The 60948-nt window shown below is 44.3% G+C and overlaps 2 protein-coding genes across 4 annotated transcripts; one reads left to right on the forward strand and one right to left on the reverse strand.

The window, feature by feature from the left end:
* The first annotated feature begins 19831 nt into the window (after positions 1–19831).
* Positions 19832–36693, forward strand: PDIA6 (protein disulfide isomerase family A member 6). The gene is made up of 13 exons (XM_075750629.1): positions 19832–19965; positions 22775–22916; positions 24315–24372; positions 25164–25290; positions 25532–25638; positions 27097–27230; positions 27628–27742; positions 29485–29625; positions 30820–30904; positions 30995–31067; positions 32176–32334; positions 34255–34351; positions 35096–36693. The coding sequence occupies exons 1-13, from the start codon at positions 19932–19934 to the stop codon at positions 35162–35164; spliced, it is 1341 nt and encodes a 446-aa protein (XP_075606744.1). The 5' UTR covers positions 19832–19931; the 3' UTR covers positions 35165–36693.
* ATP6V1C2 (ATPase H+ transporting V1 subunit C2) lies at positions 36610–57670 on the reverse strand. Of its 3 annotated transcripts, none has more exons than XM_075750630.1 (13): positions 57578–57670; positions 56448–56606; positions 54885–54952; positions 49831–49916; positions 45030–45124; positions 44285–44376; positions 41957–42055; positions 40773–40841; positions 39746–39838; positions 39227–39320; positions 38380–38477; positions 37853–37982; positions 36610–37001 (listed from the first exon to the last, which is right to left on the reverse strand). In XM_075750630.1, exons 2-13 carry the CDS (start codon positions 56574–56576, stop codon positions 36906–36908), a joined length of 1149 nt encoding a protein of 382 aa, XP_075606745.1. In that variant the 5' UTR covers positions 56577–56606; positions 57578–57670; the 3' UTR covers positions 36610–36905. The 3 variants fall into 3 exon arrangements, with proteins under 3 accessions (XP_075606745.1, XP_075606747.1, XP_075606746.1); XM_075750632.1 differs by lacking the exon at positions 57578–57670 and adding an exon at positions 57039–57060; XM_075750631.1 differs by lacking the exon at positions 57578–57670 and adding an exon at positions 56769–56812.
* Positions 57671–60948: the final 3278 nt, after the last annotated feature.

The following is a 60948-nucleotide window of genomic DNA, read 5'->3' on the forward strand; positions in this document are numbered from 1 at the left end:
TTAAAGCAACTTTAAGGTCTCTCTTTGCATGGCTTATGTAAAACAAAGGGGAAAGCAGCAGTCTCACACAGCTCTGGTGGTACCTGTAACACCCCTGAGGAAGCACAGGTAGATGTTTCCACAAGCATGTTTCACAGCCACCAAAGCCATTTCACTTTTCTGCCACAGAAGGTTTCCAAAACAACTGAGGAGTTTGTTATATATGGGGAAAGTGTCTGGAGGAGCTGACGTTAGCCATAATGGGCTGGCATCTACTTGCTCAGGTTTCATCTGCCTGAAGGTTAAATATTGCATTCACCCAGGTTCTTGGTACAGTCCCTGGATAGAAATATCCAACTCACCTCACCTATCTGGATATCTGTTTTGGTATGAAATTAGCACTTATCTCTCTTTCTTAACTACAAAGGTAGCCTAAGATCCCTTCATCATCTCTGTAACTCTTTGACATGGAAGTCAAGCAAACAACTCCCATGCTAGATACTTCTTTTTCTGCACTTGTCCCCTGGGTTTTTCTAATCAGAAAGAAACTCACTTTAAAAAATGGCTTTAAAAATATGAATTAAGTGTTTTCAGTAAAAAAGTTATTGGATTTTGTGGAAGGAAAAGAGTCACATGGAAATTTTGCTTTGCATCTTGTCTCCTGGTTCTAGAAGCCATGTAGGAACTATGCCTACTGTGAAAAAACGAGCTATGCTGCAACATATAAGACTACATTTGTACTAATAAGCTAAGCTAGAGGCCTAAGACACTTGATTTTCTAGAGTGGTTACATCATCAGAATAATCCATGTTACAATTTTGTCCCAGGCCAACTAGCATTTTCCTACACAATCCCTGGGTACAGTTTTGGAGTTAATGCAAGCCAAGGATCAATCCAGATGGAGAAAACATTTTTTTAGAAGCTAAAGAGCTCCACAGCATGGTAATGGCCAGACCAGGCCAACTGGCCTCAAGGCGAAAAAGAGATCCAGCTTTTGCTTAGTTTACCAGTAGTGGTATAAATGCAGTATATCAACAACCCACAGCAATGAAGTCAACAGAGTCATATTCTCCCCTCAGCAGTTCTGCTGTAATTACAATGAACTCGATCAATTTGGTGGCAAAAAGAGGAAAACTTGTCTTATATGTGTAAGGCTAAAAATATAAAACTAACTGTTAATTATTCCCCTTTGTGAAATCTAAGCATTCCCTGTCGGTGTTACTGGTTTCATATACACCAATGTAAAGAAAGCACCTGGGTTTTTGAGGGGTTTAACAGAAATATCCTGAGCAGATTACTGCAAGAGCAAAGGGCCAGGGTGCAACACCAGAGCTACACCAGCTCGGAGATTCAAACACAGGTTTTAAGAATAGTGATACTTGCCCTGATTATACCTCACCTCCTAATAATGCATACTTGCATATTGACCTTTCTAATGGTCCTGGTATGATCATATTGTTTATTTCTTATGAGGCACCTCCAGAGGCTAAGGACATAAATTTGAAACTTAGATGATAAAAGGCAGACATTTAAATCCGTCATCTGCCTCCTGTATTGTTGCCCTGTCAGTGAGATTTCAGAAGAATCTTTTGCTATGCAAAAACAGGCCTCTCCTTGATGTACTGAAGCCTTGGCACCTGAGCCACCCCATCCTGAGCACAGGAGATCTGGTGGCACCTAAAATCATAGTCAGCCTTTTATCCTCTGCCTTGTTGAAGGGCAGCATATTGGTGGCTGCTCATCTAAGAGCTCAATGCAGTAGCTGCAAAGCTCTGTGAAGCCTGAAGGTGAACACATGCCAATAAACACAAAACCAGCATTTTGTGAACAACTGTGGCACTCAGGTCTCAAGTAGTGAAACATCCTGCAAGTTTCCTTCAAGACTGTGCTTCAATCAGTATTGGGAAAAATCAGCTAAATATATAAATATTGTCTTCACATCTCACCCAAGTAGCTCGCATAAGCAATGAAGAATGCTGTGTTCCTAAAACTTCACATTTCACAATCAGAATACAGATCAATTTTGGTAATTGCATGTACATGAACCTTCCTAATCAGTAGTATTTCCTTTGAATAAAGCAAAGATATTCTGAAGCAGTGACTGAAAAATACACTCCTCGGTTTCATGAGTCCTCCTTTTGAATCTCTCAGCATCCATACAGGACCATGCTCATTAAACAATGTCCTTTAACATTCAAGAAACCACTTGTTCCAACTTTTAGCAATGTTGCAAGGACATGTTCTGGCATTCCCATTCATTACCACATTGTCAGTCTCCTAAATTAACATTCAAGATTTTATTTCCCTGTCATAGACTGAGCTGACAGGAGAACTCATGGGTTTAAATTTGAAACATTGCCCTGTTCTCTGCAATTAAGTTTATTTCTCTAAGTTGGGTGAGAAGGAAAATCTTTTACTCTGCTATGTCTATTTACGTTATACCTGGTGATTCTGCACAAACATTTACCTTATTTAAATGGAATGTCCCTACATGACATTGATGATGTTAAGATTTGTAACAGAAACTTTAGGATGGGTCCCAGTGGAGAAAGAAAGGAAATGTCCAGATGTGGATGCACCAGAATGCAGGGAAGAAGTGGGGGTGTAAGCATGGCATGTGTTGATGGCACCTAGATTAGCATGTCATCAAGATCACAGGATCTCTACCAACAGCTCCTGCATGCTTCACATGTGGGGCAGGGGGGGAAGGGGACCCTAAAACAAAGGACAGCCTGCATCAAGACTAAAACAAAGACTCAAGACATTACAAGGTGATAGTGAGAAGATGAGGAGTAGGAAATTCCATTTAAACATAAGAAAAAACTTCTTAACTGAAAGGATGGTCAAAAGTGGTAGCTGTGGAGTTTCTATTCCAAAACTATCAAATGGTCATCAATCTAAGAAGAACCCAGGAGATATGATGAGTACTCAGTAATCAGAGTCCTTTGTACATTTGTTCACCACAAGGAATCTGGACCAGACCACCTTGTCCGCCTGATCCACCAGATCACCTTCTAGATGCCTGAATGCTGGGCAGGCTACTTGGACACACGTGTCTTGGTGCTTGAGATCACACAGGTATGAGGATGGGAGAAACTGGGTTTTTTGTAAATAAAATAACCTTTCCTTCCACATAACATCTGGCTTTGAGCTTTATAATATTGTTTCTAAAACGGTGCAGCATTATTTCCTGCAATGATGTGATGCAATATGAGGCAATGTGAGTTTTTTCTTCTACAGAAACACTGTAAAATTCAGCGCACAAAATGTAAGGTATCATTTTGTCAGCTGGGATAAATCAATAATCAGTATTGTTGACCCTTGACTCTTGACCCTTGTTCATTTTTAAACTGCAGTGGTCTGCTTGTCTAAAAGATATGGACTAGTTCAGACAGGAATTAATCTGGGGAAGCCTGAGGACCTTTGTTTTAACCCAGGTCAGCCTAGATTAGCAGACTGAATCCTTCTTGCCCAAAGTTGATGGATACATCAACTTATGAGTACTCAGCTAAAAATATGACACAGTATGTCTAATTTTCCACATATGAGTTTCAGTTTTAATGTTAGCAAACAAGGCAACTTGTCATTAATGCAATAGCTCCAACTAATCTTACTTACGTTACCTTTGATCAAAATCTTAAAGACTGTAAGACTCACCTCTGTTCACCCCTTTTAACTCTTCTCCTCTTCCCTTGATCTCCATTCATCAGCATGTTGCACCTGGATGAACAAACTGTTTTGACAGTAAAACAGTACAATGATAAAATATGCTGTATATCAAAGGTAAGCAGCACCATCTGCCAGCTCTTCCAGAGCACTGCAGGGAGCAGCAGGCTCACGCTGAACTTGGGCAATCCTGCCGTGGTAGTGGGTGAGAAAAGGAAAGATCATATTCCCCACACACTCCTCGCTTCCCCGTAATGTCCTATAGTAAATATATCTGTTCATGTGCCATCAATTCATCAATTCAGTTCATGACTCAAACTAATCATCAAGAATTTTTGAAGTGCACCAAACTACAACATATTTTTCAAAACATGTTGATTTGTTGCAGTAAAAAACTATTCGAAATAATAGGCTATTTTAATTTAAAGACTTTTGGGGAAAAGTTTTCTAAGGTCCAAGATGGGTATCTGGTAAGAGAGACCTTGCCTCCACCTGACCACAGGCATTCATAGATAATCAATATTCACTTGTCCCAAATGATCCTCTAATTTCTCTCCCAGAGAATCTCTAAAACAGAGCATGCGGGGTCTCCAGTCCATCCATTCCTATTCCTTCCCTCCATTTGCCCAGACACATCCCTTTCCAGATGTGTGACTATGTGAATGAACATGCTTCCCTGCACAGGCACAGCTGGCTAGAGACTTTCCAAATATTCTTTTATTAAACTTTTGGGAAGCAATGCATTTTCTGGTAGTACACAAGCAGGTTAGGAAAACAGCTCCCAGGACTCCACTCAGGACTTGATTCAAGTAATCCTCCCTGATTTTAAAAAAAAAAAAAAAAGGAAAAATAAAAAAGGTAAAAATGAGATAGTCCTCTAGACCTCTAGCTTCCAAAGAACAAACACGTCACAGCTCTGATCTGCCAGAAGTACTCTTTCCTCAGCCTGATCCTCTGTACCGTAGTGATAATTAGCTTTCTCATGGATGACATGTTTTAATTAGTGACAATGGCAGACTGAGTGAGAGGAAAAAAAGATAAGTTAGTCTGCAGACTTGTAAATTCTGGCACAGAAAACATGTGGCACAGCAAGAACTGGAATCGAGCAGGATCCAAACATTAACACAAGGAAAACACATGCTTTTTCAGATGCTTAATACAGATTTCACATACTCCTAAATGCCATCAGTTGAGTCCAGACAGAGTACCAGCTGGTGTCTGGAGATAAGGTGCTTTGATTTCTTGCTTGTCATTCATTTGTCACTCAAATGAAAAACTGCAGAACTCACAAGACAACTGAACCAATACTTGAAAAATAAAGGGCATCACTCCAGGGAAAGCCTGGATTCCACCTGTTAAACCAACAAGTGTAAGCAGAGGAGCAGCACTGAGTTAGGACCCTAGCCGGTTCTAGTCATATAGCACGCATCAAGTTATTGGAATGCTAAATAAAAGAGAGTAGCAAAACCCACACATATGCATCTGGGATGACCAGCTTCTGACTCATCACACGAGCAGCCTGGCCAGGCTGGCATGCTGCAAGGCAAAAGGGACCCCTGGAGCTTTCATGGTGATTCTGCATCTTGTTGCCATCTTGCTCATGCTTAGCCTCTCTTTCCATGGGTCTTCTGCAAATTGCAATGTTATTAACACCCAATTGACTATAAATAAATGTTTTTGTGTTGGAAGGACTCAGGTGAAACTGGCCGCTGTTTCATTTTAGCATCTTTCCTGAGAAATTCCGTATCTGTCACGTCTTTGCCACATTATCAAACATTCACGGAGCTGCCACACAGACATGTGCCTGCACTGTAGCCCTCACTATCCATACGCTCATAAAGATGTGCATGTGGCAAACAAGGGTAAGAGCAAAATGGAGTCCATAGCAGAAAGTCACAAGACCCTTTACAAGACAAAATCAATTTTTTTCTGCTTTCCAATGTGTAACATTTACATATTCTCACCTTCTTAGTATTAGCTTGATAATGAGAAACCTGTACTGTTTGGGGTTTGGGTGGGGGTTTTTTTGCAAGTTTGCTAAATTTTTCAAATTCTCTGAAACTCCACAAACATGCACACCCATACAAGTCTATTACAAAGTTCTCTTGTCAGAGATTCACCAGCAAAAGTGAATCAGAGGCGCTGATTTCATCCCCATACGTAAGTGGTCTTTGGCCAACGGCTCAGCCTGGTGTTGGGTGTTGAGAGACAGCGCAGAGCTACAGCTGGTGGAGCTGGAAAAGGGCTGCCAAAAAAAACTCAGGGCTGCAGAAACATCTCTCCCATGGGGACTGTTTAGCTGGAGGAATGGCTTGGGTACCTTGTCTAAGCCAAGGATTACAGCTCAGTTCAGAGTCAAGAGATAAGCTCAGTGCTATAGCTGTTAATGGCTGGAAAGTGTCTTTCCAAGTAAACGAAGGACTGATGCCAGAAGTCACTTTGTAAGAGTGCTGTCAGCCCTGCTCCTGCAGCTCTGGGCTTTATCTTTCTCTCAACACAACTCTGAGGTAAAGCATTGGCTTTACTAGAGCTCTTATCTGAGGAATAATTAGTATGCGGTGTGAGCAGGGTCTCTGGTCTATGGCTTAGCTTATTGTTAGAGTCAGGATTAGGTCTGAAAGCAAGATCACAGCTGGAGGAGGGCTGGAAGACAGGGGGGGCTGCAAAAAGTATCTTCCCTTAGACATGTCATAACTGGGAGAAGATTTGGGGTACACTGTCTGAGGGACACATTTGGATTAGGCTTAGGGCCAGTTTGAGAGGAAAAGTCAGCACAAAACTACAGCTGTAAGGGGACAGGAAAGCATATTCCAAAGCAAACTAAGGGCTAGTGCCTCAAATACTCTCTAAGGGATATTTAGCCCAGGGGAAGCTCTTAGCTTGGGGATAGTGTGGTTTATCCCCACCAGAACTTTCTAAACCTCACTAAAATCTGACTTAACAGTAATTAAAGAGGTTGCATATGACAGCATAGGTAACGTCACAAGAAGGTAACATCACAACAGAGGCAACATGAAGCAATGTTAAATAAGTGACAATTTGTTGCAACACAGAAGAAGGTGCCATCTATAGAGTTGGGCTGGTTTTTACTGATGCTTAGGTGCATTATGGAGCTCTTGTGCATTTGTGCCCCTTGAGTAGCCCTGAGTGAGGATTTTACTGGCCATCCCCTCACAAACACAGGCATATGGCAACTCAGGCTGATCACAAAGACGACCTTGTAGGAAAATGTTATGAACTTCTTATAAAGTAATGGCCACTGCTGCTTTCTATTGTATAACAGCTAGTCTCATTAGCATTATGCCAGTAATGAATAACCTATCCTGTTGTCTTGTGAGACAGTGCTGTCAGAAGTCTCTGTTGGGTTATATGCACACACAGACACATCTTCAAATGTTCTGCCGAGATCCCTATCAGCTAAAAGCATCAGAGCTGCCACTGAAAGGAACATTTTCTGCTCTGGTCTGCAAAAGGCATGCAGTCTTACGCAGACTGAAAAATGGGACAGTGGCATCTAGTGGGTATTTGTTGCATTAGCTGATACCCAGCAATAATTCTTGATTCATTAGGGCCATACCCTGCACACTGCTGAGAGAGAGGAGTGTGAAAAGGGTGGTAGGGAAAGGGAAATACAGAGGTCTGTCCTTCTGTCTCCATCTCCAATGCAGAGAAACCCCTGGCATCAGGGGCCACCCCCTGGGCCCTGCCCTTCTCAGTAGCTCTTCCAACAAACAGCTTCAATGAACTTCTCCTTAATTTCTTCCCACCTCTCCTTCTTCTGCTTCCACATACTCTAGTAAAAAAATTCCTTTATCACCTGGATATTTCTACTATACAGTTATTTGTCATCTTTTTTCATCTACCTACTCAGCGTTTACTTATTACTTAGGAAACAGGTCATTCCAGTTCATCTTTCTAAAGCTCCATCATCTTGATGTCCTTCCTTAAAACAATTTCAATTTACTGGGTTTTTCCTTAGCAAAGCAGTTTCAATTTTTTTGTCATGGTGCAAACAAATGCAGGCTTATATACTGTTCAGCTAATGGGAGAATTTCTGTTGCTTATAAGCACCTCAGGCTAAGAAACCACAGAAGAACACACAAGCTTGGTGGTAACTGCCCTACACAAGCTTTTTCCACCCCCATCCCCAAAATAATCAACTTGTTAATGAAAGATAGATTGACAACATCAAACAGCTATATAAAATCAGGCCAACAAGCCATCCATCTCTATATTGTGGAAGAAGCTAATAACAACAAAAAACAGATACATCTTCCCAGCAGAGTCTCAGCCCCCATCCCTTTGTGGTTAAGGGACTTTCCAAGACAGGGTTCACAGATAACCAGCCATGAGTGGCTTTTCTTTCCATGACTTCGTCCAGTCACTTTTTTAATCCATTTAAACTTGTACCATTCAAAATACCCTGCAGCAAGGAGTTCAATGATTTAACTACACACAGGAAAAAGTATCTGTATTTTCGATTTTGGATCAAACACCTGTTATTTTCATTTGTTGTTGTTTAATGACTAACTCTAGTTCTTGTATTACACGATAAGTAGCTGTTCCTTATCTGCTGTGTCCACACCACTCACAAATTAACTCCTTCACTTTTACTGTAAGTTAAAGTAAAACATCACAGAACAGCTTATTACCACCATCTTCATCTGTAAGGTATCAATGATTTTGTGAGTGAGGCAGTAAATGATAATTTTTAATCATTTATTCTTCATCTGAGCCATGTCTCCTCCTGGAGTCATGTAGGGGCAGAAACTAGCTCAGCTTTTCCACTCCATGCAGTTCCTTCACTGCTTTACGTTTGCTGCTCACCAGAACTAACTGAACAAAATCGTCCTCTACAGCCAGGGGAAACTCGTCATGGTTTGTAGTGGGGTCAGGATTATACCTCAAGGTATTTCTACGCTTTGATGGCTGTAGATGTTCAGGGGCACCACCCTTTTCCAGTGCAGTTTGGATTAGTCCATGACAAATAGTAGGACTATGCTTCCACCCCCGGGGCAGTCGATTCCAGGTGTATTGAACACCTCTCCAAGTGAAAGCCAACTGTGGCCTGCATTCGGCTGCCAAAGGAATTGAGAAGAATGCATTGGCGATGTCAGTTGTAGCATACCACTTGGCTGATTTTGACTCCAATTCATACTGGAGCTTTAACACATCTGGTACAGCAGCACTCGGTGGCGTCACTTCGTTCAGGCCACGATAGTCCACCGTTAACCTCCACCCTCCACCAGACTTTTGCACTGGCCATATGGGACTATTAAAAGGTGAATGAGTCTTGCTGATGACTCCCTGGTTCTCCAGTTGATGAATCAGCTCATGGATGGGAGCCAGGGAGTCTCGATTTGTGCGATATTGCCGCCAGTGCACTGTCCTGGTAGCAACTGGCACCTGTTATTCTTCAACTTGCAACTTGCAGCAATCCCACAACAAAGGGATCTTCTGAGAGACCAGACAGGGTAGATAACTGTTTGATCTTCTCTGCATTCACAGTGGCTACACCGAAAGCCCATCGGTACCCCTTTGGGTCCTTGAAGTACCCTCTCCTGTGGTAATCTATGCCAAGGATACAAGGGGCCTCTGGGCCAGTCACAATGGGGTGCTTCTCCCACTTGTCCCCTGTTAAGCTCACCTCAGCTTCCAATACGGACAGTTCTTGGCATCCCCCTACCACTCCAGAGATCCGGATGGGTTCTGTGCCCCTATACCCTGATGGTATCAGTGTACACTGTGCACCAGTGTCTACCAAAGCCTTATACTTCTGTGGGTCTGATGTGCCAGGCCATCGAATCCACACAGTCCAGTATACCCGGTCATCCCTTTCCTCCTCCTGGCCGAAGGCAGGGACCCTCTATTCCTGTTCCTGGTCAGAGTATTCACTGTCTGACCCTCGCAGTGACAGACCAGAAGTCCCCTCACCAGGATCAAGGGAGGTGATTTTAGTTTTACATCTGGGAGATCGCTGTTTGCCTTCTCATGTCTCTGCAGCAACTACACTGACGGCCTTCTTGGGTGTCCCCTTCTTAACAGCTGTCTTCCCTCTTAGCTCACGAACATGGGCTTCCAACTTAAAGGTGGGTTCACCGTCCCACTTCCTCATGTCCTCCCCTTGATCATGCAGGAAAAACCAGAGCGTACCACGTGGCATATGCCTGGGGCTCCCTTTCCCTCTGACCGGAGCAGGAGATGACTGATTTCTTGGGGTACCTCTGATAGCCAACATGCTAGCCCGTAGGGAGGAGGAGGTACAGAGGTTTTCTTCAAAGTTCTGAAGCCAAGAAGACACCTTCTCCACAGCTGGTGTGTCCATATCTGGGAAATACATTGCTGCCAAGCTGTTAGAATATGATGCTGGGGCACTTTGAATCACCTTCCTCCACATGGCCCGTGTGCACAGGACATCCTCTGGATCTTTGGAGACCTCCTCATCATCTAGATCACTATAGATGACTTCCAACACTGCTAGTTCTCTCAGGTACTGGATGCCTTCATCTGTGGTGGTCCACTTTCCTGGGGAGTTAAGATCTTCCTTGAATGGGTATCTTGCCCTCACGCTTGAAAGCAGCCATCTCCAGAGACTGCAAATTGCTGTCTCTTCTCCAATTCCCCTCTCAATTCCTCGGTTTCTAGCAAGGGATCCCAGCTGTTGGGCTTCCCTGCCTTCCAGTTGCTGACTGTCGGCCCCATTATCCCAGCATCGAAGCAGCCAGGCAGCAATCTGCTCACCAGGCTGGCGGCTGTAATCTTTCTGCATATCTCGAAGTTCGGATGAGGTCAGAGACCGGGTAGTTTCTGCTTCTTGTCTTATTTCTCTCACTCCTTCCTGCCACTTCTTTGCTGAAGGACCGGCTTTCTGCTCAAACCTCTCCTCCTCTTCCCTTACTAATCGATGATAGGGACCTGTTGACCTCCTGGTCCACTGTTTCTTTTTTATTACTGGGGCAATTACTGTAGTTGTTATTGTTTGTGTCCCTATATCTCAGCCACGGTGTCCTCAGCTGCAGTTTGGGTGCCTTCCTCAACCACAGTCCTCTGAGAGTTCTGCACTGTGGCTCGATAGGCCCAGGCCAGGCCCCAGTACAGTGCTAGAAGCTGTTGGTTTTCATTGGGGTAGGCAAGACACCCTTCTATCAGGTGGCGTGTCAGTTTGCTGGGATTGCTTGCCTGTTCAGGTGTGAAGTCCCACGCTACAGGAGGTGATGATCGCCCTAGGAACCTGCCCAAATCCTTCCACACACCCTGCCACCTGGGGACTGGCTGCCTCAGGGCACGTTTCAGTGTTGCCTCACTCAAAAGTTGTCTACCCTTAAAGCAGGACAAAACCAAACTCCACAACACCCATAATATGCCAGCAGTATTAATTAGTAATATTAATGAGCTTACATAAGGGTGAACAAGGACCTTAGGAGCCTGCATAATGAAACCATCCATGTCAAAACCAGGTAGAGAGAGAGATGTATTCCCCTATCATCTCCACAAGATAACAAGATAGCTCCCCCAGCACAGCAATAACATCGATGCCAGGGCCATGCACATAACCATTGTTTGTACTAGCATGCTCCCAAGTTCCTTCATCCTCCCCACAAAATAGCTACCCCAGCACAGTAAGATCGTCAACACTAGGCCAATGCACAGAGCAGCCACTGTTTGCATCAGTACGTTCCTAACTTTAGCAAAATAGAGATAAGCAGCACAGCTAACAAACCCCGTGACCTGCACAGGAGCTTGCAACTTAATAACTACTATAGCTGTAGGACCCTTAATACTAAACTGCCCTTGTCGAGCCCCACGTTGGGGCCAAAAAGGACTGTGGTGGGTTGACCCTGGCTGGGGGCCAGGTGCCCACCAGAGCTGCTCTATCACTCGTCTCCTCAGCAAGGCAGGGAGGGGAGAAAGGAAGATGGAAAACCAACCCCAAACTTGTGGGTCGAGATAAAGGCAGTTTAATGTAGCTAAAGCAAAAAGCCGCGCGCGGAAGCAAAGCAAAAAGCAAAGATTATTCTCTACTTCCCATCAGCAGGCGATGTCCGGCCGCTTCCTGGGAAGTAGGGCTTCAGTATGTGTGCCCCTTACTGCGGAAGACAAACATTGTAAAAAAAAACAACTAATGCTCCCACCCTGTTCCTCCCCCTATTCTCAGTTTCTTATTGCTGAGCAGACGTCATATGGTATGGAATATCCCTTTGGTCAGTTTGGGTCAGCTGTCCTGGCTGTGCCCCCTCCCAAGATCTTGCCCACCCCCAGCCTGCTGCTGAGGAAAAAGAAATGTTGGAAAGACAGCCTTGATGTGTGCTGGCACTGTCAGTAGTAGCCAAAACACTGGTGTGTTATCAACAGTTTGCTAGCTACCAATACACAGCACAGCACCATGAGGGCTGCTGTGGGGAGAATTAACTCCATCTCAGCCAGACCCAATACAATGGCTCAGAGTGCCAGAGGTTCAAGCCAGTCTCCCAGGCACATTGACCTCCAGTTCCCAGACCCAATCTCGCTAATCTCGCTGATGGTTCCCAAAAGGCTTTGATCTACTTTTTTGTATTTAGGCACTTCTTCCAGAATAACACTGCCTGTGGATCTCATTGATGCACTTTTTTCCTTGAGTTCTTGATTCTGGCCCTAACTAGACATGTTTCTATTTTATTGCAACCTTGCCTGTACTGCCTACAGCCTGCTGGCCAATATTCAGGCTATACTTTCAAAACAATGCTTCTCACAGCTCAGCCCTGATACCATTTTTTTTGAGTCTGAGTTTCCCTTCACCACCTTTTATCACTTTTTATAGTGTTCTATATGTGTTCCTGCCAGTGCAGTAGATGAGCCACGTGGAAAAGCCCGTGCCTTCAGGACAAGATAAGGCAGAGCAGTCAATCACAGTAAACACAGGGTCTGCTGGCCAGCCAAAAATACAGCCTGCCATTGAGCAGAAATACTCTGGTGGAGTGTACTGCCAGCCTGGACTACCAAGGTGAAGGAGAGGAGCAGGACGGGGCTGCAGCACCCTGCCCCATCAGCCAGCACCCCAGCATCCCAGGTACGGCTGGAGCTGGCTGGGTGTGCAGGCTCACCCTTCCAGCCAGACTGGGCTTCCACCTGCCTGACACACAACCAAGCTAGTACAGATCTACATCTATAAAACCTCTGAAATGCTCTCCTTCACTGCCACGTTTGGTATTTTTCCCTTCTTTTTACAGTTCCCCTTGGTGTTCATACACTGCTGTATTTTTCAGCTCCCTCAATATCTGCTTTCTCTTAGTGTTGTTCCCACCCAATACTTAACTCTTCTCAATTAGCCTTTAAAATCAACACTTCTGAAAGCTCCACTATAACACAGGCAAAGCCAGGCTGGCCTTATGAGAGGTGTTGATCAGGGTTTAAGGTGAACTCTCCTGTTCAGGGGTAGAACAGAACCAGTATAGCCCAGAAGTGCTAAAGGAACAGGGTTTCTATATTTAGTGACTTACTAAGCAAGACACCAAGAGGGGGAGCTGAGGCAGACTCGTGAGCTGTACGCGAGATGTCTGAGAACACAGATTTCTACAGAAATACATGTTTGTAATAAGATTTGTGTGGTTTCAGCCCTTCAGGGACAACTAGAAATCACTTGATTATTTTTTTAACTTATTTATATTTCCTTTAATACAATCTGACTGGAGTTTTAACTCAGGTCTGTGGTGCAGGCTTTTAGCTTTTCAATGGGCTGATGCTTTGACTTTATTGAGCGGAGATGTTAAGTGCCCTCAGCGATGCTGTGCATGCACATGCAGTGCTTGTCTAGCACAGTTGCAGTGATTAGATGTATAAAACTACGGACAGCTATTAAGCAAAAAACCTTGCGTGGTAAAAGCTTATCTCATCAGAAAGCCTTGCACAAAAATAGTTTGTCATGCAAAAAAAAAAGCTTTACCTAAGCTAGTAATGCTGTGTTCACTGCATAGGGCAGATGGCAGGGATGGGCCTTCTAAGACTTAGCTAGGACCACTGGAGGTTGTCTTCAGAGCTGAAGTTAGGTCTGCTTGCTGAGGGTCATATTCAGCTGAGTTTTGAATGTCTCCAGGGATGGAGGTTCCAAAATCTCTGTGCTCCAGTGCTCAGTCTCTCTTAAAGTGAAAAATGTTTTTCTGACAACTAAACAGAATTTCAACGTTTTCCCTGGTTCTTCCTCAGGATAGGCACGGTGGGAATTCAAGCAGCAGGACTGAGGTTCTCCTCACCAAGGGGAACAAGCTGTGCTCATGGGAATTCACAGTGAGCACCAAGGCCTTTCTATACAACAGGTCAACCTATATGTAATACACGACAGCTATGCTTACTTTATTACAATAGATTTTTTTTCCTGCCAAAAGGGTCAAATAAAACAACCCAGTCATTAAACTGAAAAAAAGAGAAGTTGTTTACTGGGCTCCCATAACATTAGGTACCTACAATACTTGTCTTTTCTTGACAATCCCAACATGACTTGCAAAGTGACAGTCTGGCCTTCTGTACAACCATATACAATTTAGTCACCCTTGAGATTCATTAAGAAACTGAATTTCCATGTTTAGTACAGAAGTGAGGCCCAACTTGCAGTAATGTTAATCACCTGGAGGTACTCCTAAAGGGTCTCGTGGTCTGGGGTATGGTCCTCTGCCCACCAAGCATCATGTTACTTCCTGAAAAACTTCTTGGTTTAGTTGAAATGGTTTTGTGTAAATTTTTTTTGTATCCTGAGTGGTCTGGTATATCTGTCAGGAAGCTGTTAAATATGCTACAGTAGCTGCTGAAAATGCTGTTTCTGTGCTGCCAAGCCCTGTTAGATACTTGAAGCTAGAAGGGTTGAGACTTGCTGTGTTTGCAAGTAGCTTGGTCAAGCTGAAGAAATCAGAGAAGTGGACCCAGAAGAACCTCCAAATTTTTTTCTGCAAAACAAGAATTCATTTTTTTCCATTCTGTTCCTATTCCCTGTGTGGAACTGTGGGCACAAGAAGCATTATCATCATGCACTCTTCTGGACAACTTTTAGAAACTCTCTCTCTCTTATGTATTAACTAATTGAATTTGAAAAGCTTTCATGCCTCTGATATTCCAAAATGGATGCTCATTTTCTATAATCCTCCTCCTCCCATAAGGAGTTTGCGATAGAGAAGGGTTGCACCCTCTTTGGTCTCCTGGTATCTGGTTTGAGAGATCTCCTGCATCATCTGCTCCCTTGCTGCTCACAAGTTTCCAATGAGCACAGAGGCATCCTCAAGAATCTAGATCCTTATTACCAGTTTTCCCTTTGCAGCTGAAACCTGAGGCTTCAGTCTGTGGCATCTTAAGCTACTAAAAGTCAGGACTGTTGGGGTCCTGCCAGACTCTTTGCCTCTGAACTTGCATCTTCCCTTGTGCAGCTGGCTCAGGGAATTGATACGGATGAAAATGAACACTGCCAGAAATAAAGCCATTAGCTTTCAGCTGGGTGTCCCCACATTGCTGCTGCCACTGCTTCCAGAGGCAGCAGAATAAATGGGACCAGACCAGTAACTCTGCTGCCATCAGCACTGGCCACTCCTCCCAAACTTCTTCATGGGCAACAGTAACACTGGTCTAGCAGCTATTAAGGGTATAAATATGAATAAAATAGAACCTCCTAAACTAGCAAGTTTTTTTGTTGTTTTGAAGGGGTCAGTGTGTCCTCAAGACATCTGGGTAACAGGCTTCACAGTGCAAGACACTGCAGCAAAGAATGCGGAGAAAGCCCCTGGAAATCCTTCTGAAGCCTGTTGCAATCACGCTGCCTGTCACATGGCCCAGCTGAATGGCAGGTGACTTTCTACAGCAGTGTGTGTCATTTGTTACCCAGCTCATTTGTCATCAGCTTATAACCTAAGAAAGGAAACATCTGGTGCTGGTAAATATGATCCCTTCTGCTGTTACGCATAAAGAACAGTAATTGGTGTACCACGTGATGTAGCAACAGGAAGCGATGTGACCAGGTCAGACTGAGGACATCTAAAACTACCGGTTTTTCAATGCCATTTTGAGAGTCCAGAAGTGATTATAAAATGGCTGTGTAACAGGCTAATCTCAAATAAGCTATGATACAGAAAAGGGGAATGGCAGGTCCTGTTGCAGACCTGAATGACCATGACAGTAAAGACCTGGGAGAGAAAGGCCTGGATCTGAATAGGTGAATGCTCCATTTACATAAAGAGAAGAGGAAAGGTGGCTGATTCCAGCTGTGGTGCGGATAAGGCTAAGACAATCGTATCTGTTTTAGGATAACCTTGAAGCCTGGTAACTGAGTTCCTGTGAAACAGGTGAGGTGCATACTGAAGAGGTTACTCCTTCTTGTGACGGCCTCACCTTGACCAAGGCAAAACAGGCTCCAAACCGGATGATGTCAACGGAAAGGGTCCTGAGCCACTGCATTGGTTTAAAGGCCAGCCAGAGTCTGAGCTAGGAACAAGACCTGCGTGGGTTGTGTGGGGTCACTGCCATCTGCAGGCACCACAGCTCAAACGGACAGCCAGCAGGAGAGCTGGGCACAGCACGCTCTCCAAAGGATGTTCCTATTAGGCTTTTCAGGGTTATGTGCAGGGTTTAGTGCTTGTTCAAAAATCTGACAGATGACTGGACTCAAGCGGTTATAGTGGCTTTATCTTGCTGCTAGGAAAGTGGACATGTTCTATAAAAAGGATGTGTGTGGTATTTACTAGGTGTATGCCTTGTGCAATGCAGCCCCCCAGGCACGCTGTAACGGAGCAGTGTTACTGGCTGCCAAGCTGATTTGGGGGTGACTGAAGTCCCCCACCTCAGCGCTCCGTCTGTAAGCGCATATCCTAAGTCGTTTCTGGAATTGTTACGGAGAGCAGTGTGTCCAGGCAGGTCTCCCCATGTCACTCTAGGAGCTCATCACCCCTTCCCAAATACGTGTCTGACGGGATTCCCTTCTAGCACAGGGCAGGTTTGTAAGAGCTGGGTTGACTGGCCAGGCCATCCCTCGATTTTTAAGTGACAAAGTGAGCTCGTGTCCCAAGCACTTAATCCTGGGAACTGAGAAACAGGATTGGGGATGAACCTCCTGTACGGCATCCCTCATTATGTGATAGGAGGGTTAAGGTGACTAGAGGAACACGCTATCATGTTAATTATGGTCATTGACAATAACATCAGTTACTAAAAGGCATTGAATTTGTCAGTGCTCATCTTTGTCCTGTTGCATCTCTGAACAGCAGATACTGGAGCCTGAAGTATTTGTAGGGCTACACCTGCCAGTTAGGGAAGGCCTCTCAAAATTTTTGCTGCCTCCATCTTTCTCTTCCTTCTTCATAATTAGTTTTGGTCATGTGTTATCAAATCAGCCAGCAAATGGCTTTCTGACCACTTCCAAACCTTTACCCCAGCCTCATCCTAAACAGATAATAAGCCTCATTAAAAAGAAAATAGCTTGTCTTAAGCTCCATCCATCCAAGACCACACAGCAGCTGGCTCCCCTCTGCTGTAAACAAAGCCACTCATTCCGGGGAGCGATCCTTATCCCCATCTCTTTTTGCTAGCTCTATGACTTTCCCTGTTTTTTCCATCTCCAGTAAAAGCTTCTGTCCGCTGCCTTCTGGTAATTACAGGCCACTAAGATTAAAAGCACGTTAATAACACAAATGAACAATGGTCCTTCAGGCAAAGCTTGCTTTACTGTGAACTGCATTCCAGGAACGCTCAACCATGTCTCAGTTTTGGTGTTAGGAAGTACCCAGTACCTGTAAATCCAGAATCCCTGTATGTGGTACTCCTACTCATCTGCCAGGGCAGGAACCAGGCAACATCCCTGGAATACAAGAATATTCCTCACATTTATAACATTTATCTTCTCAGTGTCTGTTCTGTACAAGCGTTCTTCAAACACTGTATTTCCCTTCTCTGGTAACTGATTTCAGGTTTTGGATCAGCCAGCTCCCCTGCACGCATCCGTGAGGTCTCACAGATATATGGATATATGGATGGTGCGATCTCTGCTGTATCACTGTGCTGACCTCAGAAATCTGTGAAGTCTCTTGTAATTCTGCCGCTGCAATTACCTTTATTTTTAAATACAGGCTCAATAACTTGCCTCATGAACCTCTGCAGACAAAGTATCTTTCCATTATTCCCCTCACATGAGAGTTTTTGCCAGTAGTATCACAGCAGTTCATGCTGCAATGGAGAAACAGCACCTGTATCTCTTGGAGAGACTCCATTCAAGTACTGTCTTCACTGAGATAGTAAAGCCCCATGCAAACTCATTAAAACTATTAATGCATTTTGTCTGAATACAGCTCATCTATCCAATACCCTGTATCGTTGCCCTGTATCATTGTTTTCATCGTTATTTATCACTTTACTAATATTTGTGTTGGTGCAGGTTTTATCAGCACTATCTTACATGTATTTCCAGAACACATAAAAATGTTGAATAGCTCCTGGTGTAGATGCATTTCCTGTAGATACTCACTAGGAATTTAAGGAGTCAGTAAATATCGGTGTTAAACGCTTCTTATTCAGCAGTAAGTACTTTAACATGTGATTCTTGGTGCTATAGAAATGTTAACACAGCCATTCTACTTACTATTGCATGACACTGATGAAAAGGAAAAATAAAATACACTACCTCTATGCAGTTCCTTCTATCAGCCAACCTCCCCCCCGCCAAATTACCAATTTTCTTTGCCAATTTACATACCATAAAGCTATCCTTTAATTATTTCTGGTTTTGAGGATTTTACCTGGAGCTAATGTCATGCTAACTCGTCAATAGTGCCGCAAGATGTCACGTTTACTTTCTTCATCATACTGGTGGAACATAAGAGAAACTTAAGAGAAATATTCATTCCCTTGGGAAGGACGGTCTGCAAAGTAGCTCCTGTTAGCTTTAGGAGTCAGTAAAATAAGAGGCGAGGTATGTTTTATCTGAAGAACTAGGAATCACCACAAACTTGAACCTGCCTGCTCAGCAGGTGGCCTTTTTATGGATGGAAATGCCAAGATGCCAATATTTTGTAGCCATTGATTAAAAATTTTATTTCATGCATCCCTGTTCCTCCATTTCTGAAACAACTTGAGTGTGAAAATGGCTGCCTGTTCTCACTACTGTGCTAACATACTCTTAAAAAACAGGACTTAATGGTACTGAAAAGTGCTACTTGTGAGCATGAAGTAATGGTGTGTGGATGGGGTAAAATTTAGACCACTTCAGATCCAACTGCTGAAAAACTCTATTTCAATGGTACATTAAGTCCAGCTACTACTACTACACTAAAAACTTACAGCTCACTTGATCATTGAATCCTAGCTCTGCAAAAGCCTGTCTGGACCTATGCCCACCAACAACAGAGCCCCAAGCGCTAGCACCCTCTTGCAATGTGCAACCACTGGGCGGGGGGCGGGGGGGAGGACAGACAGGGACAGTCAGCTTTTTCAATCAGTTGTTTCCAGAGCTTTTGAACTGTGACGCTGACTTTTCATAGAAAATAGCCATATACATTTTGTGCTGCTGGACCCAAACTTTCCAAATCTCTGTTGGATGCCAAGCAGGTTATCCAGGTTTTAACAGTGCTTGTATGAGCACGCACCAGCCCTCCCCTCCCCCTACTTTCATTTGTTTGGCCTACAGCAGATGCAGCTAGGCTAGTTTCTACTTTCACATGCAAGCTTGTAATAGGTTTTTTTCAAATCTAGATACCAGTCCTGCTTTTCACAGCGCCACCATTTACACTGTCAAGTCCTTGAGACTTAGTTTGCACATAGAGGCAGTACAAAAGAAGCTTGGGCACCAAACAAGACAAAACACTGGCCAGCCTTCCTTCTCCTTGAAAGCCTGCGTGGGTTTCAGCCCAGGCCCAGACAGCTCCCAGCGCTGTGAGGCGGACAGTGGCACTTTGGCTTCCCCGCGAAGCTGCTAGCAGCAGGCTGAGAGCGTGTTTTCCGGGGGAGCGGCCTGCTGACAACGCTCACCAGGGACACCTCCGCCACCCTCCTGCCCTCGGCAGCTCCCAGCCCACCTGGGGACCCCGTTCCGGGACCCTACTCCCGCCCAGGCCTCGGCCAGGCCCAACCACCACCACCAGCCACCGCCTCCTCCTCCGCCCCTCAGGGACTCCCTCAGCCTCCCGCGCCCCGCAGCGACTGGCGCGGCCGCTCCCCATTGGCTATGTCAGTGCGCGAGCGCCGGTGCCGCCAATGGGCGGCGGCCACGGCAGGGAACGCGCGGCGCGTGGGCTGGGGGCGGGGCAGGCAGGCTCTAGTAGCGGCGGCCGAGGGAGCAGGGGGCAGCCATGGGGGCGCGTGCCGTGGGCCGTCTCTGGTGGGGTAGGAGCTGCGGGCGGCGGGGCTGGGGGGGGCGGCGGCGGCGGGCCGCGGCTTCTCCCTTCCCAGGCCCTGCTGGGGGTGTGGGCCCGTCGTGGCGGGAGGGGGCTGGGCACCGGGCTGAGCGGCTGGCCGCCCGCTGGGGACGGGCTCGGAGCCGCCGTGTGCCCTTCTCCCGCTCGGGGAGGGGCGAGGGCTCTAGGCCGTGCGGGCCGGTCTCCAGGGTGGCCGGGGGCCGGTGACTCGCGGGGTGGGGGGGGCAGCGGTTGCCGGTTGGAGCCGCTGTGCGGCTTGCGGGGGGAGGGGAGGATGCGCCCAGCTCCGTCCCCGATTGCTCGGTGGGTTACCGAAACGCAGGTAGACGGCTTAAAGATCCCAGCAACAACACCAAAAGCTAAAGAAAGCGGTGCTTATATCTCACCCTAATAATAAAAAGGAACCGCTTTAATTTCCAGTTAGCGGTGATGTTTTACTTGCCTGGCTGTCTTGACCTGGGAGTTGGTGCTGTAAGGGCAGTAAGAAAGTAATGAGTGAAGACAAAAGGAGGAGTCCGTGGGGAATTGTACTTCCTCTTCCCCTCCCCCTGCTGCTGCTGGGTCTTCTGTGCGGAATAAATGGGTGAACAGGTTCACCAGTCCCTCTCGGACCCCTGTATAGAAATACCCAAGGTGCAGATGACACTGCACGGGGCTGAAAGGGGAAGGCTCTCGCTCACCCAGTGCCCGTGTGCAGGGATGAGCGATCTTCACACCGAGCTCTGCCGCAGAAGGCATGGGTATTTTAAGGAGGAAGTTCACAGGATCATCGTTATTATTCTGTAGCAAAAGTTTTTCTTTACAGCTCTTCAGCATTACAACTTGGTTTTTTGATGAAGACTGGTAATACCAGCATGGAGCTGCCTTAGTTGGTTTAACAATGTTCCTGTCTATCTAATTCATTTACACTAGAAAGCGACTTTTGAAATCAGATTATCTGATTTTTTTTCCTTAATAACAAGGGCAGATTTGCAATTTCCTGGCTTAGATGCTTGTAGAAAAATGATCTTTTTATTTACTGAAGATGAATTAAGCCTTGAATATTTCACTGCAGAAAGGAAAATTATGCTTCCAGTTTGTGAGTCATAGTTTTAAAAAAAATGTAGTACTACCTAATTAGGGTGATTTTGCCATGTTTGTGAGTTCTTTTTAGCAGGTGTTTTTGCATAAGCTAGAACTTCCATATTTGAAGTGACAGAAATGGCTGAGTGAACTCTGTTCGGCTTAGAATATATTCTGCCCCAGATATCTTTAGGTGATGCCAAACTATGCTGATTTCAATTTAATGGTCTCATTCCATCTAGAGAAGGGTTTCTGTCTTGAGAGTGGCTGTAACATTGAAGTAGCTTTTTACATCCTTGTTTTCTTACTCCACCCCAGTGGCAACTGGTACTGTAGGTCACTGTAACATGCTGTGACAGCCACGGATTGCCTTGGAAGTCAGTTGACCAGCACTGATGAAGTGTTGCTTGTGTGTGGGCATAATGAAGGGAGAGAGCCAACCTAATGTGTAAATCTGGTGGTGGAAACAAGCTAGGATCATCCCAAAAGAAAGGGATTGTGTCCTAGGGGTAGAAGGGGGGGAGTGATGTGATGGACAGGTCACAGGGTTGCAGTGTGGCAATTCAGTCCTGATCTCTGGTTGAGTAACCTGGAAGATGTTATTTCAGCTTCTGTCACCTGCAAAATAGGTTTAACAAAACTGGGGTTTTTTTGAGGAGGACTGATAAAGCGTAGGTGTTGCTGTGCAGTCTGTGTACCATGTGCCATAGAGTTTCTGCATCACTGAACTGTATCTTCCCCACACCTTCAGTCTTGAGAGAGAATGTACAGTTTCCTTTTCAAGTTATTAACTACTCATAGCAAAGCTATTTCTTGCCTAGTTCTGACTTCGATGTCTGAGCTCTTACTCCCCTCTCTGGTGCATTAAGAGAAGTCTTTTGCTATTTGTTAGAGATGTGTGTTGTCTTTCAAACCATCTCTCAATCTCTGACTAGGTAGAAGGAAGGATTACATGGATTTATGTGCAAAGTCTCAAGCAACAATAACATCCAGAAGTGACCACAAGTATGAGGTCTTTCTTAAGAGAAAGCAACTTCCTTGTACCTTTTAATGATTTATTTTTTTTTAGCATTCTAAGAGTGCTTCGCTTGTTAACCAGACAGATTTAGTTGTTCTCCAGTCTATTGCTAGAGAGATATATTAATGGTAGACCAAGATCCTCATGAGCAAGAATGAAGGAGCTCCTTACACTACCAGTGCATCAAGTGTTGGCCCTAAAATCAGTGTAGCTGTACTAAGTCTTGTTGGGACAGTCCTGCATTATGTAATCTTATCAAAGATGTGTCTGAGTGCCTGCTGTGCAAGAGGTGTGGGCAGTTGGCTTAGCAGTTCTCATGAGAAAGGAACTGAAATAAAATGTAGCTGATCATAGGGATCTGTGTGGAAATTCTGCTGATCTTGTACCAGTACTAGTTAGGGTAGCAGCTTTGACAAAATGTGCTCTGAGGCACCATAGCAGGATTGGCATAACTCCAGCTAGCCTTAGGCACAGAGAATATATTATATGATCCTGTGGAATCATGATTTAAGTGAGGATGGGAAGCATCTCTGTTGCTTTAACTTCCTTTTTTCTGGTCAAACTGGAATCCCTTTCCTTTTTTTTTTTTTTTTTTTTGCCTCCTGATTTTCAGAGGGTGGGGAGATGATTTAGCCATGGCAACAGGAGAATCATAAATGTTCTGCAGGAATGCTGATTGCTTTGCTTTTTGTTCTAGGCACAGTGAGCTGCACGTTATTCCTGGCAGTTAATGGTTTATATTCAGCCAGTGATGATGTGATAGAGCTAACACCAACTAACTTCAACAAGGAAGTCATTCAGAGTGAGAGCCTGTGGCTCGTGGAGTTCTATGCCCCATGGTAAGAATTACAGCTGTGTACTTGCTTGCTCTTGTCATGGAGGAGTAGCATACTAATCTGGTGCTGATCAGTCCGGGGTTTCATTCAGTTGGTGGTGGTACTGTTCTCAGTGTGATGGCCTTATGACTAGCAAAATAGCTGTAGTTGGGATTCCTGTTTTAAATATCCTCACCAGGGAAAAACGCAGGAATTGTCATGTGAAGAAGATAAGGGTTGATGGGTACAAGTTACTCCTGGGGAGATTCCGATTGTGAAAAACTTTCCGGTTGTGTCCAGTGAGAACAATCAACCGCTGGAATAATTCCCCCCCAGGGAAGTAGTGGATTCCCCAACACTGGACACTTAAGGTTCAGCTGGACAGGCTGCTGGGCCATTTTGTCTAGACAGTGCTTTTGCCATGAAAAGTTGGACCAGATGATCCTTGAGTTCCCTTCTGACCTGGTGTTCTGTAGTTCTATGGAAACCTTATATGTTATTTTACTACTTCATTTTTTCTACTGAAATTAGTATTAAAAATGACTGATCAAAGTGCAGTAGGGGAGAAGGCCCCGCACTTCTGGCTTTCTGAACCTGATTCTGCTGTAAAAGCAGCTGTAAAAGATCTGAATTCCTGCTTAGAATTTCTAGTTTTCAGTTGAGAAATACTGCATCTTAATTTAGCACCTGTATCTCCCATTGTGCTAATGTCCACAACATATTCCATCTTAGCACAAATCCTCTATGCTATTGCCATCCAAAGCTCCACATTCTGGAGAAGGGGGCCTTTCATTGCAACAGCCTGACTGTGTCTGGACTGAGAGGTTTAGGGGAAAGCTTGCTGTGCCTCTTCTAGTGTTATTGCAGCTTTATGGGCAACAGGAAGCTTTATTGAACAATGGCAATAAAGTGTAGAACAGCTATGTGTAAATTGGCAGCTCCTCTTTTCCTACAGACTTGTGAGGCTGTGATTATACACCAGTTGCCAGTCAACTGTTGGTCTTCTCCCCCATACGCCTCCAGGGGATGTTGTGCCACAAGTTCTTGCTAGTTAAGAAGTTACCTATACAATAATTTTTCCAGGCCTCATCACAGGGCAAATTTACCCTGCAACAAGCAGACTAGTGTGCAAATCTGGATTTTGGTGCTCACGTTTGTGTGTTAGGAAAGCCAGGTAGCTTTTGAGATGTCTGTGTTTATGTAATAATATGGAGAGTTTTTATTCAGAAGTCTGTGTGATGATGTGATGTCGTGGCATAGCCTCTTCTCCTCTTCATGAGTAGACCTTCAGTCTCTCAGTTTGCTGCAAGTGGCTGTTCTGTAATTGCAAACCCAACAAGGCTGTTCTGTACTTTGTGAAATAGTTATCAGATCTGAAAGTCAATTACTGTTTTGTTGTTTTGTTTGTGTTTTTTCTAAAAGGTGTGGTCATTGTCAAAGACTAACCCCTGAGTGGAAGAAAGCAGCGACAGCATTAAAAGTAAGTTTAACCTTTCAAATATGCTTGTGGCAGTAGATTGAGGAGAGTTTGGCTGTTTGTCATCTGCCTTGGGAATATGGAGGTAGGGTTTGGTCCCCAAAACCGTATCACTTGTCCAGCCAGAGAAGTGGCCAATCAGAGGCGCCTCAAGTCAGGATTTTTGCAGGGTTTTTTTTGTTGGTTTTTTTGGTTGGGTTTTTTTTGGGGTTTTTTTGTTGTTGTTGTTTTTTAAAAGAAGCCATTGAATTGTAGAGGAAGCAAGTCAATTCTGTCCCTGTGAATTCCCATTACTGTTTCCAGGGCTGTTTTTCACAGCACCAGAAGACATTAGAATCCAGCCATCCCCCAAAATAGCATGTTTCTCTTCTTCCTCGCTGTCCTGTCACCTGTGCCTGAAGTAAAAGAACAGCATGAATTGAATATATGAACACAGCTTTGTAAGCTGTTGGTGATGTGTATTTCTTTCGTTACAGAAGACTTGGTCATGTAGTGATTTACTGAAGTCTTGCCTATGTAAAATATATTCTCCTTCTTAAAAATAATAATAAAAAACCCAAACAAACGAAAAGAACCCCAAACAACTTAAAATGTAGTTTGTCAGGAGGAGGAAAGAAATGGACATATATGGTGTTCTGTAGTTTAACGCTTCTCAGGGGATAACACCTCTCTTCTGGTGACTGTTTTCTTACCCTCCTAATAACTCTGTCTCTTTCTGTCCAGCATGTACAGAGTATAAAATGTGTTAAATCATGGTAGAAGTTTTGTCTTAGTTTTTCTTTTTATTTCCACAGGGTGTAGTGAAAGTAGGTGCAGTAGATGCAGATAAGCATCAGTCCTTGGGTGGACAGTATGGAGTCAGAGGATTTCCAACTATCAAGATATTTGGAGCCAACAAAAACAAAGCAGAGGATTATCAGGGTAAATGTGATGCTCTTTCATGTGTTGCATGCCTGAAAAATTCTCTGAGTACAGTAATTATGGTAGCTGTTAATGCTGTTTTGTGTGATGTTTCCTTCCTGTCTAGTGCTTGTAGTAACTGAGACAGATGGGTGGGACTTGTTTGACCAAATTGTACATGTCTTAGTGTGGGCTAGCAGTCTAGGGACCTACCTTAAACTGGCCTTTTGATGCTTTAAACACTCATTTTGCTGTGTTGCAGGTGGCAGGACAAGTGATGCCATTGTCGATGCTGCTCTAAGTGCTCTTCGGTCCCTGGTGAAAGACCGTCTTAGTGGTAGAAGTGGAGGATATAGTTCTGGAAAACAGGTATTTGAGGGAATGTGTAGGTTTGTTTTCAACTGGAGGCTGTCCTGTACAGGAGATCAGGGCTTGTGTTCCTGACTGTTTACAGAACTGTTGAAGTTGGAAGGGACCTCTGGATGGTGTCTAGTCCAGACCCCTGCCCAGTGTAGGGTCAGCTGGAGCAGATTGATTGCTCAGGGCTTTGTCCCTTCAAGTTGTGAGTATCTCCAAGGCCTGAGACTTTACACAGACAGCACCTCTTTGGTCAGCCTGTTCCAGTATTTGACCACCCTCAGAGTAGAAAACTTCACTTATGTTTAAATGGAATTCGTGTATTTCAACTTATACCATTACTTTTTGTTCTGTCACTGGGCATTGCAGAGAAAAATCTGTCTTTGTTTTCTTTACTCCCCTCCTGTTGGGTATTTATATACATGGATAGGATCCACACTGAGGCTTCTCTCTTTCCAGCTGAGCAATGCCAGCTTTCTTAACCTCTCATTGAATGTCAGATGCTCAAAGCCCTTAATGAGCTTTGACCCTCAGCTGGACTTGCTTCAGTGTGTGTGTGCCTCTTATACTGGGCAGCCCAGAACTGGACCCAGCAGTCCAGGTGTTTGACATAGTCTGACTGAGCAGAAAGATCGCCTCCCCGGACCTGCTGGCAATTCTCTGCCTAAAGCAGTTCAGGAGGCTGTTGGCCGCCTTTGCCACAGGGGTGCATTGCTGGCTCATGTTCAGTTTGTCTACCAGGACCCCAGGTCCCTCTCTGAAAAGCTGCTTTCCAGTTAGTCAGTCCCCAGCATGTACTGGTACATTGGTGTTATTTATCCCCAGATGCAAGACTTTGCATCTTTCTTTGAATTTGGAGGTCCCCATTAGCCCCATTCTCCAACTGGTTGAAGTACCATTTGCCTAGTCCTAGTCTAAGCTACATGGATGAGGTTTTTTAGTTTGGTAGTGTTCTTCTGAAGTTGACTTGCTGGATATCACCCTGAAGGTAAATTGAAGAGATTCTGACTCCTACTACTGTTTCTAAATCATGGAGCGAGAACACTCCCAACACCCTCAGGTTGGCCAGGTAGAAGACCTGGGTGGATTGTACGCTGTAGTGTGTATTGCACTCACATGTTTGTTTTGTCTGGAAACTGGGGCACAGTGGGGTGGGGGGCGGGGGGTTGGAGAGCACTTTGTTCTTGAACAGATCAGAGCATGAAGGACTGAGGAAGTTTTCCCACATTATCTTGTTAGTTCTGATTTTTTTTTTAAGATAAGGTTCACTTTCTGTTTCTTGAAAGCGCTGTGGGAGTAGGCTGTGTTTATTGTCAGTTCTAAAATGGGAAAGTTGTATGACCTAGCATTGCCTATTTTGTATCTCATTCAAATAAAGACCATTTGGTACAACATGACACACAGGAGATGGCTTGTGTGGGAAACCAATTTTGGTTACTACTTATGTGGGGGTCTGTTTGTTTCTTACAGGGCCGAGAGAGTGGAGGTGGAGATAAGAAGGACGTGATTGAGCTGACTGATGACAGCTTTGATAAGAACGTCATAAATAGTGACGATGTGTGGATGGTGGAGTTTTATGCCCCATGGTGTGGGCACTGCAAAAAGTAAATGAGGTTTTTCTTTGACAATTCAATTCCCAGGAGTGCTTCTTTTTATGCTATACCCTTAATCCCCAAAGGGGACCTTGCATCAGAAATGGGATTTTCAGTAAGGTGTTCTAAAAAATCTGGGCTTCTCCTGCTCAGGGCACCTTGGTGCTGCTCTAGCTGCACTCCTCCTTAGTAAAATTCCCAGTTACCAGTGGAAATAAGATCCAGAAGCTATATTAGCCTTTTCATTCCTTCAGATGCAGGACTTCAGTCTCATTTGGAATAACCCTCCTAGTTGTCACTCTCTGCAGAGAACTTTTTTCCTGAGTAGAGTATGCTGCAAAATGTTGGAATGTGGTGTACTTTTGCTAGCTCTGAGAGCTGAAGAGCACTCATACTCTTTGTTTTTCAGCTTGGAGCCAGAATGGGCAGCTGCTGCCACTGAGGTGAAGGAACAAACAAAGGGAAAAGTAAAGCTGGCTGCAGTAGATGCAACAGTCAATCAGATGCTGGCAGGCCGATACGGGGTGAGTGTGCTCGGTAATGGTTACAATTTCGTTTCCATCTTCAGTAAGTCAGTGTTGTGGTTTAGCGCCAGCCAGCAGCTAAGCGCCACACAGCTGCTTGCTCACTCCCCTCTGGCACGATCAGGGAGAGAATCAGAAGAGTGAAAGTGAGGAAAACTTGTGGGCTGAGATAAAGACAGTTTAATAGGTAAAGCAAAAGCCGCACACACAAGCAAAGCAACACAAGGAATTCATTCAGCACTGTCCATGGGCAGGCAGGTGTTCAGCCATCTCCAGGAAAGCAGGGCTCCATCATGTGTTGTGGTTACTTGGGAAGACTAATGCCGTCACTCTGAACAGTCCCCCCTTCTTCCCCCAGCTTTACATGCTGAGCATGACGTCATATGGTATGGAATGTCCCTTTGGTCAGTTGGGGTCAGCTGTCCTGGCTGTGTCCCCTCCCAACTCCTTGTGCACCCCCAGCCTACTTGCTGCTGGGATGGTGTGAGAAGCAGAAAAGGCCTTGGCTCTGTGTGAGCACTGCTCAGCAGTAACGAAAACATCCCTGTGTTATGAACATTGTTTTCAGCACAAATCCAAAACATAGCCCCATACTAGCTACTACGAAGATGAATTCTACCCCAACTAAATCCAGCACATTCTTCACCCCTTATTCAATACTATTTACACCATGCTCAGGTACCACACTATCCAGTACAACCTCATTAACCACCACCCCCTTCCTATCCTTTGATGTGGTATACAGATATCATTCCCTTAGTCTATGGACCACCCCTATAAAATGTCTCTTAAATGTCCACAGATACTGCGTTTATTTAGTCCATGACAAAGCCAACGCAGTAGATTTCCCTTTAATGCTTACTGAACTGCTCCCTAATCTGGTACCACTTAAATGTTTTGTGCTAAAAATAATGTGAAGTGACACATACCACTTTTCCACAAATAATTTATTCCTGAATGTCAGTAACAATATAAATAAATGGGGTGAGGGGAAAGGAATTAATCTGGATGTTGCTGATGAAACAGGCTTTTTATTTCCATAAGGTCTTGTATAGCTTTATCATCTGAAATGAGAGGTCTGTCTTTTCAGGCTGTTTATATGCTGGCTGAGCATCTCCAGAACACACATGTACCTACCTGTACATCTTGGAGCCATTTATCAGGGATCAATCCAACAATTTAGCTGCCCAGATCAGCTATGCTGTGGGCCCAAAGTGAACTGATATTCTTTAATTTTTAATAAGAGTACAGGGAGCTTACAGTGTGCTGCTTTGTGCACATCGCTGGCATGTTGTACATGTGCATGTGGCTGGCAGTCAGCAGGAAGACTGAACAAGTTTTGCTGGAGGTGCAGCAGAGGGAGCTTAAGGTCCATTTGTTGCCATGTAGGCACAGTGCTGTCTCGGGAAAATAATGTCTTAAGAAATACAATGAGTCAAGATGGTCTTCTAGGTACTTAAGCCTGCAGTGCTTGGTGCATCTAAACTGAGATGAAACTATGGCTGATTCATCAGGCATAAAACTTGAAACAGTGTTTTAGCATATGTTAGCCTTGTTTTGAATTGTTGCACAAGTAGGAAGCTACAAAATTGGTCCAGTTCGGTCATAACATGCTGTGAGACTTGACTGATGTAGATGTTAAATCTCTTCCCTTTCTCTTAATCTAGAACACATTAGAGTAGCTAATAACTTCCACCGTAAATAATCAGATTTTGAGTTGATGACTTAAACTTGTCTTGCAGATTCGTGGATTTCCGACAATTAAAATCTTCCAGAAAGGAGAAGACCCTGTTGATTATGATGGTAGCAGAACTAGATCTGATATAATTGCTCGTGCTCTGGATCTATTTTCAGATAATGCCCCACCGCCTGAGCTCCTGGAGGTACCTCTACATCAGTTTCTCACATTGCTTTTCTGTCATATCCTTCGCAGCAGCTTTTACAGGACTATATTCATTGTAAATAAAACAGCCTAAGTGTGCTGCTTGCATACTGTTTTGCAGCAGAATGTCAAGAATGACAAGTCTGATCATTCAGCTTTCTGTTATTTAATTTTTACTGTGAATTTGTTGACTGAAAGATTTATCAGAATTGATGCAGTGAAGGCACTGACTGGATGGTACCAGGGTGTCTGAGTCCTCTTGAGGAGTGAGTGAAAAAGTTGGGTTCTGTGCCTCATCTTTTTTCTTACAAGAGGGCAGGGTTTTGTCATTTGTAAGCTGTCCACTAGAAGTTGCTTCATGACTGATCTTGCTTTTTTGTCCAAAAAACCCTCCACTCTCTGTGTGGTGACTTCTAGTTTCAGCTTGGCGTTGGTGGATTTGAAGTAGTGATCAGTTGTCTTTAAAGTGGGGTGCATGCAACACAATCCATTGGTGTGCAGGAAGAAAGAAACTGTACCATTAATATTCTTTTCTATTTATTTTAAAATGGTGTTTATTTCATCTTTGTCATCCTTTTAAAATGTCTATTTTCTGTATGCTTTATAATGTACATAACACTAGTACATGTGTATATAATTGATACACATATATTGGGGCTGCGTACTTAGAAATTTTTTTACTGGTAGCAGTGCACAATCAAAGTTTGGAGATCACTGATGTAGATAAATGGCTTGCTTCCTTTTTAAGGTAGATCACACAAAACATACTGCTCTCTTAATGTTGATTAAATGTCCTCATCTTCAAGTGCTGCACCCTGCTGGCTCTCCTTATGCTAGCAGTACCATGAATGAAACCTACAGGTTTCATATGCATAGGTCTGGGGTGCTGTTTCCAGCCCTGGTCCAAGGACAGTGACTTTGAGCAAGAAGTAACATCTTTCTGTGCTCTCTGTAAGCTTACTTGACTGCTTACTTTCCTGTTGCTGCAAGTCTCAGCAGAAGACTTTGTGAACTCTTTTATTTAGTCTTGTGTTGGGGGGACCAGTAAAGTGGGAGAGGCTTGTAAGCTGTTGTGTCAAGTTGTTTCTGTGCTTATTACCTTGTAATATGGAGTTGATAGGCTGTTGGAGGAAAGTGCAGTCACAGCTGGGTAACCAAGTCTTACCCTTACTGACTTTCTGCTGCTTTCTTCTAGATAATTAGTGAAGATGTTCTGAAGAGTACCTGTGATGCTCATCAGCTCTGCATCATTTCTGTCCTGCCTCATATTCTGGACACAGGTATATATAGAAGCAAGCAGATTTCTGTATGAATGTGTCGCTTAAAGCATGTAGTTGTGTTTAACTTGTCCAATTCTGTCTAACAAACAGGAGCTTCAGGGAGGAATTCTTACCTGGATGTCATGTTAAAAATGGCTGAAAAATACAAAAAGAAAATGTGGGGGTAAGTGTCATTGAAGACAGGTTGTCTTGGAAAAGATGTGAGCGTTTTTAGAGGTAGCAGGATAGAATTTGTATGATATTGATTTATCTGCAGATAAGAGTTGTTCCTTGTTCAGGATAGTATATCTTGATATTTCACTAACTACTGCAGGAGGGGATGTTGTGGCTTTAGAATAAACTGCTGATTTCTTTTTTCATTTCATCCACCTTGTTTACAAGTGGTATCTAAGCGCTAATGAAATCAAACTAAGCATCTTTTACTCTTGTCCTGAATGCCAGTATAACTATTGAATTCTCAAAAAAAAAAAGTAGCAGTTTACTAACAGATTTAATCATGTTTTCATCTGCTTTCAAAGAAGCAGGCCAGCAGGTGTTGCCTTTCCTCTTCCTCCTCTCAAGTGGAGGTTAGAATCTCTGGGAAGTGAGGGTTGTTCTGACGCACTGACTGCTGTGAAAAGAAGGCAAAATGGCATTAAAGCCCGTTGAAGGGGGGAATGTTGAGATTGGCCGATTCCAGAGGTTCCTCAGGGGACTTGTTAAGGGTTAGAGGAACTGAGATCTGACCAGTGAGGAACTAATACTGAGTGAAATATTGGTCTTGCAGTCTTTGGCCAGAAATCCTCTACAGTGGGATTTGAGCAGTGCTTTGTCTTGTTTGGATCTGTGACTTGAGCTATTTTAAACCTTGCTTAATGTAAGCTAAAGTGCAGCTATTTGTTCGTGTTGGTAACATAGGTTTTTTCCCCTGGACTATCATAGAATCACAGAATGGTTTGGGTTGGAAGGGACCTTAAAGATCATCTAGTTCCAACCCCCCTGCTGCGGGCAGGGACACCCTCCACTGTCTTTCCTGGTTAGCTCTTCTGATCCAGCTTTCGGTGGCTGTGAGTGTGGGGCTGGCCCAGAGGTGCTGTTCAGGCAGTGCTTTCTTCTGCTACATGGTTTGAGATTGGTATCCTGCTATTCCTTGCTGAGTTCAGTAACATTTGATGCTATCAAGGGCAGTTCAGAGCCCAGCTTGAACTCTGCAGGGTTGCAGAATATGTGTGATGATAATGATTGTAGTGCTTATCCTAAGTATTCATTTTCTATTTTATCTTTTCCTTAAGGTGGCTGTGGACAGAAGCAGGTGCTCAGTCAGATCTTGAGAGTTCTTTGGGGATTGGAGGCTTTGGGTATCCAGCAATGGCAGCCATTAATGCTCGGAAGATGAAATTTGCCCTTTTGAAAGGATCATTCAGTGAGCAAGGGATTAATGAGTTTCTCAGGTATGAAATCTTCATAAGTGACTTCCAATCTTTCTGGGGCTTTGACTCTTTAGACCAAAATAAGGCTCTCTTGGATCAGACAAGACTAGCACATTAAGAGAATTAAGATGATGAGCATTCTCTGGAGTAAGGGAATGATTTCAGTGAGGATTGCAACTAATAAAGCAGTGTCTGCCTTTTTGTGATGGATAGAATCAAGAAGTTGGACATCTAGACTTAAATGGTAGTTTTAGCACAACTTTTGAAAAGTTTGAAAACACAAGTGAGCTTTGGTCTTGAAAAATTCTGGTTCTCTGGTAACCCAAGAGATCAATGGGATTGGTAATCAATACTATTTAATTCAAATGGTGTGTTCTGATTAGTAATTGTAAAGTTCTTGGTTTGGGAATCTAAATGGATGCTGTTGAGGTTCTGTATGTTGCTTTTCATCTTTCTGGTTTGGTCTGGTCCTGTCTTCCCCTTTGCCATTCCCCTGGCATTTCATAAACTGAGTGGGGGAGCTGAAGCAATCCATCCAAAAAGTCATAGCGCTCTGCTCAGCTCGGGTTCCCTGAAACCACCTCTTGCGTAGCTGGGCAAGAGCAAGTGCTGAGAAGAATTAAATGGGAAAAGAAAATAGGGAAGAGGACAGAAAACGGCAGCAGCACTGAAACAGCATCTTAAACTGTTACTCAAGCACGGTCAAAGTGAAAATTCTGCTTCTGGGTAAAACACCAGCTGCCATAAAGTGTGTAAGAGCCTTTGAGAACTTGCATTTGCAGTGTTATTTCCATGTCCTTGCTTGGAGAATGACAGAGGACAGTCAGAATTGCAAAAGGAAATGCAAGTGTGTCTCCCCACCTCGCCATTAATTAAACCCTCTTCCTGCTGGATTAATGGAAACAGTGCTATACTGTCTACCTGTCTAAGTGATCAAACTTTCTTCTTAATGCCAAAAAGGGAATATTCTCAGCCCATCAAGTAAAATACAGCATTCGGATGTAAGAAGAGTAATACCAGACAGTTTGAAGTAGTGCATGTGAGAGAAATGTCTGCCTTTCTCACACATGGCAAATTTTCTTAGCTTATAAAATCCATCTTAGTGAAGCCTCTCCTTGTGAGGGTGGATGGTGCTTCCAGGACACAACAGCAATTGGTAGGTGTTGTCTTACTACAAAGCAGTACTTGCTGGAATAATCTCTTGCTTGACACTTCAGCTGAGCTGTACTGCCTAGAGAAAGTAGTACAGTCGCAGTTGCTGTAGCTGGCTGTTAGCTTGCTGTATGCAGCTTTTGTAATCTACTAGGCAGTCTCAACAGTGGTGACAAAAGTAAGGAAACAAGCACTGTGAAGAGCATAAAAATTACAGACTCTGCCTAGGGAGCAATGCTTAGTCTTATTTGCCTCTGAAAGAATGCAAAGGGATTAGCTCTTCAGGATTTTAATGTTAGGCTTTTTGAGCAAGCCTAACTAGCAAGTGCAAGATGGGGGTGTCTCAAAGCAGAACTGGTTACCTCGCTGTACGCTCTGTAACCTGTGGAGGCTTAGAGTCTGCTAAAGAAATCACTAGCCATTTCAAGTAATGGTTGCAGGTGATTTCTGAAATAGAATTGTAGACTCCTCTTGGAGTTGCCTCAAGTGATACATAACATACTGTTAAAGGGGCTGTTTGTTCATGAGTGTTACAAGGGGTGCTGCTGAAATATGAAGCAGTGTAGCTCACATAGTTTCTCTCTTTGGATACAGTTGTAAATTCACAATGCTGCTTTAAGGGCTCTTTTTAATTTTCTCCTTCTCAACTAGAAAAGCTTTTTCTCCCAGTTTAGATTTGCTTCAAGAGATGCAAGCAGATTTCAAAGTTAACTTCCTTTTATCTGAAGCAAGCCCTGTTCCACATGGATGGAAACTGGAGAAATTAATTTTTACTTTTTTTTTCCTCAGGGAACTGTCTGTTGGTCGTGGCTCTACAGCACCGGTGGGTGGTGGAGCTTTCCCTAAAATTCATTCAGTTGAACCTTGGGATGGCAAAGATGGTGAGGTAAGAGCACTTGTAGAGATGGAGTACCTATGACTTGCTAGGTTCAGAAGTGACTGGATAGAGTAACTAAGAACTGGCAATGTGAAAATTCTTGTTCTTCAGAGATCGTGGCAAGCTGTGGTGATGGTTTCTCATTATGTAAATTTTGCCACCAGACCAAACACCAGATTTGTTGTCTGACACTGTGGACAGTTACTGCTCCTGCCTAGCTGTTAGGATGTAATCTGAAAGTTGAATCCCTTGAGGCTGAAACGTTATTCTCCATGCTGAGTAAGGGAGGTGGTAGTGTGTGCATTCAAGGCCTGAATGTTTGTGGAGACTTTGGTTCTGCAGTATGCTGACCTTAACATCAAAGTCTTAATGTCAGAGAGTTTGTAAGGTAAAGCCTGTGTACTAACACAGTGATTGAGTATGTTCTTAAGGTTCAACATTGCTGTAAAAAAACAAAGTTACTATAATCCTTTGATCTACTTCAGATGGGATTAAAATACAGAATATAGTAGCAGCTTTGTTACATAGTTTATCTGTATTTGTCTTTATCTGGAGTATTTTTATTAATAGAAAACAACCTTGTAGTCTAAACTCTGATCATTTGTTCTGTGCTTAGTACACTTTGAGTTTTTATGAATGAAAGATGACAGATGGGAGCTTTATTCTCAGGATGAAGTAAACATCTTCCAAAGTCAGTGATGTCCAGGGTTAAGCGCTTCTAAATGTGTGCTCAAAACCTTCCCTTTTTCACAGCTTCCAGTTGAAGATGATATTGATCTTAGTGATGTGGATCTGGATGACTGGGATAAAGATGAGCTGTGAGATCTTCAGGAAACTTCTTTTCTTGGGAGAGTTTGTGCAGCAGTTTGCAGCCTGGTTCACAATCAGACGGATATTCCCGTGGCCTTTTTATGGAGAAATAGCACGTGACACACTGTGCTATCTGATGCACTGCAGCAGTGAACTGTACACATCTCAAGAAAACATTGCAGAAATTCTATGAATTGTCATAACCAGTAAACTTGATTGTATTCTGTGTAACAAATATTTTGAGGACAACATGGATATTTCTTTGGAACATCTTGGGTTTTATTTTGTTGATAGTGTGCTGTTTGAGTGTTACGGGAGGCTGTTAGTGTAACCAATTTTAAATGTGATATTTTTTTCATGGAGGTGGAACCTGGTCAGCTTCTGTTTCAATTAAAGAATAAATCAGAATATTTTTGACACACAGTGTTAGTCTTGTATAGAGTAACAAAGGTGCCCATGATAAAAGGTATCTTATTTTGGATGACTCTTGAAAAATGAACTGTAGAATAGGGAGGCCACTGCAGAGGGGGAGTCCTAAACCACCCCCTTGCTGTGAACGATCTTGACAGTTTGGCCCAAAGCCTGATTAGACAGACAATCTTGGTTTAAATGCTCTTTAGTCTTCCTTTTCCTATTCCTTCTCAGGGGCTTTCTCTTTTTGTGCCAGACTTTGTAAGATCATTAATGCAACAGAAGAGGGGTTGCTGCTGCAGTGGGAGACACCGGGAGCTGTTGGTCTTTTCCCCAGGATGAGCAGTGAAGCTAATCCCCATTTTAGGGCATGAGGATTTCCAGGTGCTAACAGAAAAACACCACGGTGCTGTCTCCAGTGAATTGGATCTAATATCTCTTCATTTTCCATCTGGCACTGTTTTGATTTGAAATTGCTATTTCCTTGGAAGGGGAATTGGGAATAGGGATGGTTGCTGCTGCTTTTTTAGTAAATATACCATTATTTTATTGCTCTCCATGTCTTGTGTATCAAGGTCTAGTGAAGTGATCAGCTTGTTTATAAATAAGGAATGAAAGAACTGAAATTTCCCCTCCTTTCAAGGAAATAAATTCGGATATTTGTCATCTGGTGTTGGTAAGAGATCACCTATAGCTCATCCCTATGGAAGGCGGTGTAAGAACCATCAGTAACCAACCGCAACTTGACTGCTGATGTGGTGCAGGAAATGCGCTCCTGCTCTAACTCCTCCCAGCAGATGAGATCTAATGGAACTGTTCTTACTGAAATGTCTTCACAAAAACTAAACTTACGAGTACTTGGGACTGTAAGTCACACTACAGTAAGTTGCGCAGCAGTTTTGAGGATCTTTCTTCTTTAGCTTTTTTTTTAATTAAAAAGAAACCTTTGGGTTCTGCTCTGATGCTTTTGACTTTTCTGGGGTTTTTTGTTTGCTTTGTTAGAAAAACAGGACTGTGCACATCTAGTAGATCCATTAGCCACCACACACTTTTTAAATGGTTTTATTTCAAGTCCAGTAGATATTCCATCTTTGTAACTTACCAAAAAAAAAATAAATACTACCATAGTACCTTCTGCCTCTGAAATATGTTTTTGTAAAACTATGAACAAGAGATGCTTATATTGAAGTCACTGTAAAAATTACTGGAAGTGGTAGGAAGATGCTATACAATTATCCTGCTACAGCATCTGCATTTTAATTTTACTTTGAGCAGCTAAAGATTGTTTTCCTGTAACATTAGGGTCTTGAAAATCAATAGATGAAGCTTGAGCAATTTTTCTTTAACTGCAGTCAAGAAGACTGAGGTCAATCTTGAAATAGACGTAAGGATAGTAGTCTTGGTTACTCAGTTGTAAACCAGGGATGTCCATGCCAGGCTGCAAAGGGAAACAGTATGACTTTAGTACCAGTAAACAAACTGTTGCACAGTTCCAAGCTACAGTGGATTGCTTTTTGTGTTTGTGTTCCAGGGGTGGAATGGAGTTTTGTATTTGCTGTGCTTAAGATGAGGGATTTACCAGTGAGGATCTGGTGTTTGCCTGGTGTTTTCAGGCTGCCTCTTGCAGTCAGCATTGAGAATTCATGCTCAGCTGCAACTTTATGAACATGTAGCATTTTTGTGTGCTTCAGCTGAAGAAAAATTAACTTTCTCCCTTCAAGCACTGGGAATCTTATGCTTGCTGCTTTAGGCTGTTTTAATGCTTGCTGATTTATCCCAAATCATTTGTGCATTCAAGATGGGGGAGGGAGAAAGCAAGTACTGTTGCTTGCTGAAGGCCTAGGTTGAGGTATTTAGTCAATGACAGCCTTTTACAGGGATGGAGGTGTCAGTCCTGATGTTTATTCTGAATTCATTTTTCTTGTGTGTGTTGATCTGAATATTTATAGAAGACTTGAAGCTTTTTATCTAGAGGAACTGACATAATTGACCAGACCTGTTTCAGTCCAGTAGCTGTAAACATCAGATGCTTCAACAGAAAATGTAAGCAATCTCTATGCATCTCCATCATAATCTCAGCCTACCTGTCACCCTAATCCAGGGATTAGAGCTGTAGCTAGGGATTCACAGATTGGTAGGAGTTGGAAGGGACCTCTAGAGATCAGCTAGTCCAACCCCCCTAGCACTGCAAGGTGTAAGTTGTTTGCTCTGAGCCCTGGACTGTGACAGTGTTCATTTGGCTAAACCAAGACAAGCTGCAGCCTGTGCAGTCACGGTTCACATACATACATCCATTATACTTGCTGCTGCAACTTCATCCAGGTGTTTGAAGACCACGTTTAGGACGTCTCTCAGGCGTTTTACAGACTTCCTGTTTGGCTGCAGTAGCATTGCTTGGAAATTCACTGGGAGGCCATACCTTGAACACAACAATGCGCACGGTCACCTGCTGGGCAGGGGCACACCTTTCCACTCCTGCCCTTCTCCCTTGTCAGTCTCCTGGCGCGCTAGCTGCGTGTGAGTTGCAGAAACAATTGCAGTGGTGGTGTGCTGCTGCTTTATCTGAAAGCATTTTATTTTTGAAGCCAAATGTCAACTAGTGTCTTTCTGTTTTCTGCTTCCCTGTAAGTGCCCCCAAAGAACTGTTTTTCATCAACTTTGTATATCACCTTTTTTGTGGTCATCTGTATTGTCTCTGTGAGCTGCTGGAGCATGTAGGGCATGTTCCCTCCCATGAAGGAATTGCCCCAGGAAGAGTGCTGTACATTTTGACTTCTACAGGAATCTCTGCTGGCACTACATGTTTACCCACTTACCTCAGAACAGATTCAACAAAAACTCTTAAGGCTTTCACGTGAATCCAAGCCACAAATGCTTCACTGAAGTTCACTTTCAGCCAGCGCAGTAACGGGCCCTGTGAGAACAGATGCGGCAGTATTGTGATCCCCTCACTGTGTGAGGTGGCTCCACAGCTAACATGAGTGAGCCATCAAGGGCTGCTAAGATAGAATCATAGAACGGTTTGGGTTGGAAGGGACCTTTAAAGATCATCTAGTTCCAACCCCCCTGCCATGAGCAGGGACATCCTCCACTAGACCAGGTTGCCCAAAGCCCCGTCCAGCCTGGCCTTGAACACTTCAGGGAGGGGTTATTCACAATTTCTCTGGGTAACTCGTTCCTGTGTCTCACCACCCTCACAGGGAGAATTTCTTCCTAACATCTAATCTAAATCTACGTTCTTTTAGTTTAAACCCATTCCCCTTGTCTTGTCACTCCATACCCTGATAAACAGTCCCTCACCAGCTTTCCTGTAGGCCCCTTCAGGTACTGGAAGGCTGCAGTAAGGTCTCCCCAGAGCCTTCTTTTCTCCAGGCTGAACAACCCCAACTCTCTCAGCCTGTCCTCATAGGAGAGGTGCTCCAGCCCTTTGATCATCTTCTGCCTGATACTCCTCAGGCAGTCTGTTAGTGGCGCCCAGTTTATCAGAAACTCAAGTGACCTCGGGCAAATTGTGTTATGTATCCCAAGCCTCGGTTTTCTGGGCTAAATGGAGCTCACAGGACTCTGTTGCAACCATAAAGCCATTTCTGAGTGAGAGGAGCTTAGGCATGCCAGTAGCAACAGCTGTCATTACATAGGCCATCAACTTGATGTGCTACTTACATATTGTTGTTTCTTATCGGAAGCTAATTTCATCAGCTCTTCCTTTTCGCATTTCAGTTCTTTCTCATCAAAATAAAATTCTCGAACCATGAACCTACAATTGAATGACATTTGTTCTCACAAGCCATAGTCCAAGCAATACGCACACTCATTTTTTTGCCTCTGGAGAAGCAGGTACGGGATATTTGGAAGTTGCTAACCATTTAACCAGTTAAAGTATGTGGAAGGTGGGAGTTGGAGTCACTCCCAGAAAGCAAGCTTCCTGCTGTCAGTAGCACGAGAGCAGGAAGGACAATTCCAGGATCTGTAGTTTGGTGCTTGAGAATAGGATGACTGTGTCTGCTGCTACAGCTCCTTCCCACCCTGCCTTCTCCGTGGTTTTAGGGCCAGCAGCCGCCCAAACAGTAAAGAAGTCCTTAAAAAGTGATGGATTCAGCTGCACTGCATGCAGAACAAGCCTCACCTTATCCTCACCATCTGCTTGCTAGCCTGCCCTGCCAAGCACGCAGTGCTTCTTACCTGTTCTCCCTGGCTTTAGCCTTGAAGTCATCCATCACTTTTCTAAATAGGGTCACTGTGAAGAGTCCTCCCTCTGCATCCTCAGCAATCATTCTGTGGGAGGGAAATCCACTGCTGTGATTTGACATGGCAATCCCTCATGCCTTACTACCTTCCTCTTTTGCAGGTTTGGGGGTTTTTTTTGCTATTTTTCATTTATGATACTGAACAACACCCTGCTTTTCAAGAACTGAAACAAGGAATAAAGACTTTACTAGCATTGGCCATGCTACCTCCAGTGGAAAACTCACGAGTTAAGTTCCTGAACCCATCGTAGTACACACACGTTCTGCCTGCTTGATTTTCTGTGTTTCCTGGTAACGTTCCCCCACTTCCCATGCACTTGTGTGTTTGAGACAGGCAGTAGCACATAGCTTTCTTCTTTCTCTGTGCTTTCCACTTCTTCCATTTCTGATGGTAGCACCGTCACCTCTGGTGCCCTGGATTGGACTTCATGGTCTGCATGAGCTGAGCAGTGGAGTATTTAATTCCTAGGAAGGGTTTTTTACTCCCGGTGGAAGAAGTTAATACAGCATTTGCTAATGCAAATGATCGTACACTGAATTATCCTATTCTACAGCAGGAAGCAATTAAAGATGCAAAGATAGTGTTTGATCTTTGTAAAAAGTAGTTTCCATGAAGTTGTATGTGATTGCATGTGTCTGAATTACGCCTGGATTACTGTAACAAATTGTTTGTCTGTTTTACATAAAAAGCAAAGGCCACAATTGAAAGTAGAAAGAACTAGATTACTGGAAAAGGGAACAACAAGCTAATTGTAAAAAAACAGTGATGGTTCTTCTTCTTTCATCTGCACTTCCCTTCAACAGAGTCATTTCTGATTTCAGTTGAGAATGAGGTTGGATAAATGTTTATGGAGCCCATGCATTAGACAAGAGATTCTTTCCAGGATCCAGCAATTTGAGGGGCTGCAATGTGGCAGGGATCTCTGAAACAAACAGGGACCTTAATCTGGAATTTCACTTACTTGGTGGAGCGAGGCACTACCATATCAGAGAGGGATTCATAGGTCTTCTGCCACTGTACGTAGCTTGACCTTTGAGCAACACAAAACAAAGCACAGTAAATAAATACTATATAGTAGAAAGCAAATGTGTTGATAAGCATAGTTAATTAAGCTAATGGCTTAGGGTGGAAGGGTTGGAGCTCTTTGTGCTGGGTTATGTGATTAAGATATATTAAGTCTCTCCTTTCCTCTCCTAGTCACCAGCTAGGGAGATGTTTCCCCCAACACTGCACCCTCAATCCTCACTTTGGGTCTTGGCATGAGGAAGGGCCCAAAGCAGGAAGCTGATGGTGGGAAGAATGTGGCCTTTGGCACGTATTTCCAGGCTGCAACACAGCGTCCCATGGTCCAGGACCCCTGCACGAGCTGCCCTGGTCCATGGGTAGGTGTGGTCCGTCTGCTATGTGCAATCCGGTCTGGTGCTACACTGCAAACATGGCAAGTGCCAGCACCGGGAGAAAGGGGCCAAGGGGATGGTACGAGTTTGCAAAGCAAAGAGTCTGTTTATAGGGGGAATCTGAAAGAATGTGCAGATAATAAACTCAACAAACTTACCTCAGATAGCTTTTCGTAACATGGTTTTCACTGACAGAAAAATGATGGTACTGTGTGTGTGTGCGTGTTGGGGCAGGGCTATCCGGAGATGAAAAGTTTTGTGTGGGCTTCTGAGGACATTGTGTAACTTCACAACTGATGGTGATGACAGTCATCCTATGTGCAGGGACTTACATGGCTATACATGGCCATATACATGGCTACACGTGGCCACGGATGCACGGCCAGCAGAGGCCTTGTGAGTTTGACAGGTCTAATTCCTTTCATAAAGTGGCTAAGCTCCAGTAAGAATCTGTTTTTCTCTTTTTTTTTTTTTTAACTCATACTATTCCTACCAGAAGACTCTTTGAGAACGCACTCTGTAACCATTAAAAACCTACATTCTGTCCTGCTCTGTGTTCGGAGCAGTCTTTGTCTCTTTCTTTCATGCCAGCACCACCCTTGGCAGCAACTGCTCTTGGCTAACAGCTCCACCCGTGCCCAAGGGCACTGGTGAGCTGCCCCAACCTGACCCAGCATCGCCTGGATCCGGTGCTTCAGCCTGAAACTCAATGCTGCATTGAGCGCGTCCGCACACACTATTGCCTTACTTTGGCACCACGACGAGCAGTGTGATAAGATACTCGGAATTCAGAACAAAGTCTTCTTTATGCACAATGTCTGCTAGGGTCCGAGTCAGCAGATTTCCCCTACGGTGAAGAAGACAAAGAAAAAATAACATTAGCAGGAACCCAGCAGCAGCACACTGGAGGTATTGTGCTGTGGGTATAGCTGGTAATAGTGTATATGGGGGTAGAAGGTGGCCAGGAAGGAGGTGGCTAAAGGACACGTCTACACTTCTAAAATGACCATTTAGTTATTTTTACTGCAACTAATACTAATGGCAGAATATTGGTGACAAGCGCTAGGCTAGTTTACGTCCTTTAGGTGAAATTACACCATTCTTCCGCTATTGTTTCTACAATAAGGGCATAGATGCTTGCAAAGAGCACGTCTGAAGTCACCACCTCGCTCCCAGTCATTGGGCATCTTGTGGGAGGCATCTGCTTGCCTGTTGAGCTGCCTGCGTGACCACACTTCAGTCAGAGTAAGCAAAGTTGTATGGACCTAAGCCATCAGAACAACCCTGGCACGCTGGAACTGCCGTGGACAAGCACAGCTGAAGGACAGCGGGAGCAGCAGTCTCATGCGCAGGTGGGACCTGCAGGACCGGGTCTCTTCACAGCCTAGGCCCACTTGATCACATTAAGTCCCACTAGTGCTACACACCTAGTAAGTGCAGATGGCTGGGGCTGGCTGGGCATGGCTGGTAGGCACTAGGTGTGTGTGGAACGAGAGCAGCTGCCTTCCCCGTCACTGGGCAGGAGTGAAGAAGAAGAACCAGTAGTTTTTGGTTTGAGGTTCACTGTGCCAGTCTAAACGTTAATTAACTGGCCAGTAACATTAGATGTTTGTTCAACCGAAGCTAGCTGGCACTGGTAGACACCAGAGATGCCAGCATTTAAAGGTGGATGGTGAGAGGAAGATAGGCATGGACCACAAGGTCTCTATTCTTCTCCCTCATACCTTGCTGAAGGACTGGCACTGCTCATGTTCCCCACACAGAACTTCTGCCTCTCTCCAGGTGTTTAAAGCTGATGTGGGAGCTGGAGAGATGCTGCGGGACTGGGCTCAGAACACAAACAGTGCCAAGAAAATGGAAATGGGACCTAATGTCCCCTTGTCCCACCATCCATGATTATCCACATGCACACAGCCTGACACAAATGTGTCTTAACACCATCTATGTTGAGCTGGAAGCACAGGCCAGTGGTGCTGGCTGGTGGGGGTGAGGCATGGACACAGGAACTCAGGAGAGAGAGGGGAAGACATAACTGCCATACGGCCCTGCTGACCCTCGTGGGCACTGCAGTCCCCAGGTTGAGCAGGTCTCCATGAGGGATAGCTTTTTTTTTTTTACAAAGTCATCCTGAACCACCACCTGGAAGTATTTTTTTCTATGGTTTCTGGTTGGATTCAGAAGAGTTGGTGCCAGGCATGTTCATTCGAGTTCCACATTCAGAACAAAATTCCAGCTGCCCTGGAGTTCGGTTTGAGCCCATCTTCCTTGGGTAGGGGCTGGTTTCTCGGCAGGCTGCCCGCCTGGCTGGCTTCACTGCCAGGGAAGTGAGGACCTGCCTGTGTCCTGTGCCCAGAGCAAGGGCCCTGAGTAGGAGAGTGGCACATATGAACATGTGTTGGGCGAGGGCTTGCACAGCGTCCTCTAGGTTGCTCTAAAATTACTACTTATGGGAATTTAGTGTTCTCCTCAGTGGTACTCTGGAGAAAATCCAGGTATCAGCACTGACATAGGTAGAGAGCATAAGAAGTTGAAGAGAGGAGAGAGAATATTTGGGAAGCCCTGACAGAGCATTACCTGGACTAACGCAATGAAACAAAGAAAAGAAAAATGTAAGCGGGATGCTGGTGAGGCAGGCACAGTGGGGAACGAGAATAGATGACTTTGCCTGGAATACTGCAAAGCTGAATTTCTGAACAGCATTTGCCAAGCTCCCATAGGAAACTGTCTTGGAAAGGGATCCACTGGCTGACCCAGCTGATCTAATTTCTGACTCCCGGAAATCTCATCAGAACAATACAGTGCATTTGGCTTTTACTCTTTCCAAGACTGCTCACACTGCCAATAAAATCCTATTAGGAACTGTAGTCTCCCCAAGCTGATTTTTGAGACGTGCTCATCACACCAGCTCCCTCCCCAGCTTTTGCTTAGTCTGTAGATGCTCAGCATGCCCCAAAGCCAGAAGAATTTGTCCCCACCACAACACATGGTCCACAGCACAGCAATGGGTATGAGCATGCACTGCCCTCAGTTCAGCCACGCGCCGTTCCAGATGCGAACAGGCACGTGCTATACTTACACAGTTTTTTTCTCCAGGCTTTGCAAATTCCCTTTAATGTTGTTGTATGCAGCTGATCGGGTCTTTAGGTCTGTTTCTATCTGAGTCACTTGCTAAAACAAAGTTAAAAAAAAGAAAAAAAGTGAGACAACTCAGTGCTGGAGGTGTTGTCCTCACTCCCCTCCAGCTACCTCTGCACCTTAACACAAGGTCGCAGCTGTCAGAGCCGTGTCAGAGCTCCCGTGCAAAGGCCTCTGCACAAAGTCGGATTCAGTAGCTCTTGCTGTGTGTCTTCACTGTACCTAAGGAGCAAGTTCATGGTTTCATTTGTTATCTGTATTGAACAACACATCACACGTTCCTGAATGGACTGACAGTGTAAATAATTCATCCAACCTGCAATGTGTTTAATGTCAGACCAACAATTTCACAAAAGAACTCCAAAATGGAGAATAATGTGGCAGTCTATAAAAACAATAAAATATTACAATGAAGGGGATTAAGTGCAGAAACCATGCCAGTGTACTCTAGTAAATCAGATAAAGTGCCATATACTTACAGACTGGATAGGTTTAAATATATGTATCGTTATTATTACAGTAGAAATTAAAATATCACCTGCTTCAGTACCAAGTGTGTTCTGAGCCTGTTCTGCCCAAACCAAAGGCAAAGCTCTCACTGACTGCCGTGAGAGGAGGGACCAAAAACTGCCAAAAGACATGCTTCCCCATGCTGAACTCTTCTGAAAATTTGGAGTACAAGTTACCTTTGCTAATGCTTCTGATATATTCTTCAGCGGCTGCTTGATGGGATATTTGGCCATGTCCCACTCAAACCGTGTCAGGTAGCTAATTAGATCAACTGAAAATGGAAAGAGATGCATTAAAGCAGACAGCTTACCGGATGGCAAAGTTTGGGTAGTAGTCCCCAGCTACAGCCTAGGCATAACTTTGATTAACATTAGAGATGGGAGTGAACCAGAAGTCCACTTCTGAATCCTCATAGCAATCTAATCTAGATGAAATCCATACAGATCATATGCCCAATCTAATGATCTTTCTAAACATCCTCAAACTTAGAAGTTGAACCAGAAATCTTTTCTGCATTACACCTAACAGTACAGAACAAGAATTACTGTAAATTTAGCTGTATCAGCAGGACACAGCAAAGCACAGCCATTCTTCAGAGCAGAAATAGCCTCATGTAACATACCTCAATCTTGATCATTGCAATATGCCTGAATTTAATCCCAGCAAGGGCTATCAGAAAAATACTGGCCCAGGACCAGCATTAATACTCAGGGTTGTTGAGAGTTTGATCAAAGATATTAAGCGCGTAGCTGATGTTACTCCTCTGATTCAGTCAAGTGCTCAGTAGAAGTCAAACCAATTCAGGTGCGATGAGGAATTCCTCATTGACTTTGCATCCCTATCCCACACAAAGCCACACGGTATTTCTCTAAATGGATAAATCTAGTCACAGCATCCAATGACAGAAATTCACAGCAAGGCCCTGTGCATGCAGGCCCCCCCAAAACAAGGCACCCTTGAACCACAGGGAGCCGTGGCTTCTTCGCAGAATCGAGGGGAGAGGACACATAAAACACCCAGCTCCCAGAACAGGATCATGCTGTTTCACCCTGGAGACCAAAGCTCCTTAACATTAGAAAACGTGAAGGCTTGGTACGTTATGGTACCAAATAAGGAATTCTCCTCTAGCAGCTCATGACATCAGACAGCTTTTTGCCTGAGCACTGAGAGCCCTTAGGGTGCCAAACACACCCCGACAACTTTATGGGATGGGATGAAGTCACACGTCCTGCCACAAGCAGCAGCGGGGCCGGACTGTCCCGTTGCAGGTTAGGGAGGCTAGAGGAAGGCAGCAGACAGGGGCTCAACGTCCAAAGAGGCCAGAGGCACCGTCACCTGCAGGGCGGGCTTCCTTCCAGATCAAGAGGAGAAATGTGGAGAAGTTGCTCTGGAGCAAAACAAGCCCATGGTGCCAAGTAAAAGGAGGGGCATGCTGGGGCCATTCAGTGCTGTTTGCTGCCTTGTCCGGAGAGTTAATTCAGTCCCACAGTGACGTTTGAGCACAATTTCTTGTGGGATGGACTTCTAGAGTATGGGGAAAACTTTATGAACCGAGATGCACGAGAAGGAACGTGAAAAGTTGTGTAATTGCCATACTAGCAGGCTGAGGGTACCACCCTGTCTCGTGTGATATCGAATACCCTTGGCAGGAGAGCGCTATCCTTTCCATGGGCTTCTCTCACCCCACAACAGAGTCAGTTTACCCTATTAGATTTCCAAAGCATGGAAAGTCTTATGTTAGGAGGAAACAGGCTTCTTAGCAAGGGATAAACTGCCTGGGAGGCAGAGAGCGCTGGCATGACAGTGTTCTTCCCCTCTTTCTAAAACCACATCCAGTGGGCAGGAGTCACGAGGCAAAGATCCAACCCTTCCTGCTAAGATCTGACGGGGAACCAGCAAATTCTCCTGCACAGGGAGGGAGCAGAAAGGGGGTAAAACTGCAGAAGGCAGGGAGAGCTATCACACAGCTCCTGCCTGCGCAGTCCTCCGGCACTGCTTGCTCATGGTCTCTAGGGGGGCAGGCAGGGAGGTCAAAAATACTTGAGCAATAAAATTCATGGAGTATTTTCAGCACGGGGTACGTGACACAAGGATTTCATCCTGCTGCGTCTCTTCTAAGCTTTCTTGCTTAGGCTTTGCTAAATTCAATGGGAATGAAACCTGCGAAGCGCTTGGTATTACTGGGCTGTGCGGAGGAACAACGTATTCACAGGCTCTTTAAAGACAGGCACTGACCTATTTATAGCCGAGCAGATATGAAAGTTCCCTGAAGACCGACACATGCCCTCTCTATCCTCGCATTCCTTGAACCTCAGCAGAATCCAAACGTTAGGCAGTTAAGCACAGCATGAGTTCTCAGCCCCTTTTACAAGTCCGCCCCTGAGCAGCTCTGGTGCTGGTGCAGTTCAGTTGAGCAGCCTGATCTTGGGCATGGCACAAACTCCTGTGAGCACATCAGCAGCACTGAGCTTAAAGTGCCAAGCAGTCCAAGCGCCCTGATGCTCCTGGAATGGCACCCCTCACTTATGGAACCTCTCAAGTCACTTCTAAAAGATTTCACATAGCTGCCCATCCAGGACAGATGCCTCCTGCCTACCCCAAGGCGCTCACAGCTGCCCAGGAACCGCACGGCCTGAACCTCTCATAACTCTGATTTACTCGCCCAGCTCTAAGAAGCAATGCTAAATACTTTCAAAACACTTAATTCTTCAAAATTGTTACGCTTCCCATTTTGCTTTGTTTTGAGCTCATTATAAAGAATGGAGTTATTCCACCACTACCAAATTTTAAAATTCGTTTGGGTTTAACATTACTATAAATGGAAGAGAATTTGGTCTGAATCTTTGAAGAAATGCTTTATTGACATTTCACATTTTTTATTCTGTCATAAGCAAGAAAGCATTCCCTGCTGTTGTGATATACTAACATTCCCTTTATTACACAAAAACCACGTTTTCCTTCTATAAGAGAGACATCTCCACGTGGCTGCTTCCAGCTGTTGCCCACTGGAAAGTAGTGTGTGTGTTCACTTAACTAAAAGTGCTGTATTTTCTGGTACTTTGCATTTTTCTTTGCACAAATCTAACCAAACAAAAGCTAGACACACAGACACCATTTTTATCAGGCAGTGGACCAAACTGCTGTCAGGAATATACACAACTGAGCTAAAATCAGAAAACTTGCATAGTGTAACTTAAAACAAAATTTGAGTAGGGACGGTCTAATAGTCTGAAACGGGACCATGCAGCAAGAAGTCATGCCTTATAATTTTGTTTCTGATTTCATGACCTCGAGGAAGTCTTCAACTTTAGGGTCATTTTGCTAACCAGAAAGGGGAGGAGGAAGAATTTATACAGTGAAGTTGCTGCTGCTGCTGAAGAATGACACTGGAACGTGTTAGGGGATTCCTCATATACTAAAGCTGACTTAATTTTTTAAGATGCAGTCAGTGACCTTGGAAAGGTTGATGTCTTAGCTTAACACGATTTGTTTGGATAGCCAAATCCAGACAGGACAGCAATTAGTAACACATACAAGTAATTTCCACATCCTTCTATTACAACACATGCAGAGCTGATAGGAAAGGAAAATGGTATAAAAAGAGGAAACAAAGGAATTAAGTTAAACCTGTTGTTTCTCAAGTCATAGGGATATCGTGATCAAGCTACGAGGTTGTTACTTGAGAAATCCATCGTAACCTGATCACTGTATCTCTACAACCAGACCAAGACTTGTCTCTAGAACTAATACACACCAACACATGCTTGTAACAAACACCACCACAATCATCAATCCTCAACATACTTTTTAGACATTTCATTTTATCCTTTAGCCCTGAAACATAAGTGGGATTATTGTACTTGTCAAGCAGTTGCTTTCATCAAAAATCAGTCTTATTTCATGCAAGAAGGACATTTCTAAAAGAATTTTGTCCCCATCCTTTACTCAGACAGATCTGAAGTACAACACTGCAGGCAGGCAAAGGCTGATGGAGCGTGCACTGTCAGTTTATTTGTCTGACAGTTAACAACATCGCTCCACAAGCCTGTAACTAGCTTGTGTAACACATCCAACTTCGCTGTACTTTTCCAGGATAGCTGGGGAGAAATTTGCTCTGAAACACACTCACTGTCTAACAAAGTACGCAGAGACCTAGGAGCCATCAGTTCCTAAATGTTAATGTTGTCCTTGACACAGGCTCCCTTTAGGGCCTTGAGTACCATACTAGATAATAAAGGTGGGAAATAGTTCATGGAGGTTATAAAAACACCATATTGACTACTTAGGGAGGGTGCACACAGTAAGGTAGTGGGCTTCCATGGCTCTCTGCCATGTCAGAAGTGCCCCTGCCATCACTGCCTGCCCTTCTTCTCTGCTACACAGCTGCTGCCAGCCAGGGCAGGACATCCCTGGAGGGATGTTCCTCCTAACAGGAGTAGCACGTGCACATCCTCCGGCCCTTGGCAAGGCCTTGTGACTGCAGCCCCGGCTCCATGTTTTGGAGCTGTTGCCTCACACGTCCTCCTGTGATGTCAGAAATCCACAGTTAACAATGTGATCTATCCCAGCGCTGTAGGAGGGAAGGCAAATCACTAATAGATCACTGACAGAAGTCACGCCACCATACAGAAGGAGATTTAGCTGCCTGTAAGAGATCAAGCCCATACAGGGCACAGAAAGGTGCTAGGTCATTTTAGGAGTGAAGAAGGATGTCTCCTGCTCTTCTTTTCACTCCTCAGCTATGGCGTTAGAAACTAGTTCAGTGCTAGACACTGAACACTCTCCTGGAAGCAAAGCTGACACTGGATAAAGCTTCTGCTAACTTTGAGAAAAATGGGAGCAGGCTAGATATGTTCTTACAAAGTGTTGCTGATGGTTGTCCTTTCTAATGTGTGTGTTTCAATTCCACATGTTCATGTTCCGAAGCAAACACGGGCAGCATCAATGCATTAACATATCCACATTCACGGCACCTACCTCCATTGGCCAGAAGATTTTCCTGGACTTTATCTTTTGAGTCCTCCATAACTTCTCCTATGTACTGGGCTATTTTCTTTATTACGCTTAAGTGTAACAAGAGAAGCTTTGTTAGTGAAGAAACAAAATGAATATGAAACAGTTGCCAAAATCATCTGATAAACATGGAGATTCCCAGACAAAATACTTCTGAAGCAAGGCAGGTTACTCTGCAATTCAAATGATGATAAACAACCTGTGGCATATTGCAGAATTAAATGTCTTATTTCTAAATACACTGATCTCCACAAAGATAATATAATCTCCCCAGTACTCTAAATTCCAGAAGATCAAGATTCAGTCTTCTGTACACTCATGATACTCATAGCAGAAACCAGAAGGCAAGAAACCCATGTTTAAAACTCTAAAGGTGGTGGAGGAACAAGAGGCTACATACAGACAACACTGGCTGAAAATCTGTTCCCTGGGATGCTAAATAAACTCTTACGGCTTGCTGAGTTAAAGTTCTTACAGGGTACTCGGAGAAAAACAACAATGTTCTCTTGTTTGACAGGGAGCATTTCCTTCTTATTCCTCTCTTGAGGGGACTCTTTCTCTCTTCAGCACGGTGGACAAGATACTCCTTTAAGGTGTGGGAGAACTAGATTCAAATCCTCCTTCTGCCCAGTTCAGAGCAGTGAATTGAACAGAGCCCCTCCTGAAGAACATCGTCTCCACACAGTTACTTACTCTTTGCTTATTTAAAAAAATGGATTCATCAAGTCCCTCCAGCAGTAGATCCCCCTGGCTCTAGTCAAAGTACCTATCTCATACAGCCCAAGAGCCTTTCTGGTTGTTCTAGTATCCTTCTGTACTCAGAATCATCCACAGAATCTGGCCTTCAGCTCCCTAACCATTCCAGGTTGAGTACACCTTGTTAAAAAAAGCAACAGCTAAAAAGTAACTTCCTGATTACGACAGTGGCAGAGATGTGAAGCTGACATAATCCCTGGCACGGCGTCATGGAGTGGAGCGTAACGACAGGCTGCTCCTCCCTTTCTTTCCTTACAGAGGGAGGTGACTGCAGCTGCAGATGAGCAGGAGACTGAAAGGGCACCTGCAGTGTTTGGACAATCCATCTGCGACATCCTGTGGCTTTCAAGAGTTCAGGAAAGGGACTTCAGGCCAGGTATAGCGACCATGAGAGCATCAGAGAAAAGGATTTTCTTTGATATATGGGCCATTTAAAAGCAGTAATTCCTAGAGGTAAAGATTCCCTCCATCTCCATTCCTGTGAAGAAACTCACAGTCTTTGGTAAGGTTTTCCAGTCCTGTGATGGGGAGAAAAAATCTGAGATTGCTGATGCTGCCACGAATGCAGTAGTCAGAATTCCTGCTGTTTGGGGTGATTCAGCCTGGAGAAGAGAAGACCTTATCGTGGCCTGTCAATATATAAGGGGGGCTTATAAGAAAGATGGAGAGAGATTTTTTACCAGGACCTGCAGTGACAGGACAAAGAGCAACAGTTTTAAACTGAAAGAGGGTAGCTTTAGATTGGACACAAGGAAGAAATTCTTTATGATGAGGGTGGTGAGGCACTGGAACAGGTTGCCCAGAGAGGCTGTGGATGCCCCACCCCTGGAAGTGTTCAAGGCCAGGCTGGATGGGGCTTTGGGCAACCTGGTCTAGTGGAGGGTGTCCCTGCCCATGGCAGGGGGGTTGGAACTAGATGATCTTCAAAGGTCCTTTCCAACCCAAGCCATTCTTCTCATGACCCTGGACAGGCACAGTTCAGAGTGCCTGTAGGAGAAATCTACACCATTGCGCTCTAGTTCACAGCCCCCTTAGGGCTGTGCAGTTTTCCACCATCTGGCTGCAGCCACTTAGGGAGCCGGTGCCAGCTGAGCATTGCTGGAGAACACTGCGTGGTGCCCGCACTCGGGCTGTGGGGAGGGTGCAGGGATCCACACAGCAGTTCCCTGTGTCAGCTGCGACATTGCCAAGCACTTCTGCAATCTTCAGCTTGTAGACACAGCTGGTTTTCATCTCCCTCACAATGCCCAGGGTGCCCAAAGGAACTTGGAGCAAGACAGGACTCCAGCCCAGTCAGTAAGAACAGTATAGCAGGAGACTAAGGACGTTATGGAGATAGCAGCCAACAGGGAAGTGTATAAACCAGCTGCTTTCATTACTGCTGAGTGCAGCTGGGGGCTCACCTGACAGCTGGGAGACAGTTAGCTCTAGGTATACCTCTATAGGTATAGATGGTGGGACAGGTATGTGCTTTCGTGCATCCAACAGGCTTGGTTCCCTTCCAGCCCACATGCCCCAGAGTCCCTGCAGGCAGGACGTGGCCAGAAGGTATGTATACCAGAGAAATGGTCTCCAGTCCTGGCTTAGTCTTTGTGCCTTGCCTTGCATCCTGTGAAATGCAAGCGGGATTCACTCATCCAATACATTCCCCATGCAAAGACAGAACACGCACCCTGCACACCACTGATGTCCGAGGCAAGTGAGAGGAATCAGACCCCTGGAAGAGCACCATCGACTATAGCGACAGCCAACAGTGAGCAGCTTTCACATCCAACCCTTAAACCTCTGCCTTTAGATGAGATGAATCCCACCTTGAGCAAATATCACGCTCAAATGATGCATTATAAAAGAAGAGGATTTCACCTAAACTGCCTTGAGAAGTAGTAATAAAAACCTGTAAAGAGAGTAACTCCATTTAGCCTGTTACTACGGCTTGGAAGACTCTCACATTTTGCTTCTGAAATTGCTGCAATGATGTCATTACTTTTAAAAAAAACAACAAAAAACCCACAAACTCTAACACTCTCTAAATGATACTGTGCATTAAAGGGTGCTACCAGCTAGCTCTCCAAAATACAGCGGGGAGCAGAAGCCCTGCAATCTGAGGCCACTGCAGAATGCTCCGCTGACCGAGGACTCAGGAGAACCCCCGGGTAAGAGTGACCGAGGGGATCGTCAGCTTTAGAGAGCTCCGTGCTACCACACGGTGACATGGAAAAACACTTCGCCTCCCTGTGTAAATAAATAATAAAAGTATGTGGAAACAATAGATCCTGCAAACTCTTGCCCCTTCTCTGCTGTCCTGGCAGGAGGCAGCGCTGACAGGTTTGTGCTGCCTGGCTTTACTGGCAGTTTTGTTTATCTAGCAACAGTTCAGCAGGTAGCTGTTTCAGAGGAGCAGGAACCTGAATGCTCAGGTCATTTGGATGGGCTTGTAACCCTCTGGGTGACATTTACTTCAACAAAGTGCGAGTGCTTGGCATTTAAACCCTTGAATCACAATTTAGGCTCAAAACCCTGAGCATTTATTTAATGTAAAATGCTGTTGTACGTCCCCGTGGGACTTGATCTGTGTTGGTTATTCTCTGCTATTACTCTAAGGCATTTTTCTTATTTTTAAATCTCTTTGCTCCTTCTTGATTACCTACCTGGATAGGCAAACAAGACAAATAGGAAGAGTCCTTACCTCAGTAGCTTATGGTGGAAGGGCCTCGCTGACCCCTTTGGTCGGTGCCTATAGCACGTTATACAGTAAGTATCATTACTGGCATTAAAGGGACAATTAGTGGAGTAAAGCGGCAGTCAGCTTGAACAAGGAGCTGCACCATGTTGTCAAGTTAAGAAAAAGGTAACAGAAGGAGACAGTCGGCCTAGGAAATACACACTGACATTTCACTTAAAATTACCCTCCGTGATCTTACACGGATCCTACAGATGGCTTTTCAGAAGTCCTAATTCTTCACAAAGCTGAGAATTAGCTAAGCACTCGTGAAAATCAGTTCTGCCTGACTTTTGGCAGCCCTCAAACCCAGATCGCACGGTTGCTTGCCTGTCTGCTGCCCTGACTAGAGACACCTTCCATTTGAACAGGTATTGGCACTGCCTCTCCCCAAATTTGCCCCCATCCCCACCTCATAAAGAGTCTCTGCAGTATGAACCACAGGCCTGAACATGGTTATAAAGAATTTGGGGCAGATTTTTTGGCAGGGTCACAATGGAGAAGGTTTTCTTGATGAATTGAGTTGCTCTGTCCTGCTAAAAATCCTGAAAAAAAGCAATATGGTTTAGTTTGAGGTAGTCCTGTGAGCAGCAGGGAGTTGGACTCAATGATCTTCATCTGTTTGCAACTGCCAGACAAAATCTATGAAAGTACCAAGCATATTTAGACAAGCAAATCCTTATCAGTCCTGGCTAGGGGAAAAAAGGCAAAAAGCCCCAGCGCTAACACATGTCTCTGTGACCAAGACCACAACTGTACGTGAGGTATGCTTCCAGAGCAAAACAAAATCAAAACCAAACAAACAAACCAAAAAAAACCCAGCAGCCAGTAGTTTCTTTGGCTCAACAACAAAGTCTACTTTGTGCCAGGAAGTGTCTTACAACTTGGCATTTTCTCAGCTTGCTATACTTATTCTTTGTACACCCAGGTCAGTTTGGCCCAAAAGGCAATATCTGGGCAATGATCAGCAAGGAGATCATGGGAGTCTTAGCATAAGTAGGTTTGATACAATGTGAGTCAATATTCTGATTTCCAAGGAGTTTAAAAGTCTGAGAGGGAGAGCTCCAGATTTCATTCAGAAGGACTTATTCCTTAGAACTCCTGTATCTGGCTAAAAAGGGGCAGAAGGCTCAAGAGAAATATTCTGGGAAAGTAAGATCAGGGAGGGCTTCATACTCTCCAAATGCCATTTTATTAATTTAAGTTTCTGGATGAAGCTGGATGATGTTCTTCATAAAATAAAAAAAAAACAAACCATTTTTAGCAGTTTCCCTTTAAGAAACAGCTTCCCTAGCACTGCCACTCAGATATTGCTGTGCAGACAAAACTATCACAGCCTTAATTCACCCAAATTTAAAGGAAAGGTCCTTTCTTTGTGATGACTCCATGACAATCAACACAAGGGTTAAACAAAGCCTATCCACTTTAGTCCAGTTGTAGTCCAGGCTGAACTGAATCAGACCGAGGTGAACACAAGGACATACCGTCCCATAAAAACAACATCTGTTTCTCATTTGTAGGTAGTAAATAAGATCTATTTTACCTTTCAGCAAAGCTATCAAGTTTTCCCAACTCATCTGACAGACCAACAAGAGCATCCAGTGTCCCCACCTGTGCAAAAGATGAGAAGTAGGTGAAAGATGCACAAGTCTGTCTAAGGCTTCTGCTGGCAGAACTTTAATTAGTGGAAAATAGTAGCAATTCCTTGACCCAAGACCTTGGGCATAAAAAGCCTTTTCCAACAAAGGAAAAAAAGTATGCGTAGTCTCAAGATTACACGTCAGTGTCTTCCTTCCTGTTTTGATTCCCCTACCATCAAGTAGCATAGGCTGGTCTTTTACGTGATAAAATAGTGACTAGAAGTGCACACAATATACATAAAACCAAATTGGATGTACTGAGAGAACCAAGGGAAGCAGCACTTATTCAAAAGGGGGTCTCTGTCTGCGTCCTTCGCTATAACCAAAGACTAAGTCTCTCACAAAGCCATTTCCTCCACAACCAACATCTGCTTTTTGTATGACTCTGTTACAGTCATAATCCCATGTGCATGGTATTGCAATATATTGCTGAACCTTTTCTTGTAATGCCAGCTCAACATTATGAAGGAGAAGAAACAAATTTTACATAGAACAATTAGCAGAATATTAATGAGCTGGTTGCATCTTCAGATACTGCGAATGCTTTATTTCCTTTAACGTTAGCAGACTCACACCAACACCAGCTGGGTAAGGCCCACAGGTGGTAAAAATCGTATCAATCTGGGGTGCACATGCAAAAAGCAACATTCCCAGTCTGAAACATTCATGTGACAGTTCAGCAGGTTATTACTTGAGAACAGGCCACACTCCCCTTTTACTTGCATCCCTCTGTAATAGCAATAGCTTAAGTTATAGTTGTTAACAATCTTTTTGGATTAAAGCCAGATTCTGTAGTGTAGCTTCGTTAAGTGATGGGTGATGGCAATTCCCCGAGGAACCAAGTTCTACATCTGAGGTAGCTCCATTGACTTTAATGCAGCATATTTGGATTGTTCATAGCCACAAGCGAAATAAAAATAAGGCACAGATCTTATAAAATAAGGATTAAATGATGAAAAGATATTTTTAAAATCGTGGATTAATACTCTTCCTATTTATATGATGATAGGAAGCTGGGTAATGTAGCTGAATATACACAGGCATCCACTTCCCAAGGAGTAACGCGCACTACAGCACTGTTTGCTCTGTCCGCAGTCTTACCGGCACAGTTGTAGGTACTTAGCTACTCCCTTTGCATCAGCGATCCAAGCTGTACAATGCTGCGTGCCTTTCATGACTGGGAGCGACTGGTACATCGAAGGCAACAGATTAGTTATTTAACTTATCTCACTCGCCTTCACTCCTTATACATATATCCTGCCAGTGTGAAGGTCAGCTTCAAGCACAATGACTTCTTTTCTCACTGATCAATTTTCAGTTGACTGAACACAACTCATCCCGCACCCGCAATCTTCTTCTACTCTCTGCATACTATCACAAAAGATAAATTCCACATTTATCCCAAAAGTCTTTAGCCCTGGCAAATGCTGCTGTATCGCCCATACACAAACCCATTCCTCATTTACCTTTAAGTCTGGAATGTGGAATTTGCTGTTGCTGGACAGGTTGGATTTAGACGTCACCGTGTTCATTCTCTCCCATGCCTGCAGATTTGTTTTATCTCCTGGGGCGGAAATCAGCCAGAACTCCGACATGATCTAATATTTTCCCTTCGCTCCTGGTCACTGTAGAAACACAAAGCAGGTATGAGGCTAAAAGAGCACCATATAAAATGGGCTCTTCCCTAAGAACAGAAAAAGTTAGAAGAGAGTAATGATTTTTTTTTTTTTTCAGAAACACAAGGAGAGTGAGTCAGTCCTGTGTCTCAGGCTGCAATGGAACATGACCTTCTCCAGAAAGTCACGGAAAGAGTGCGCCCGTTCCTCCTTTCTCAGGGTTGTTCCATCCAGTTTCTGAATGAAGAAATGAAGCTTCCTCCTCCCCTTTTCCCTCCCAGCCCGGTCCGTTCCCCTTGCACTGTAAGTCCAGTCTCTGTTGCAGAGTTCCGGGACTTCACTAAACCATTCAAACGTAATTAAGGATTTCTGTTTGGTAAATATCGTCTCTCAAATTTTTGGACGCTTGAAGGCAAAAGCGAAAGCGAGGTGTAAAAAGACCTCTGCTGAACGCATAGGCTGCAAAAGATGCCACTGGCAAGAGGGAATATTGCTTTCCCCTGTGTCTTTCTTCCCAGGCTGGAGAGCAGAGAGCTGGAGGAAGGCAAGTCGCGGCGTGCGGAGACGGTATCAGCAGAACGACATAGATGTAACAGTTGGAGAATCCACGGGGGACAGCTCCACGGGTGTTAACCGAACAGATCGGGGCAGGACAGCGAGCAGCAGGAACGGCACAGAGCTCTCCAAAGAGATGACCGAGATCCATCTCTGCAGAGGCGCTCCCCGGAGCCTCCCCCGCCCGGCACGCCTTGGCTCGCAGCTGCGCGGCACAGGGAAGATTTGACACTCGCCTCGCACCCACCCGCGACGTGCCCCCGCGGCGCCCGGCCGCTGCCCGGGGCCGGCCCTTCCTCCGCCCCGGGGGGTGCCCAGCATCGCCGAGCGGGGCCCGACCCGCCCCGTTCCGCGCCGGGCTCGGCGAGCGGGGTCGGGGCGGGATGCTGCCTGCGCGGGGACCCGCGCCCTGCCCGCTGCCTCACCTGCGCGAGCTGCCTGTCCCTCCCCGCGCCGCCCCGTGCTGCCGGCTCCCGGCGAGGGAGGCGCGGACACGCTCGGTGAGGCGGCCGGGGCAGGGTCGGGGCGGAGCGGGGCGGGGAGCGGGGGGGAGAGGCCAGGCAGCGGCGGGCAGCGGCCGAATCCAGGCTGGAGAGACGCGGGTGGGTGCGAGGGGCAGAGGGTCCCTCCCGGCGCGGGGGGCTGTTGCACCGGGTGAGACAAGCCCTGAGAAGCCGGTGACAGCTCTGACTCTTGCAGCTTTTCATCTTTTTACCGTCTTTTAAACTCGCAAAAATAACGCAGAGACCATTTCTTTTCCTTAAACGCTGACTGCCTTTAGCAAGGTGAAGGTTTTGGAATAAAGAAACAACCTTTTAGGAAACTTTTGTTTCTGGGACTCCCCAGTGCTTCATTCAACAAATACTTGAGGGGTGCAGGAGTCCACAAGGTAGTGATGCTTCTTCCTCTGGTGATGCTTCTTCCTTGGCAAAATAAGTTGTGGCTTTTCGTCCTTACTAAGTCTTGAGTTTGCCTTATGTTAACTGAAGTTTGCTTAAGATATTGGGAGAGTTTCGTAGCACGTGTGGAGTAAAGAGTACGCGGTGCATCCCGTTATTTCCCAATTGTGTGCTCTAACCACTATGCTGTCATGCAGCACTTACTTAGGCAATCTCTCCTATTATCAGTGTTTTATTTTTTTCAAAAGACAGTGCATTTTTTTTTTGCTCATGTTTCTGTGTACCAAAATGTAAATGAAGCCTCACAAGAAATTAAACAGAAGGATGCTCTTGGTTTTCCACATAATCTGTCCTAAACTGAGAGGGTTTGAGTTGCCTGGGCCAGGCAGGTCTGGACTGTTCCATCTAAATCATGCTTTAGGTAGCTAACATACAGCTGAAGGTCTTAGGGTCTAAACGTATAGATGCTTTAGATTAGCCAAGGATTCACCTTCCTTTGCTTCTCTAACATTTTTAGTGATATATAAAAAAGCACTACGTGTGTGGAGGAGAAATCTCTACTGAAAGCTCTCCAGAAAATGACACTGAAATTTGTAGCGGAAATAACCACTCTATGTATTGTTTTGTTTTGTTTTTTTTCTTGCTTGTTTTCATTTATTCTTTTTCCTTTCTCAGCTAATTAAACATTCAGTGTTCATAACTGTGATTATTCTAGTTCTTTTCAATCATGGTGTACCCTAGAGCACCACAAAGGACTTTTCAGAAGTAATGCAAAAAACCTAATGCAGCATTCTTAGAAATAGTGATTATTGTCTAATCTTCTTTTTTTGTTGTTGTTTCTTTAGAGTGTAAATTTTAATAATGAAAACAGAATTAGCTGATGTTCAAGTACGTACATCATACACTTCCACCCACAGACCAGTGGTCTGAAAGGTATAGTAACCCCATCAGTTCTTTCCCATCTCAGACCAAGTACAGAGTTTGCATTGGATTCTTGCTGCAATCTCAAGCCATGGAGATACTTTGCATGATTAATTTTAGAAATGTTATGTTCTCATAAGCTTCTTAAATTTAGAATTGTGTCAATTGACACTGGTGCTAACAGATGAGAAACGTTACTTGCTGCAGTGGTGCTAGCTGTTGGGGATGCTTCTGTACACGTGGATATTATAGTGAATAAGGTAAAATCCAAGCTGAAGGGTTATCGGATTTCTAGATTCTACACTGTATGTTATTTCCTTCCTAAATGTTTTAATTGCAGCAATGTGACTTTTCTGTTTCTTATTTTTTCATCTAGAATAATTTGCATTGGTTACTTTTATTAAAGTGGAAAATATTTTATTACTTACTGTTTTAATAGAAAATTATCAAGGAAACATGATGTTAATGCGTAAGCAATATCCTATTGAATGTTTTCTATTATCACTTTTTCTGGTTTTACTATGATTTTTAAATTTTTTTAGGCTGGATGAAGCAGCAGTGAAGGTGGCGGAGGGAAGGAGCGTGCAGCCCTACATGCCACGGGATATGGAGAGTGTGCTGCACGCTCTGGTGGCAACACAGCTGTGACAGCTGACGTCTCCCCTGCCATTTCCCTGGCTGGTACCGTGCGCTGTGCCCTGTGATCTCAAAGCTATCTAATTCCCTCGTGACCACCATGTGGCTTTCAGCTACCTTTGATCCATCAATGCAGTGAGCCTTTCCGTGACTTTGCCTCTCTCTGTATTTATGAGTACTTCTTCAGATATCACACTAAGGAGCAAAACTCAGCCTCCAGTCATGAAGAGTACTGAAATATCCTACCTGAAGTATCTCCCAAGGCAAATTTCTCTAACAGATAATCAAAATACATTACTTATACAATTATGACATTTAAACTAATGGGAGAGCTTATGTTTTAAGCTTGCAAAACAGCAACTACAGAGCTGTAGTTCTCTATAATTATACATCTATTACATATGTTACCTGTTTAGTCTTCTAGTAATGTGTGGGCTTTTTTCCCCTCTGCTTAGAAAGAATGTTTTAAATCCTATTTCCTAGTCATGTGTATTTTGTTATTATTGTAGCAATGTATTTAAAATTATAGTCTAAAACATTTAAATGAAGGAACTCCTAAATAACTTGATAATGGATAATAAAATATCATTTAAGTGGAAAAAAAACAATGTATTTTTACGATTAGTGTGCAAACTACTTCTTTATCGTAATTGCTTAGCTGTGTATCTATTTCTTAATTATGTTAAAGAATATTGGAATATTGGTTATGCACTCTCTGTACTGTGAAGTACAGCAGGACCTTCCTGATGAATTGCTTTTCTACACTGGACGTGAAATGGTGTTTCAATGTGAATATGCCCAACAACTCATACTTAACATAATCGTATGCATGTATGTACTGAAGGGGCACTGTCTAGTTATCACTTAAATCAGCAAAGGTTATATTCAGTTTGCTCATAACCACATTGTTTCAGAACACTGCACCTGCCACCAGGTAATGCACACCGCAAATTCTGACACTAGAAAAAGAAAGAAAAAGAAGCAAAATGCTTTGCTCTTGGTTGAAAGCATCCTATATCACCCCTATGTGCAGTCAATACACCCACCTGCTCATCTATATTTGTTTGAAGGGAAAATCTAAAAGTATATCATTACTACACACATCCAAAATTCCTGATATACAGGAAGCAAAATGCTTTGTCAAAGCTTCTCCTGCATCATTCACATCCTGATTTTTTTAACTCTGTAGTAAGTATAGCAGGCAGATCTGGCTGCTCATACATTATCTGGATTGAAATGTTAGTAGTCCACATTCTAGTTGATCTTTTCCCCTTGGATTTTCTAAGAAGTCTTAAATGTATGACTGGCCAGGCTCAGATTTATCAGCTTTGCCTGAGAAC

This window comes from Balearica regulorum, chromosome 3, assembly GCF_011004875.1.
Source record: "Balearica regulorum gibbericeps isolate bBalReg1 chromosome 3, bBalReg1.pri, whole genome shotgun sequence".
In the NCBI taxonomy this organism is placed as follows: domain Eukaryota; kingdom Metazoa; phylum Chordata; class Aves; order Gruiformes; family Gruidae; genus Balearica; species Balearica regulorum.

Excerpts from the sequence above, each read along its gene's own strand:
- PDIA6 (XM_075750629.1), top strand. The coding sequence starts at position 19,932 with ATGGGGGCGCGTGCCGTGGGCCGTCTCTGGTGGG. Across the intron at positions 25,291-25,531 it reads CAAAGCAGAGGATTATCAGG|GTGGCAGGACAAGTGATGCC; the intron begins GTAAATGTGATG and ends GCTGTGTTGCAG. Across the intron at positions 27,231-27,627 it reads TGGTGTGGGCACTGCAAAAA|CTTGGAGCCAGAATGGGCAG; the intron begins GTAAATGAGGTT and ends TTTGTTTTTCAG.
- ATP6V1C2 (XM_075750630.1), bottom strand. The coding sequence starts at position 56,576 with ATGTCGGAGTTCTGGCTGATTTCCGCCCCAGGAGATAAAACAAATCTG. Across the intron at positions 38,478-39,226 it reads CCGATAAGAAACAACAATAT|GGCCCGTTACTGCGCTGGCT; the intron begins GTAAGTAGCACA and ends CTGTTCTCACAG. Across the intron at positions 37,002-37,852 it reads CAGCAGCAAGTATAATGGAT|CCTGGCATGGACATCCCTGG; the intron begins GTATGTATGTGA and ends TTCCCTTTGCAG.